Here is a 62450-nt window from a genome sequence, read left to right as displayed (position 1 = left end):
TGAGCAGACAGGCAAGGGAAGGAAGAGCCAATTAGTGAAACGCAGCAGCCCTCCTAGTCCTTTCCCCTTTAGTTTTCTTTTCAAGGCTCAAAAAGACAATCTGAACATAGATGCTAATTGTTTCTTGCAGGGGGGTGCCGCGGGCAGGAAGGGGAGTGAGGCTGGAGCCTGTGGAAACCTGGCTGGCCGATGGCAGCCCCTGCAGAACTGTGGGATGGGGGTTAAGCCTGACTTACAGCCCTTCAGCAGTCCGTTTGCAGAGCCCACAGCTCACGAGGGTCCTTCCCAGCCCCTTTGCTCCCCACGATGTAAGCCTCAAGGATGAGACCCCCCATCCCCTTTCTCTTTCAGCCCTCAGGTGCAGGACCCCATCCATCCCCGCATCTTCACCCCACCTTCATTTCAGCATCTCCAGAGTAGGATCGTGCTGGGCAGCACTTGCTGCTGGCCGCATCCCTGACAAGGGCGTCATTTCATACCAGGGCTTATTATGTCCAGTTTTGCTTCTGCTATTTCTTCTGTGTCAATGTGGGGTTCTGTTGGCCAGCAGCCACCTCCCAAAACCAAGCAAGTGCCCCAAGACAGCCCATACCCCCTAGGCTTGATGTGCAGACCTTGCCCTGCTCCTCACAACCCCCGAGATCCTGCACAGGAACACCACGAGAACTAAAAAGCCATGAGGGAAGAACACAAGAGTCAATGCAAAAGTCACATTTCTTCCAAGAGGTTGCACTGAAATTGTTCTTTTTCAGCATCGGGCGTATTCCCCCTGATCTTTGAGCCACAAAGGACTTTTAGTGATGTTTTCCAATATGTGGCCTTTTTTTTTTTTTTTTTTTTAATTTCTCTAAAGTGTAAGGTAAAGAAAGGGACCCTTTGGGTACATTACCCATCGGGTGAAGTGACAGGGTTACAGTCCCACAAGGTGGCAGAGCTCCATCGCTCATCGGTGGCTGCTGAAACGCTGTGCCAGAGGATGCACCAAGCTCGCCTGGAAAACGCTCTGCACCCCCTGCAAAACTGCTCCTGGCAGGGGCCTCCTTGCTTGGCTGCTTCAGCTTTTCCAAGTTGGAAACTGGGTGTAAATTCGGTATGCAGGTGCTGGGAAAGTGGGAGAAACGGTTCTTGGGGATTTTGGCACAGATGGGGGAAATAAAAAGCAAGAACTTCATGGTTTTTGTCTGCACAGAGGTTTCTAAGAAAGTTTTTCTGGGAAGGAATTAACCCACTCGAGGGAATTGTGAACTAGGAAAGAAAATGCAAACTCTCAGGCAGGCAGGAGTTGGTGTGAAATAACATGGTAGAGGGGAGGTTTTGCTGAGATTTCAGCCCTGAGGCTGCGAGGGATTACGGTGAGGAGGGCTCCTCGTGGGGTATGTGTGGAAGGGAGGGACAAGGAGTGAAATCCTGGCTTTTTAGCATCTAATATTACGTTTTCAGATTCCTTTCCACGCTGTTCAGAAACAGGCAATTTCTTCCTGTCCTCTCTGGAGCTGCCCCGCTGCAATTCAGTTCAACAAATGGCAATAACCTGGCCACAAAGACACTTCAGCACGAGAATAACGCCAAGTTTCTAAGCTTCAGAGCAACTAAACACCCGCCAAAAAAGTCTAAAAAGTGGAAGCATTAGAAATAATAATCAGAAAAACAACCCCAGTGCTACACATTATCTCTCTGTAGTTCTTGATCAGTGTAGGAAAAGATGCAAAGTAATTGCAACTGCAAGCCCTTCGCAGTCCTCCACCACCAGTGAGGTTGGCGCCACTCCATGCTGGGCAGGAACAAGGTTGGTTCAGTTTGGGTAAATCAGCACATTCCTGCAGACATGGTTTTTCACTGATGTCCTTCTCTTCAGAGCACACCTGTGTTTTTCCCCCATGCAATCCACTTACTTTCAATAGGTCTGAAGTCTTTTTTATCACTAAGGACTCATTTCAGAGCTGACCGGTTTTAAATAACCATCAGGTCACAAAATTGGAGACAGGTCTTCAAAAGAGAGAAATTAATCACAGTCAGTCTAGTAAGTGGACAAATGAAAGGTTTCGTGCTCTGAGTTGAAATCAGAGAGATGTGATCCTCATTGAAGATGTTCTCCAAGGCAATAGGAAACTACAGTAGGAATTTTCCACCGAAGGCCATTGCACTCAAAAGAATGGGCTAATTTGCTGAAGCAAAATTAAACCTTCCCTCGCTCAAACACCCAAATTGATGGCCTGACAAAACAGTTACCACAGCAACCAGAGGGGAAAAAAGTCACAGAAGACTCAGATTGTACCCCGCAACCCCCAGCATTAATTGAGAAAATCACCATAGGTGTCTGCTGCACAGCGGCCCCAGCAGCTCAGCCAGCACGGGTTGTGGCTGGGGTTTTACGCCACGATGCTGCGGAGCCAGGACAAGGCTCACGATCTGTTATCGCAAACCTTTCCTCTTCACCAGCCTCAGAAATGCTGGGAAACTGATTTCTGAAGAGTTTTGTTTGCCTGCTTTCTATGATAGGAGAAGGAGAAAGCCCTCAAAGAAGCTGTGGCACAAGTGCCCCAGGAAAGAAAGAAAAACATGTTCCAAAAAATCAACTTGTGATTTATGGTGGATGGATTTGGCTCATGGAGCCAAAGAGCTTCAGGTGTGTTTGCCCCTCACACTGACCCAAAACCCTCGGCAGTGTGTTTCCAAAGAATCTACCAAAAATTGAGTTAAATAGTTGTATTGATTGATTCTTGAGCTGTGTGGTACCTTGCAATCAGGGATACAGCTCCTGCATCTCTGTGCAATGCGTGCATCCCCCACCCTGAGCATCAGCCTCACCTTAGAGCTCCAAATCCCAACGAGATGGGCTGCAATAAAGGCATGTTTGCTGTTGGTCAGTAAAAACCTCTCAAAAAACCACATAAGAACAACCTCTGCAAATATCCCATCTCTCTAAAGACACCTCGAACTAACCCAACAGTGCCCTGCTTTTTAATAAAAGCAGTCTTTGCCCAGTCCAAGTGGTAAATGCTGGCTCCCCAGATACCTCCATCACACCATTTGTGGATATTTTGATCTTCCCAATAGAAAACCCACCTTGGTTGAAGGAGCCGGAACTTGCCTGTGAGCCCCTTTCCAAAGTGGCAGCACTTTAGGGCTCATCCACCCTACAAACAGCCTCGCCTGTCTCACTCCATATTCCTTTTGTGCCTTTTTGACTCAATGATCTTCAAAGTCTTTTCCAACCAAAATGATTCTATGGTTTTCCTTAATAAAGTGGCTTTTAATTCTGATGCAGTGCTCCCAGTTCTCAGAAACAGCATGGAAAGGACATTGCAGTCCCCCCAGGTTTATATAAACATGTCCTGTTTATTATCCTTTGCAATGACTGTCGGAGCTGAAACACGAACATTTGGTTAAAAAAAAAAAATAATAAAAAAAAAATAATAAAACCAGCAGAAATTGGATCCATTTGTTACAGTGCTCATACAGGCTGGCTCCATGGCTTGGATGCTGTTTTAACACGGTCAATAAGGTCCTTATCTAGGCAAGAATTTTTTTAATGGCTGGAAATACACTCTCTGGTGACCACCAACCCCCCCTGCACAGCTCAGCACACAAACTGGCAAAACCCCATTAGCACCCAAACCACAGTCACCCAACACCAGTCTGCACCCATCCACAGAGTGCTGGTCCCAGCAGCATCCCCGTCATGCTGATTCCAATCCAGAAAATAATGCTTCACTTCTGCCTTGTTTACATCACTTCACTGAGTCATCAAGTAAACACTTATTCGTTTGGGTTTTTTCTTTTTGCAAAACTATCATTTCCAGCCTGTGATTCCAGCTAATTTATAAACACAGCACTGCCAAACAACAATGAATTATGGAGAAAGATTATGGAAGGTTTGACACCATTAATGTTTGGAGGAATAAATGGGAGTAGACTGTTAAATATTATTATTCTCGTTCATGTCTGTCTTTCCTTGGGGTGCCTATCACTAGAGCACAAGTGCCACGTGCATTAATTAATTGAAACAACACATTTACATGATTAAGGATTAACTCCTGTGCTTCTCCTTTGGCTAATTAGTGTATCTATAGATCTATTTAGAAAGAAAATACCTCAGGGAAGACAGGAGCCTTCAGAGCTTATTTCATATAAACTGGCTGTCAAATTCAAGGATTAGAAAAATGCTCACTTCTCCCTTCTCTCCCATGGCAGCTTATACTTGCTCGTTTTATTTCTCTTGACTCCCATGCAGCATTCACACTAAGCTGTATCAAGAAAACACCACCGGGTTTTTCTTCCCTCACTTTGCTCCCCAGTTTCTTGTTAACTGTCACCCTCAAGCTGCTCACAGACCATGGGGACTCTGACTGCCAATGCCCCCAGGTGGAGAAGGTTACTTTGCAATGGGGACTGCAACCTGGTGGAATAATTAATTTTCCCCACTCAGGATGGTCCCTCAGGTCTCTGCACTCAGCTCTCAGGGAGATCTGCAATTTCAACATGAAACACATGGTTCCTCGGTGCGGGGTTCGGATACAGCTGCCCTGTGCATCCTCCAGATCCAGCTGCTGGTTTCCACAGCAAACAGCTGGGATCACTGGTTTCCTTGTGGGAACATTTGTATCTGGGCTCCTGCCAACTTGCAGTCCACTCGCTCACCTCCCACCTTGCTGACATCTCCGCTTTCCCCAAAACTCTCTTTGCATCAATGTTTCTCAGCCCACGATCCCATGCAGCCAGGGCTATCCTGGTGGTGCACGGAGGAAGTGATGCCGCATTCCTTCTCCAAGCTAATTGCGTTTCATTAATGAGTGAAGTTGTCCTTGTGATCTCCATCACCTGCTTTACACTTTGTAAGGGCCTCTGACCTATTCATTGAGCTGTTGGTAAAGCACAAAGCACAGAAAAATTATCTAGGGAAATGCAGGAGTTTGAGAAATAAGCTTTTTTTGGCTGCTGGAACAATGCTTGCACCCATCAAACTAGATTTTAGGAAGAAAACGTTTTAGCACCAAAGAAAATAGTGAATACTGCTTTATGGACTTGTGGATGAAAAACTTCTCCAGCTTACCCTGGAGGAATTTCAGCCCCCAGGAGCTGTGCCCTGACACAATTCAAAGAGGCAGCATTGCCTTTTGCCAGGAGTGGGAACACTCACCTCAAGACTATTTTTTGTTTAATGAGAAATTCCTCTCACATGAAGAACAGTTTTTTCAGGGATCTCTGCATCAGGACAGTCCCCTGGGAATTGTCAAATGCTGGCCAGCATCAACAGAAACAAAGCCAAGAGAACCAAAGCCAAGACTGTCTAACAAGTAACAAATATTGTGCAAATAGGCTGGATGCACCCAAATTACTGCTCCTTCAAAGAGCAATTGGACTAGCTGATCACAGGATAAACTCCAGAGAGACCTTAAGGAAAAAAAGAGACTCTCTCACTGTTCTCCACCAGGATGAACAGACCCTATTTAATTGTCTTTTTCCTTTTGTAGGTAAAAGGACGAGAGAAAAAGAGGTAAATCTTCCCCGCTCCGGATACGAATGCAGGGCTTTATCTGTAGCTACAGCCCATAAAATGCTTCTTCCCCAGCAGAAAACTGCACAGAATACTGACTTTTAACACCAAGTCACCCTTTAAAGCATTACCTGATTGCACAATGACACCCTACCAACGTCCAGAGAAGAGGCTTTGCTTTCCCTGTCCTCTCACGGAGGCTTTTAGAGATGTTCCTGGTGGCTTAGAGGCAGCACTTGAGGGTAGAAAAAGCAATAATGAAACCCCTCTGTCCCTTCAGAGCCTGCCTTGTGTCCACTTAAATGAGCCCTGACAAAAATCTCTACAAAATTACCAGCATGACCATCAACTCAGCTCCTTCCAGAAGCAGCTCTGCTTCCCTCCCAGGCCTCTGCCCCTTATAGATGCGGGAATGGAGGAGCAAGAGTTAATTAATTAATTACCTGCACTTCATCTAGCCTTATGTCTTTCCTCAGCTCCCACAGTGCAGGTTTCTATGCTCATGACAGGCTGAGGAAGAGGAAACCTCTTTTCTCCTTTACCACTTTGTAAGGCTTTCATTTCAAAGTGGAGGGAAATATTTGCTGGAGTTTCTCTATAATATGCTAATATTACCCCCTGTGGCTTCACATTCTGCATATCCTCATGGATTGCTGAAGCATGTCTTTGTTGCACAGGCAGTAGGAAATTTAAACAGAAAAACAAGTATTAGTGCTGTTTGCTTTTGGCTAAGATGACACGGGAACAACTGCTGTTGGAAATCCCTGAGGAAGAGCTGTAGAACCTCCTGGATGGGCTTTCAGGAGAAAATTTGCTGAACCAACATCACAGCCCCTCACATGGCCAATCCCCCTTTCAGTACAAAGAAATATCATTTCATGCATCAGCATCAACCAGCCTGCTGCAGATCTGACCCTGTGGGCTGTAAATCCCATTTCAGATGCCCTTTCCGAGGAGCTCGTTCCCACCTCTCCCAGCAGCAGGCAGGGAAAGCAATAAGGCTGAGCCTGATGATGGCTCTGGTTGAAACCAGCCATCAAGGGAAAATGTCTTTTCGGAGATTTTGTGCATCTTGCAGCCTGTGAGCGAGCTTCACCACGGAGACTCATCAGCAAATACTGTATTTTAGTGATTCACACAGTTTCCCTTATTGAAGGCTCAAACTCATTTTGGAAACCCAGGAAAAGTACAAGACTCACCACTGTGAAAAATGCTTTATTCTAACCGAAAAGAAATTCAGCAACTATTGCAAAAGGAAATCCCAACACTCCTGCACAATGACCCTTGTTTATGATCTTTAGATGACTAATTATACAGAAGGTACCTACAAGATCAGGTTTGCAAGCTGATGCCAAGACCAAACCAAAGGTCCGATGCTGCAAACTGCCTTTGGGAGAAGTTGTATCTACTTCCACAGGTCTAGAGTTGCTATGAAGCAGGATAATTATTTTTTTCATAATTTCTGTGATGTCTTGGCCTCTGGAAGTATCTTAAATAAAATATTCTTGCAAAACAAAGTATCATAGCTATACAAGTACATCTTGACTTTTAGGCTCAAATTCCAGTTTTCTGCTCTCTACAGCTGCTGATACCCAAATGTATTTTTCTAGGAACGTATTTCACTAACTCCCACAAAAGACGATTGAAATTAAAACCAGCTAAATGGCTCTTTATCTTTTCTTAAACTCCTTTTGAATTTTAATCTCTGCTAAATAAGCTTTGATGGTTGAAATAATTTAAAACAATGGTTTGGCTTAAAGCAAAAATAATCATGCAGTTGAACATCAAAAATTATTATACCTTCCTCTTGATTTTGACAGGTTTTTAAGCAAGTAACACATTAGCTTAGAAAGAGGAGGTTCAAGAAGCCTACTCACTTTTTTTTTTTTCCTGTATACAGAAAGGAATAGGAGTTTAAAAATAAAATGCTGCAGAAGTGTCTCGCTTGGCACCCATTAGCAGTCAGTCCTTTACTACATTTAATTAGTGGAGCTGTTGGCTGTGGTCATGCACGCTGCTAAAAGTCTTTCCCTGCAAATCCAATGCTGTTCATATATTTACACTGACACCACTAATGAAACTGGAGCAGGAGGAGACGTGTTGGTCCTTGGGATGTGTGGAGTGGGCGCCTATACTGGCTAATGGGCAATAAAAATCTGTCAAAAATCTGTTGTGTGACTCATAGGACTAAAATTAGACGGGTGCTGCATCTGGCTGGAGGGCAGAGGCAGTAAAAAGAAAAAAAAAAGCAATATTAACAGGTGTGACTTACGGGAGGAAATAGGCCACTGGAATATGTTTTGGTGAAGGTGGGTAATGTTGGAAGTTGGGTGATTTGCAGCTGAAGCAAGGGAGAAGCTCTGCTGAAGCAGCATTGGTGGAAAACAGAATTGTAGAATCATTTTGGTTGGAAAAGACCCTCAAGATCATAGAAACCAACTGTTCACCCACCCCTGGCACTAAACCATGTCCCTGAGAACCTCATCTCCATGTCTGTTCAACCCCTCCAGGGATGGTGACTCCACCAGTGCCCTGGGCAGCCTGTTCCAATGCCCGACAGCCGTTTCTGGGGAGAAATCATTCCCAAGATCCAGCCTCAACCTCCCCTGGTGCAACTTGAGGCCATTTCCTCTCATCCTGTTGCTTGTTACTTGGGAGAAGAGACCAAGAAGGTCCAGGTCCCCCCTAAGCTCTATGCTGCTCCTGCAAGGTTCCTGCAGGAACATCCCTCTCCTGTCTGGGAAAACAGCTGAAAGGATGAAGGTGGAGAAGGGGACAGCAGCGACTGGGCGCCTCCAGCGCTGGTTCCTTCCTTGTGCAGGATCCATATGAGGCAAGCTGGGACCCTTCCTTACATGTATTTGCCCATTTGTGTTAGTAAAATGCTCTGTATAATTCATTAATTCTGTATAATTCACTAAATGCAGTCATTTGGGGGTTGTCTTCAGACTAATTGTATGTTAAAACACTTTTGCCAGGTTTCTTAGCGTTTTGTTTTTTCTTTCATCGAAAACTAACAGAAAAGTGCAGCTATTTAAAGATTAAGAGGGAATCCATAACCCCCAAGAAGTGCTGGAGAGTCTTAAGAAAATTAGCCCGTATGTTCCTTTGCCTAATCTAAAAGCACAGCCCCCGTTTGACAGACTTTGAAATATTTCATAACATTTGCAATATTCTCAGCTTCAGCTTTGAAGCTCTCCCCTAAGACTGGATTTTCCCATCTCTGCATGGATTTATGATCACCTGCCAACACCTGCGCGGAGCCCAAACTATTCACGGAGCTTTGTGCTTTGAAGTGACAACACATCAAAGTCGCGGCACAATCGATGCCGCCCCCACATCACCTCCAGCCAAATATTGACACATGAGGAGGTACCACTTCCAGTGTGCTGTGATAACATCTGTACACTGAGTACAGAGAAAGTTTTATCTTATATTACTTCCTAGGACTTGTCAGGATTAAGAATAAAAGAAGAGGAGGAAAAAAATGCCATCAGCCCCTGCCCAAGATGCTGGGTGTGATGCCTCCAAGGGCTCTCCTGCTTGAATTTGTCTGATACAGCCAATAAATGCTCCTTCACAGAAGACAAAGGTGTTGTCACCAACAAATACAGTTCCTAAGCCAGGATGGCGAGACTAACATATCTCACCCCATATTTCATGTAAACTAACTTTTTAGGAGCACTTTTTCTCCCAAAAGGGAAACTGAGGCAGGCAGCCATCACACAACCCACCCAACTGTGGCTTGAAAAGAGACCTGGCCCTCCAAACTCCATTTCAGCTGTCTCCCATCCCAAATCCTCATTTTAAAAAAGTACCCAGTGGTGGTTTTGGTAGCTCCTAAGCAAGAGTATTTATTTCCATGTCAGGCCCCACCACTACCCAGACAGATCTTAGGACATATGTGTCCTCATTGTTTTAGGGACAGGGCTTTGGAGGAAAAGAGGGGACATAGTCTGAGTTCTAGTATCAGCAGCTTTTTTTAGATTTCCATCTAGACAGAAGTAATAGATTAATGATCAGTGCTGACTGAATGTGGTTAGAAAGTCCTCCAGCAGAAACTTTTCACATGCAGTCATTACCAGGTACTTATAGAAGCGGAGAGAAACAGAGAGAGATCTAGAAAAGCTCCTCTGGTTCTTGCCCAGAGAGATGAGGTCTTAAAAACAAACAAACAAACAAACAAAAATGACAACAACAAAACCGTAAAACCCAAAAGACACGCTCCAGTTCTCAAAACAAACATCTGTGCTTTCCTTTAGCTGAACAAAAGCTCAGTGTGTCAGATTAGAAGTGCTTTTACTTCCTGGTAATTATTGATCCTGTGGCAGCAGGACTTTAAACAGTGAAAATTACACCCCTAAAATATTGTTCTTCTCTTGGAGCAATCTATAACCCTCATGTTCTGTCCCAAAATTCAGGGAAGAAGTGGTGGTGAGAGGTGGGAGGAGAGGCAAAGGGAGAGACTGAAATGCTGTATCTGACCCTTGGGATCAGCATTGGGAGGATGAGGAACCATCCAGCCCTTCAGAGAAGGTGGTGATGGAGGCAGGAGCCCAGGACCAGTCCAGTTTTGGGAAGAACCCGACTTAGCCATGCCCAGGCAGGAGGAGGGAAGGATCCGAGTTTTCTTGGTTTCTCCTCATTGGCACAGATGCCCTGAGAACTTTGGGCCGTTTCTCTTTGGTCTGTGAATGTGGGATGAGGAGATACCAGTCTTGTCTGCACTGAAGTGGTTTGTGCCTGGGATCAAAAAGCCAGGACCTTGGCTCTGGCCTGGATTTGCAACTGTGATTAAAGCAAACCCCATCCGCTCCCTACAAAACTGAGGAAGCTACTGAAGTTACAGAGCACAGGCAAGTTCTTCCTGAGATACCAGCTCCCTTTGGACTCTCCATTTGTCTTATCTGCTCATCAGATCCCAGCAAGGTTTTGGATGGGGCTGCACTGCCAGATACTGGAAGAGAAAGTCTGATCTGTGGCTTGTTCACACTTTTCTCCCCATAGGAAAAGCCCAACCTGGGTTTTGCCTCTCTCAGCCCAAACAACCCCATCTCTCACCCCAGGGAACAGCTCAACTCACCCCACTGTGTCCACAGAGTCACTCAACCCAGCTTCCTCATCACAGCCCCAAGGACCCAACAGAGGCATCATCTCACACAGGAGGTGACCAAACACCCAAACCATCAGGATTAGGGAAGCAATAACTGAGAGGAAAACACTAGCCTTTTTGCAGCACAGGTTTCGCAGCTGTTTTCATCTGGCAGACAGATGTGTTGATGCACACGCAGCAGCCAAGCAGCTGGAGCAAAGCACATTGTGGCCAGGCTTGCACGTGGAAAACAGCTTTTATCCCAATTGAAGCAGCTCTGATTAACCAGCAAATAATCAACAGTAAAACTGGAGGCTGGATCTAATAAACCTGGCCTTCATTAGCAGTGATAGGAAGCAGATGGCTCTGAGCAGCAAGCAACAAGGCTTCCATTTGGTGCATTTCCAAAAAGATTTTGTTTCAAAAATGTAAGGCCCTTCACTTCTTCAGTCAATTCATGGTACCCTTGAGCTTCTCAACAGAACTTTGTGTCTGTGGGGAGAGCATTGTATTTTATAGGAGCTTAATATGATTTAGTGAGCATGCAGGTGGACTAGTGTTTGGTTTTGCAGCCATAATATACGATGACTTCCAAAGAAGCCTGAGAGAAGAATTATGTTTCTGTACTTCACGATGAAGGACTTACTGTTGTTTTCACTCTTATTTGTCAAAAAAAACCCAAACCCTGTTTAAAGTGGTGCTGGGTTTGAACAGCCAAAAATGAAGGCCATTGTGAAGATATAAGCACGGTCACACACTGACCCTTAGCTCTCCCTGGGCGAATAAATGAGCTCATATTAATTCTCAAACAAAGTGCCATCATTACACTATTTTTCTACCTAGTAAGTACCATCTGTACAAATGTACAAAACTTTTTCTGCTGGATTTTTATCTCCTAATCCTTGCATTAATTGAATTATCATGACCATTCTACTCCATCATGTTTTAACCAGACTTTTTGGCTTCACTTGTGCTGCAAGATGAGTTGTGGGCATGATGCTGAACATTTTCCAGCCCCAGCAGCTGAGCTGCAGGCACGAATCTGTTTGGCAGAGGTGGGAGAAATCAGGACTCTGGGATGGTTTTGCAGCCAGTTTGGGATGAGCTGAGTCCACACCACAGCCTGAAATAGTCCATTCCTGTTGCACATGTCCACGGTAAAAATATCTTGCAGCTTCTTGGCCTGGCAATGAGCTTGGAGTCAACTTTTCAGAAGATATTTGATGAGGCAGTGACGTCCCACTTCATTACTATGACCCGACATGTTTCACGCAAGAGAGATATTCAATAAAATTGATCCCAGTTATCATGACAGTAAATCAGCCACTGCTGCTAGCGCACCATCAGTGCCTGTTGCACGAGATGCCAGCTCATTTACTGTGCACTAATTAGCAATGCAAAGCCTGTGCCAGCGTTTATCTCATTTCCCAGAATACAGAAGGCTCAGTTAAGCAGAACTCAGCCTCTCAGTAACTCAGTCTATGACTATTGCAAAATTCACCAACGCGCTTAGAAAAATAGCGACCTGCAAATGGAGACCAGCAGCTGGAGAGAGGCAGGATGGCTGAGGAGGGGGCTGAGCTCCTGCCGTGGGGACAGGGGGACACAGCTCACCTGTGATGGAGCAGGGCAGGGTTTTCACCTTGTACCCCTTGGAGATGAATTGAGGTAACATCTCCTATGCTGGACATCCTGGATGGAAATTACAGACCCTCAGCTGGAGGACAAAAACCCAGGGAAGTCGCCAGCATCGGAGACACTCAGATGTTCCTAATTCACTACCAGTTCAAGAGTCTTCTCCTCTAACAAAATGAGTCTGAAATGAAATCATGGCCTCCTCCAGACAGTGGTTTTACCACCTACTAGGAAAGTCCTACCCTTGTCTTGGCGGCTGGAGGGCTCGTTCCCCCGTGGGGACCATCCTGAATGGGGACGGCGATGGCAGATTTCATCTGTCACTGGCCACGGCTGCGATGGCACCGCTGGTCTGCAGAGAGGTCCATGCTGAGCACAGCCTGAGAGCAGCTGTTTGCCGTGGCAGAAGGAAGGGACGGAAAAAATTAATGAGCTCCTCTTCAATGCAGACAATTGTTCTGACATCTTTTTACAAATACGCCTATAAATAACCAATTTCTTTCTGAAAAGTTTGTTCAAAATGATGTTTTGCTCCCTACTATCACAATCAGATGTGATATTGGAGAAATGTTTTCTTTCCTCTCCCGCTGCCACAAAAAAGTATTTTGTTCAAAATAATCCTGCCTTGCAAAGTAGTTGAATGTGGAGAGAAAACCAATTTTCATTAGTAAGCCCAGCTGTTCCACCCCACAATGCTGACAAGCTCTAATCAAATGGCATTCACAAGCATTCCCTGGTAGGAATTATGTAGCACCTTTGGCCAGTGAATCCCCTCTCTGAACTTTGAAAATCCTTGCAACTGGATTTTAGTCTTGGTTTCCAAAGGAGATCACGTTTCTACAACTCTGCTGGTTGATTCGGTTGCTTCTTGTGTTCAGTTCACTGCTAATTTTTAAAAATCATTCAGTTCTGAGTGGAAGGATGGCTAGAAGAGAGGAAGTAGGGGTCTCAAATGTAAGTTTTGTGAAAAGCATGGCCCGAATAAAGCAAATGAAACAATCCAGAAAATTTCATCCCTTGCATGTTCTCCATCTCCTCCAGCCAGGATGGCTGAGGAGCAGGATACAGGATCAAGGTTACTGAAGAAAAAGGGGACAGATACAGGATAAAGGTTACAACCCCATGGGACATTGAAGCTCATTAGTGCCCTGGCTGTAGGAGATGCTGCAGAACAAAGCCCAGGAAAGCAGAGCTGCTGGTAATGGGAGCAGGATGCGATAAACCATGAATCACATACTCCAAATGAGAGAGTGGAAGGCAGGACCACACTCTTCTAATATTCTTTCCCGGCAGCAATAGGAACACTTAAGGGAAAGATGCAAGGAGCTCTTGTACGCGAAGCTCTGAAAAACACTACAGAGCTCTTCAGGGGTAACGTTAGACAAAATTGCAGTCATAAAAAAAAAAAAAAAACCAAAACTGCAATATAAGTACAGCAATCCCCATTGGAACTGGGTCTGAATATATGTTTGGGGACAAGGAGGAGGGGAGAGGGGGTCCAGAGATGTATTTCACAAGGTGCTTCCCCTGATCGGGGCTGTTTCCCCCATGGGAAGCTCTGTTTCAGCAATGCGGTGTCACAGGGGAAAACACATGTGTCACAGAGGCACCCCAGGCTAGTTTAAGGGACAACAGGGTCCAAAACAACCTTTATTAAACCAGTGAGAAACAGGGTTTTAGCACTCCAAAAGTGACTTAAATATAGGTTCGGGTATCAGTTGAGGAAAATTATGAAGGGGCAGCAACGAGTACAACAGGAGGTCCACAGTGTGCATGCACGTGGCTTCACCCAAAACAATGCCGGAATCGCCCGTGAGTCCCAGAGGAGTACACACTTGCCTGAACACGGTGCGGGATTATTCTGAAAGAGATATAGGTACTCGTAGTGAGCATGGAAAGTATACCCTCGCGATTGTGCGAGGGTAAATTTATAATACATTCGCAATCCTGCGAGGGTTAATTTACTTACACGTGCGAATGTGCACGGAATACTACATGTGCTTATATGGAAGCACGGGAGGAAAATACACTCGATGATACACTCGCAATCCTGCGAGGGTTAATTTACTTACACGTGCGAATGTGCACGGAATGCTACACGTGCTTATATGGAAGCACAGGAGGAAAATACACTCGCGATTGTGCGAGGAAATAAAGTTACACTCGTGATTGTGCGAGGAAATACTTTAAAGTACGTGTGCAAATGTGCATGGAATATAAATACACCCGCGATTGTACGAGGAAATAATTTTATACGTGCTTGTATTAAGCACGGGAAGTTACACGTGCATATGTGCACGGAAAGGATAAATATACTCGCAATCTTGCGAGAAGTTTTACTCACACCTGTGGCGGCAAGGCAAGCGGGGTCTCCATCCCGGGGAGGGGGGGCTCTCGGCGGCAGCATCTTCAGCTCGCGCTCCCAGAGACCGGCGACAATGGGCCCAGTCTCGACGAGAGAGTCCCGTTTTTATACTGGCTGGTCAGACTTGACTGTAGGCATTCCAGAAGCTTCTCTGCACCCCCACACCGTGTGTGGGGTGCCCCTGAAGCCTCCAAACATCCCCCACACTGGTCACAGGTGCCCAGCCTGGGCACTCCCTTCTCCTAATGACCCTGGCCAGGGTGCTCTGGGCCAAACAAAAGAAGCTGTCAGCCTCACACAGAGAGAGAGGGGGATGTGCCTACTCCTTCCATGATGAAGGGGGGAGGGGGAGAAAGGGGAGTTTGCATTCTACCACAACATGTATTTAAAAATTTGGGGCTGATGCATAGAAAACCATCTGGCAGCCCAAAGGTATGTCTTATAAAACACACGATATTCCACTCAACCACTTCTGAAATGACAGGTGAGGTTATTTGCACACTGAACTCACCTCTGGAGCGCCTGTAACCCATTCTAGGTAGGAGTTAGGAACTGGAGACAGCTCCCTCATAGTAAGGACACTGAAGTAATAGAGCCAGTTGCGTGAGGAACAGTGAAGTCTCCAAATCTATGAGATTTGTGAAAATGGGACAGGAAATGATGCATCATATATAGGTAGATGAAGAAGTAGACTTCTGTGGTGGCCTGATGCCTTTCCCAGCCCTGCTTTCTGTGACTCTGAGACTTTATTAATATATATCTAAGAGCAACAGGGAAATTTCAGGCTGAAATTCCAGCCCTGTTGAATTCGGGTCTCGCCAAGGAGTGCTGGGCTATGCTGGGTAGCAAAGAGCAGTTCTCTCTGATGCCGTGTATTGGTGTCTGTACCCAGGCGGTGCTCAGAGAGCCTGGAAACTGGGTATTCTTGCTTTTTTTTGTCTGCTTAGGTCTGCTATTGTAGTCCTGCACAGTCCCATTTGCCTCAAATTACCTGTACTGCATTAAATGAAGGGTAGAGTTGCTGCTGTTACTGTTTGGGGTCTTTCCTCCCCTGTGGTCTCAGTGTTAGGAACAGATAAAAGACAAAGGCAGAAAACATTATGAGAGCATTATCAGCTAGCTTTGAAAATAAATCAAAGGAACAGACTGTGGAAATGACGTTTGATAACACAGAATTTTGGGAAGAAGATTTTTTTCAAGGTAAGTTGTTTGAATCCTCCATGAAATCAAATAATGCACTGTCATGACTCAGAAATTGGTGGTAATTTAATTCTACTTACTCTTTCTCTCTCCTGAACTGCTATCTTCTCATGTCCTCTTCTTCCCTTTCAGTCCGCTGTTCTGTTTTCATAGTTCATTAAGGCTTAACTATGGCTCAAAGGCTGAATGAACAGAGCCAGAAATAGGACAGTGATTTTACATATATATATATCCAAAGGTTATAGCAAGGCCCTGCTGGCTTCCATGGATTGCAAAGAGTTGGCTCATGACAACAACAGGACCAAGAAGCCAACATTTTAAGTAGAAAGGCCCTGATTTTGTGATGATCTTGCTCAACTCTAGGTATTGCTGAGATCTTGTGGCAGTGAGTTCTCCAAGTTATTTTTGTCCAAGAATGGCACCTAGAGCTTCACCTTCAATAACCTCTTCTTGCCAAAGACATAACAGGGAAAGTGGGGTTCAAATAGAGAATGAACAGCTGAAGTTGGCAGATCTGTTAATGTGGACACATGGACTGATGTCCATAACACAGGCTTCCTTGGCTGCTAAACAAAAGGTCCTTACCCTAACTGCGAATTAACATCTTCACCAAGCCAGCACTGAGATTCAAGGTGATTTTTCCCATTTTCAGCTCTGAAGAATCCTTTGAGGCTCATACTTAAGCATCCCTGCACTGATAGCCAGCCGGAGTCCATTGGCTTTGAAGGATGTGAGATGTTGCTCCATCTGAGACATCAGCTTCTGGACCTGTCTCTTCAAATTCATCCCTCTTTCTTGGCAAGAGCAGATCTTTGAGCCACATTGTGGGTTGTATTATGAAAGGAACCCCTGCAAGAAGCTGGGAGGCCCAGCTGTGTTTCAGCGGTGTTTGTTTGGGGATGCTTTGGAGTGATGATGCTCTGGAGATGCTCCTCCAAGGAGCACGGCACCCGCTCCCCTTTTGTAGTTTCTTCAGCCAGTATGTACAACAACAATATTTACCCTTTGCTTGCTTACCCACCACAGAAAATTTCATTTCCTGAGTTCACCCTCCCCATATTGTTCATTAAATTGTCTTTTCTGATTTACAGTGATGAGGCTGTTAGGATGGCACTTATGGATGTGTGCAGATATTTGAAATGTACCCACTTCAACGACTGCTCATGTGAAAAGTGGGTAGTTATATTCAGACATGGTATGAAAAATAATATGCCAGGCCCAAATGTCAAATATAATCATGGGTGATATTAACTTCCCCAGTGAAAGTAATACATCCCTTTGTGAAATAACCTGGCTTTAATGTTCAAGATTGCTACAACAGATTAAACGGCAGCCCCTGATAAGTTGCCTACACTAAAAGCATAATGGAAAGTGAAAACATAATGTACCCCACTTAAGTGATTCACGCTATTAATATGTAGAGTTTTCTAAGCTATAGTTTTATCAAAGTTGAACAGTGGGAATAAGTGAGGGTTTGTTGCTTCATTTTTTTACTGAATAAGAAAAGAAAACAGATGCATTTATGTCCAGGGAAGAAAGAAGAAGTAAAATTGCTTCTGAGAAATAAAGATTGGCACCTTGAACAAAATCTATTCTATTCTAGATAGATGAAAAGGGAGAGCGCTCGCTGTTGCCCTGTCTTTTTCCTGAAGAAAGGGGATGTGGTGACATTTCCAATCATATTGGCACATGCAACACGTGTCTCCATTCTTTATAGAACCACCGTGATGTGTCTCGCCATTGATCTCCTGTCCAGCTAGCAGCCAGCAGCTCATTTAGCCACTGGGCTCTGGTTTCAGCTCTGTCTCTCCAGTTCACGGCTGTGCTTTTCATCTAGAAATCCACCCCCTCGACACAAGCCACTGCGGTGAGTGGGGCTGCATAGCATCCAAAACCACGATGGGCAAGAAGTGCTGTAATCTGCTTTGTTAAACACGATCTGCACAGCAGGACTGAGAATTCCCACAAAAACCCGCAAACCTCAGTGAGAGTATTTAAATATACAGAAGCTGACCTGAAACTTAGATGGTGCTGATCAAAGCCAGACTCCACATCTGGTAGACAATGATGGAGGAGAGATACTGCAGAGCATCATTTCTCCAAGTATGGGATGTAAGAGCTTGTCTTCTATATGATGTTAGAACTTGTTGCATGAGATAATAAAAAAATAGTTACCAAAAGCCCAAATCAGACACACACTCACACTTCTCCACATAGACAAATCGGCAAAGTGAAGTAGATATAATAAATAATTAATAAGCTTATTGTAGACTTTGATGCAAGCAGATGCTAATTATGATGGTAATATTGAACAAGATGATCCATGGATGCTTACAAGAAGCGTTAAATGGTTCATCAGAGGATGGACACGCACACAAATATATGTACACCATCACCCAATCTGCGTTCACCTGCAGCTTCCAAATTTTGTGAAATTTAGAAATATCAGATTTCCTTTCAATTACAGTCTCTCATAACCAATTTCAGCGGCGAGCCTCAGGCTGGATATTTCAGCTCTAAGAGCTAAACTGTACCATTTAATCTGCTTGTTGACTTTTCAGATTTAGTGCTGCCAGAGCTGCACCTTCAGTCTACAAAACATCTTGCAGCTGCTCCTGTTCCCTTAAAGGTTATTTAATACCCAGAGCTCAATCTCCTCACAAACAGTACACTGGGAGAATAGAAATCCCCAGTGCCACCCACCCCCTGCCTGCCAGCACAGCCAGAGCCTCTGCAAGCTTGGGATAAAACTGCCTTAAAGTCTCCTTCCAAATGGACATCAGCACCTCACCCACATTTCATACAGCTCTTGTTTTGTTTTCACAGTGCTGTGAAACACCTGTGTTCAGCCCCCACAGGAGATACTGGAGGACAGAAGAGGCCAAAAGCTTTATTTTCAATGCCAAAATGAGAAGGCAAAAAAACCAGTTCTCAGCGATGTCACCTCTGTTTCTCACTTCATCACCACTTATGGGACATTGGTTGCCTTGATGGGTTTGAATCTGGCTGCACAGCATCAGCTGTTCCTATTTCAGGTCACCCATGGGACTACAGCAACCAGGGACTTGAAGTAAAAGAAGCCAAAGGTTCCCAGAAGGAAATCCCAGAGTCTGTATGTATAACTGCATTGCCAGTGCTGTGGAGGCAGTGAGGGGTGTCTGAAGGACTTGCTAGTTTTGTATTGAAAGGCAAGAGTGTTGCAGAAGTTATTTCTAGAACTAAGCTCAGTTAATCATTAAAAGCAAAACCTTTGTCCAGTTCACAACAGCTCCTCAATTTGGATGGAAAATGTTGCTTTTTGGATGTGCGAGTTATGGGGCACTGGGCAAGAGACGGAGCTGTGCTGCTCATCCCTAACATGGCTGGTGAAGGGGAACAGGACTCACTCCTTAAAAGTTGATTCTCAGAGGACATAAAGGTCAGACCTTTGTAGAATTTATAGCCACAACACTTCCTTGGTCTTTTTTCCTCTGCTTTGCAGAAAGCTCATGATATAGCCAGTGAATAAGAGTCCCAGTGCACCAAAGCAATTTTCAGCAGCAATAGCCTGTGAAAAAAATCATGAAGCATTATCACTCATTAACATTATGAGAGAGAAAAGGCTGGGGTAGAGGAAGGAGCTGAAACCTCTTTGATTCTTTTTTTTCTGCGGTGAAGTGGATCGCTAAACAAGAAGTAGACAGGGTGAATCCACAGATGAACGGGGAAAAAAAAAACCACCTCACCCTTGTATTTAAGTGGATAAACAAGAAGGTCTTGGGGAGGCATTTCCACTCCGAGGAAGGTTTACTCGTTTCGTCTCCTCACCTGTAAATGCATCCAGCACATTTCAAGCAGAATTTCACCAATTCACTTTCGGCAGGCAGGGCTTTAAAGCGATCAAACACCACGAGAGCTCTCAGCACCCTCTTCATTTCTGTCTGCAGGAGAAAACATTTGCATTTTTTTTTCCTGTGGATTGTTGCTGTCAAATTGAAATCTGGGGACTGAAAATTGAATCCTGCTGAGTTCTGATAACTTGATTTTCTTGGATGTAAACTTCTGACAGGTGAAGGTATTGAGCATAACTCACACCAACTTCAGCGAAGAAAATCAGACCTTGCATTGGCATCCTGTGGAACAGAAGGGAGAGCTGACAGTTCAGCAGGCAACCAAAACCATCATCCCAGTTTGCTGCCTAGAAAATGAAAAAACAATTTCTGTGCTCAGGTATGTTTTAGTCTGTCATCTGGGGACACATCCACTTGCCTATATTTTTATTTATAAAGACAGAGCATGATGAAGCTTAACCTGTACCAGACAGGTATCACATGTGATTTTTTTTGTCTGTGTGATATTCTAAATAACCAGGCATTACAAATTCAAAATGAACCTGTATGAAGGCCTCAACTTCTGTGTTTTTATTCTCTTTGAAAGTTTCTGGCATGTGTGTCCTAGGAACCATAAAACACAATAAAGCATATTATGTAGCTAATCCATGGTAACTGTCATTATCAGGCATTTAACAGGCAATGTCAGTATCATACCCATGCAGCTGGAAATACCCCTATTTGCTGTCTTTCCTAATCAAGAATTAATTTATCTTTATTCTCACAAGAGAACATGAACTTCCTCCTCTCCCACCTTCCAGGCCACTTGTCAGAGAATACTCCAGATTTATGACACAGTTTTGCAGGGGCAGGCAGGGTTAGCGGGTGATTTTTCCTAGAGAACACTGTGCAGATATGACTTTGAGTCACCCACTCAGTCCGGGGATTAAATCCAGCTGAACTCTACAGGCAGAAGATATTTAATATCGCTTATTTTACTCAGCTTTGCACCAGAACTTGGGAAAGCTGGAACGTCCGGGAGCTGCAAAATACAGTTTGCTGTCTGCAAATGAGATTTTTCACAAGAGGGGGAGTCATGGCCTGCCAAAATTAGAGAAAAAATACAAGGTAGACAGTCTCAGCTCCTAAATAATTCACCAGAAAACAGGTCTGCCCCTGGGGCTGCTGTGTCTCTCAGGAATTGCTTTCCCTACTGAAAAGAAATGTTCCTAGCTCACTCCTCAGAGTATAAACTAGACCCACAATATATATTATATAAATAGGAGTTAGTTGAATTAACAACAAGACTACAATAAGCTGTAAAATTTATCTACCAAAACAATGCATTAAACTCTCCGATTTCATTTTTCACCCTAGTGGTCTCGTTGGACGGGTCCTGAATACGGTGATATTTGTTTTTTCCACTCTGAGCCAAGAAATACAGAAACATCTCCAAATTGAAAGGCAGTACTTCTGCAGAAAGCAAACTCAACTTCTTGTCTCAGCTCAAGAGAGAATTAGAAAATAAGGGGCATGTACACCCAAAAAACATAGACGAGTTTGCACCTTCCTTTTGGTCTGTGCAAACTACAGCATTTTTATCGGTGTTTTATAGCTATTTTTGCTTTTTATTTTCCAGGAGAGGAGCAAGTCCTCTTGTGCAGGGCATTTCCATAACATGGTGGGTTACAAAGGAACATGCTCAAGTAATTTGGGGACTGCGATGAAGAGCAGGGTTCCCACATCATGACAGTATTTTACTTTTAGTCCAAATCACTTTAAAGGAAAAACATTAAGTCTCTGACTGTGGGCCCACTCATGCTAAAGCTGAAGGGGGCTTTCTATAGCTTTCCTTCACTTTTGGTAATTGCTCTTGACTTCAGAGTGTGAAAAACCTCAGGAGGATAACAAATGGGATGGAGAAATGTCAGACAATCCTGCCCCCAAGTGAAGGTGTGAATGTTGGAAGGTGTCTACTGTTTCCCTCCTGCCTCCTGGGAACTGAGGGCAAACTAAGTCCTAAATTTGAGACATATAGAAGAGAGATTCAATCCTTCCCCAGCACCATTCCAGTGAGCCTGTTGAATATATAATAGCAACAACGCTGCTTCGCTAAAGTCAGTGTTTTTATCAGTCTTCTCACTTCAGAAATGATCGATTTTCCCATATTAGCAGGGTAAAATCTAGCCTGTAATACATAGGTCATGAACTCATCTATCCCAACCTTCCACATCTCCCAGCATGGTACATCTAGAATTAACAGTAATACTAATAAACTCCCTTGGAGTCTAATGATTATTCATTATCAGTAGTACATCAGCTCTACAGTCTCCTCTTCCCTTAAATGCCCAATGCTCTGGGCTACACCACTTATATTTAAGAGAAACAATCAACCAGCACCATGCAGTCCTCGGCTTGGCGGGGTGCCAATTTCTCCATTATTGGGTTGGGCACACAGTCCCCTTCACTCCAGCTAACCCCCCGTGCCAAATAAAAAACCCCCACCCAATAAAACATACCATTAAAATAAAACATATCTGCAAATGGTGTTTCATGAGGAGTGAGATGTTCTGGCACAGCAGGTACATGCTATTGACAAGGAAGGTGAATTGGGGCACATTCCTCACCAGCCCTCATCCTCCAGCACTGAGATGAAGCTGTGAAATCGTGTCCATACCTTGAATCCTTCCTGGGACCCTGAGGGGATTGGAGTGGGGCAAGCAGGGGGTTGAGAAGTCACCATTCCTCTGCAGGATCCTTCCTCCACCATCAAGAGACACAGACAAGAACCCAAGCGATGGTTGAGCCCTCAGGAGGCAGCGCAAAGAGCTCTGGCAACCTCAAAGGGATTAATATTTCATTGGGAGCGGCTTTAACCACCTGTGGATCTGTTACTCAAGTGTTTGATCAAGTCCTGAAGCTCACTTTCCAAGCAGAACATCACACCTGGTTCCGAAGCTTCATGATGTTTCGATGTTCTGCACCTGAAGGCAATGACAGCAGTCACCCTGCAGTCAGAGGGCTCCAAGTTCTCCCTTTTCTCCCTCTGAATATGATTAATTTCAGCTTTTATGAAGCAATCCATATCAAGATTTTATTAGAAGTGGAAGGCCCTTTTATTTGCTTGGTGTATTCTGCACACAGAAATCTGGTGCTGTGGTTAATTTTATTTCTGTGCTTGCTGTGTTCTAATAACAATCTCCCTAGTTCCATTTGACTCTGAATAGATGTGGGAGATAGACATGAGTCAGAATAATGTAATCATGTACTGCAGACAGAGAAATACTGGTAAAAACTATGTGTAATGAAGATGTGATTGAAGCAGAGACAAGAAAGATTGCTTAAAGTTATAAAATCTGATATATTTGCACATCTACCAGGTATGCGTATGCACTCTCAGAAAAATATGCAGGTATACTTTCAAGAAACATGTAAAATGATAAAAACCCCCTACTTTTGTCAGAAAATACTCCAGAAGTGCAAATACAATACACACATACAGCTCTGGAGCCGCATCTCTACGTGCATTTTCTCTCTTTCACTATTTTTTTGAAGCCAAATAAGATGAAGACTTACCAGAATAACAAAAAAAAAAAAAATCTTCTTATGGAACTGAGCAGTTGTGTGCTGGATGTCAGCAGGAGGTGGCACGCAGCTTCAAGTTCATGCAGACCAAGGCTTGTCCTTTTCATATTTCATTTTTTCCCCTCCAAGCTGAGCTGTGTGTGGGTCGCATCTCCGCTCCCCTGGCTGTCTGAAGGAGGATGTCAAACCAAACGGAGCCACAAATAAGAGACAGACACTTCCACCACCCACTGAGCCACTAATTCTGCATCAGAAGATGTTTCCAAGCACATCGAACAAGCTCAGATCATCGGACGGCAGTGACTGCCTGAGACTTGTGTAAAGGCAGCCAGGATTTGTAAGCCTTGATTAAAATCCAAGAAGAGATTTAGTTATGTTTTGACCTTATTCCTCTTACTGATACTCACAGCTCGCATAATTTCATTAAACTAACATGACGATTTCTAAGGGACGCACACAGTGCAGGTGTTGAGAGACTTAGCAGTACGTATTTCTTATGAGACAAGAAACAGGCAAATTAAAATCAACCTGTGCTGGATGCTAGAATTGCCCTGGCAGAATCAGGGAGCTAAAATTGAAATGAATGGGGTTAAACACCAATTTCCCTCTTGGTTTGACTTTTTTTTTCCCCCTACATGAAGTCAGCAATCCCGTCAGCAGCATCTCTGCAACTGGAAATTGCAGAAGCCTCAAGCTGTGACCCAGCTGCAGTGCAAGGGCTGACACCCAGCAGGCTGGGAACGTTCCCTTTTTTCCCCAAAAACCTGTGTATTGCTGGCAGCACTGATGCCAGTGACTAATGCACAGCTTTCAACTGGTTCCTAAGGAAACAAGAAGTGTAAGCACACAGCGAGGTGGGGCTGGCAATGTCCCATTGCAGGGTTTTGGGGTGCTGGGGAGTGAGGACCCTCAGAGCCCTGTGGGGTCCCTGCTCAGTTGCTGCAGACCCTGTTTGAATAATGCAAACCCCTGAGGTCACTGCTTCTGCTCCTGCCAGCAGGAGGGAGGACTGGACCTTTCAGTACCATTTGATATCTGCAAAGCAAATTTGAAGTCCCATTTCTGCTCACTTTTGTACAAAGTACAAAACCTCCCTCAAAACCGCCCTGAGTTTTGACCCCAGTTTTCACTGCCCATGTCCTCCTGTCCCCTGAGAGCCTAGAAGCTGAACAGCACCATCATTTTTAACAAGATGCTGCGGATTCAGCTGAGCAATTCATTTCAGCAGAAAGACCTGTCTGGCTTCTCACAGTAATTCTTTTAAAGAGGGAGCTTAATGCAATTTAATGGAGCTGCCCTTCGTCACTTAAAGAGAGACATGGGCTTTGAACATCCCCAAGCGAAGTGGTTCTGGCATAAACCCTCATCCTCCTCCTCTATCTTCCCTGACCCCTTGATCTCGAAGGGATGCCACATCTCAGCACCGTGTGATCTTCCTTCTCAAGGCCGATTAGCCAGAGGCGAGAGCATTGACATCCTCGTGGTGACTTTTGATTGCCCCTGGCTGTGAGTGATCCCAATTAGCCTGGAAACGCTGCCCCAAGTTCACAAATACCATAAAACTGAAATTTAACAAAAAGCCACCTGCATTGCTTTTCTTCAGTCCCCTCTGCCATATCAAAGCCTTTGAGAGGAGCTAAGGACAACTTTTTTTTGCCAAAAAGGGCCCATCTGAGTGTTGACTCGTGTGTGCTGTGGCTGTGCTGTACATGGATCCAAGGAGCACTCATCAGCCCCGCTTCTCAGAATCTCCGAATATCTGTGTGTTAGGCTGAAGTTTACCTCCACAGGAGTTGCCAAAGGGCCTTTCAAGCAGAAAGGTCACCCAGCTCATCTGAGGAGCTAATTAGAGATTACTTGTTTCAGGAGTCATCACTCCCTGCAACAAGTCCTTCCTCTCCGTGCATTGTCTCCCTCCTTTTGCAGTAAAGATCTGCAGCTCATCAGAGGGGGCTCAGCCGGGGAGGGCAGCAGCACACATTTTAATAAATAACATTGGTGGGCTGGCTTTCAAGGCTGCTGCTTGGCGAGGGATGTGATGAAGCACCAGGAGGGAAGATTAAAGTGAAAACGAGAGCCCAGGGAAATGGCTTTGGATGCAGCCTCAGCCACACAGGAGGTGATGGTGGTCCCATCCTCTCCATCCCTCTCAGGACAAGAAAGCCCTTGAGGTGCTGGAGCAAGTTCAGAGAAGGGAATGGAGCTGTGGAGGGGGCTGGAGCACAAGTGTGATGGGAGTGGCTGAGGGACCTGGGGGGTTCAGCCTGGAGAACAGGAGCTGAGGGGAGACCTTCTGATCTCTGAACTGCCTGAAAGGAGCTTGGAGTGAGCCATCTGTCCTTCACTCCTATGTCATAAAAATACACAAGATTTCTTCCTGGAAATAATCTGGTTTTGAACAGAAAATTAATGTAAAGTAATTTCCCTGGGTGACTACTTCTCTTGTTCAGCACCTTTTTGTTTAGTGAAGACACTTCTGTACAGCTACATTTAAACAGAGGAAAAAATTAAATTACTTTTCTCGGAATGCTTGATGGTGTTGTTTTAATGAGCCTGCCTTTCTGTTACTGCAGAAAATTGTAAAACACATTCAGGGGAAGCAAAGAGAACAAATATTGCCCCACAGGCAGAAGGAGGCAACCACAGACATGCAGAGAGAAGCCATGTTGGGTGACACAAAGTCCGTCTGCAGCTGGAGTCCCAACCACAGAGCTGCTCCTTCTCCCTAACACCCCACAAGCTGGAACAAAGCTGAGCTACTGACCCGTATCTGGACCCAAAGGGAACCCTCAGGCTTTTGAGCGTGTCCATCAAAAAGTCCCAGAGATCATTCCATGCACCCTGCAGTGAGGTTTGCACACAGAATGGGTGGAAAGGAACTTGCAAATTGCTCGCAGATGTGCAAAACCAGCCAGGCTGGGCAACCTTCCAACTCAGTTAATGCAGACAGAGGTTTGGCAGTGAAGGTTTGTGTTGTGTTTAGCGCATTGTTCAGTTGGGTTGGCTTCTTGGGAAGAATCAGCTGAGCAGCAGCAGATCAGACTTGTCTTTTCTGGAAGGGTTGCCTGGGTACACCGATAGGCATGGTAAGAAGAGACACCAAGTCTCCCACACATTAGAGACATTCTGTCTTAAACTTCTGCCGCAGGGCTTTCTGCACATTTTGTATCTTCTCCGTGATCACTGTGTCACTGAGATGATCCCCAAACTTCTGTTTCAACAGCACCCGAATTATTTTGATGCAACGTTCATCCATCATGGGCTTCGCCTCTCGGAAAGTATTGCCCCTCCGCCCCGTGATGGAGTGGCTCTGGATGTAGTCGGATGTGAAGAGCTTGTAGAGTAGCGTCTTGCAGGCAGTGCTGATTTTCTGGTCAAACCGGATGGTCTCTTTGAGCTGTTCCTTGGTGTAGCCATTGAAGAGCTCCACCACCTCACATGGCTGCCGGTTGGGCTCCTCCTGGAAGGACAAGGATTCCAGCCTCTGCACCTTCTTCTTCAGAGAAAGGACATCCTGTTGGAGGTCCACCACCATCCTCTCCAGCTGCTCCATCTTCTCCACCCTGAAAAATTAAACCCAGAGTACATGTGTAGAGGCAAGAAGACACCGTAGCCTCACCATGGATGTTGATAAAGGATATAGCACCTCCACCCAAGCCTCCTGCAAACAAGGACAGGACAACTTCTCTGCCAGGGTGCCAGCCCATCCAGCTATGCCATTCAAGGCATGGAGACTTTAATGCTTAGCTTTCTTTTCAGTTTTAAGGAAAGACAGAAGCCCTGTCCTGCTAGTCCCAAAATGCCCATATTTGTGATATGAAACAACAGACACGTGGGAAATGACAATGCGAGTGCTGTAACACGATTTTTTGGCACCCATTTCTTTGCAGTAAAACTGTCCCTAGGAGCTACTTCATCACTGGATACCAGCAAAGTAACCAACAATAAAGTAAGCAACATACAACCATTTTCAAACATGACAGATGTCATTGATTGTTATAGGCAAGAACTTTGTGGTCTCTGTGCTATTTTAGAGCTTTCTTGCATCTCTAACTGCAGGTCCTACAATCAGAATGAAATACCTGGGTCTGATTATAAAGAGATTCAGCAGCTCTTACTTCTAAAATTGCACCATTTTGTCACTCAGCTGTGGTCTCACCACTCTTTCTTGTAGTGACGAGTAAAACACAGTTAAGAACAGGTGCCTTCTTTTGCTAATTACCTTTCCATTTCACCGGGACCAAAATTTTTTTGAACCCTCTCAAAGTCATCCATCTCTTGCAAAGCATCAAGCTTTCGTTCTTCACAGCTGGAAGAAAAAAGGTAAAAAGCACTGTCATGAGAAGCTTCATGCTCTTATTCATTCCTGACGAGAATTATCTGGAATTCAAAGGTTGGAATTCAAAGCAAATTCAATTCTGCTTTCATTTAAAGAGCAAATATGACATATCAATGGTTCTTCATGTGGACAACCTCCTGTGCATTCTCTTTTCCATGCAGAGCAATCCCTAGTACGCAGATTTGGGGAATTCTCCTGTTTGACTCACCAAGCAATCAGGGTTCCAAAGCACAAGAGACCCCATTGCTCTGCAGTATCTACCAACACAAGCTCCCTTCAACTTTTGCCCTTTGGGTTTAAGTCTACACTAACCTCTGTTCAACGTGAGCCCCACCAGGGCATGAAAACCAAGTGGACAGACCCCATGCTGAGTTAATATATTTGGTGTGAAATATTCAGGGCCCTCGCTGCACTTTCAAGTGTTACCTGTTCAGACAGATGTGTTGCTGGCACGGGGACAAGATGCCATCTGACTTCCTCTTCATTGCCAGGGCAACGTAATCTACAGGCAGGCATGGGAGACAAGCTGAATGAACCAGCTGCTGAAGAAGTCCTGAATCTGCCTCCAGAACAGATTACCTAAGAACTCCTGCTAGATCGCATGGCAACACATTATTCTGTTTGCAGAAACAAAGTGATCCAGATGTGCTTTCGAGGGCTGAACAATAGGGATTTTGTTATTAGAAAAAGGTGGTATCTAAAGGGCTGCTTCTGTTCCCACCACAAAAGACATAGCAGACAAGGTAATCAGAGCCAATGTGTCCCTGGACACTGCTGTTAGTCAGCAGGTAGATAATGCTTTGGTGTATTTTTATAAAAGTGCATTTACCGTATGTAGTAGTGGATGGGCAAGCAGGGAAATAAACAAATCTGGAAAGGTCTGGCTAATTGAGATACAAGGATTTAGGTATTTCAGTTATTCAGGCAGGCTGCATTGTTTCTTGGCTTGTGAAGAAAGAACTGCTAGCCCAGGAGGAGGAGTTGATGCCTGGTAGAGCAGACATCATACATTATCACACAGGTATCTCTCTTTAGACAGCCCTCCCCCAGGTGGAAAGGACCAGAAAATGTAATCTATAACCTTTGTAGCCCTGGGAGAAAACACAGAGAGCCCTGGAGCAAAGCAGAGGTCCCCGGCAGTTCCACCCCAAACAGCTGTTCAGGATGAGACAGGAGAGACCTAAAAGCCCTAAAATACCCCGATTACCTCTGGTAGGTGGACCAGCCCTGTCCTCTTCACCCTGGGAAGTCCCCGGCATGGCCATGGTGACAAATGTGGGCGGGGGTGTGTAGGTGCTGGCTGGGTGGGGGGGCCCCACCAGCGCGCGAGGGCCTCCTGCCACATTGCCCAGGGCACATCTCTCCTTGGCTATGGAGGAGCTGCTGGCATCATGGGGCAGGTTGGCCTCGGCTGCCCGCAGCAGCGGCTTGGAAACATATGTCCTATCGCTGTGGTATTTTCTGGATGCATTCCCCGAGGTCCATTTTGGGAAGGTTTTCCTGGATTTTTTTGGCTGGGGTGGCATCATGCTGTGGACAGCTGGTTCTTCTTCTGAAAGCAAGGTAGACACCCAAGATATGCAATGGGGTATCAATGTTGTGTATCTCCCACCTCCCACTCAGCGCTTTTTACCCTGATTGCAGGGCTGTGATGTTTATGCCAGGACTACAATACTCTCAGCATCCTCCCACCCTAAAACCCCAATGGAGGTAAGAAAAGTGCAATCTTCAAAAGACCCTACTCACTCAACTTCTCCAGGAGCTGTCTGTCTTCCAGCAGCTTCTTCTCTAAAATATCTTTATGCTCTGCAGGAAGAGAGGATTTTTCAGCACTGGACTCATTCTCTAAAGGTTGCTCCTGAGCAGCCCCAAGCTGCAAAGCCCTGGACAGAGGGATGTTGCTCACCGCTTATGCCTTCCAGCATCCCCCAGTAGAGCCCACTGAAGCCGGGGCAGCGGGCCAGCACCTGCTCGCCCACCGTGTAAAGGTGGAACGGCTTGCGGGGCTCCTTGATGTTCTCAATGTTGATCACCCGGCTGCCGTCGGGCCAGCTGATGAGCACGTAGAGCTTGGCCGACATCGGGGCTGCCCACCTGGTCCTGGGGAGAAGGGAAGCATCACTGCACGGCTTTGTGCTCTCCTGTGGTTGGGGAGATTAGCAAATGATGCTCTACCCAAGGCACTGTAGCCTGCAGATAGAAAATACTTGTCTCTGCACCTTTTCTGCCAGTTCTAGCCCTTCTGTGCTTACCTTATCCTAAATCCCTTCTCTGGGACTGACCTAGGCACAGCCCCATGTGCCTTGAGCATACCCCAGTTTAATTTGGAGAGAAACTGCAGCTCCATCCATTGGCATGTGTCACCTGGGGACATGCAGGATGCCTTGAGCAGACACTGAGCAGAGACAGGCTGGTTCCTCTGCCCCTGTGAACCAGCACAGCTCAATTAACTTCAATAGGTCTACAGCAATTTGTGACAGCACAGGACCGTATCCGTGTGATATCAAGGCAGTACAGAGAATATGCTTGAAAAGACCCAGGTGTATTCCAGGAAATGATCATTCCTTTGCCTGTACAGTTATTTTCCACAGTAAATGTCAAAGTGTTTTGATAAGTAAGGTAGCAAATTACCTCAATTTCACACATGAGGAAACTGAGGCACAGACCAGCAAAAGGTGCATCCAAGACAGCCAAGTAGCAAAGCTACAAAGAGCTGGTCTCCTGGGTCTTGACCCACTGACATACCCTGTTTTACCCCTTAGAGCTTCAGGCTTAAATCCCAGGAGAAACTGGAGTGATGGGGAAAAACACAGGCAGACATGGGGACAACCAGATGGGGACAGCCCAGCCCCTCTGCTCTGCAGCACGATTTGGCAGAAGGGTTTGGGGACTGAGACCTTGTCCTGGGCACCACGTGGAGAACGGCCACGGTGTCCAAAGGTGATGGGAGGGAGCCAGGACAGGGAGAGGAAAGATGGAGCAGGGACAAGCTGTCAGGAAATGCAGCTACGACCCAATTTATTGCAATCTCTTGTTTTGCCTCCACACCCTCATGTAAGTCAAGCTTGGTTTTGATTCCTCCCGCTTGGGAGGTTCAGTTCACCCTGGAGAACTTTCTCCCTTTCCTTCCCCTCCTCCACCATCATCAGCTACAGTAAAGCTGCAGGAACCAAAACCTTCCCCAAATGTGCCAGCCTGCCCTGTTGCCACCGACTCACATCTGCCTCATACAATGCTTTTCTCTTGGCCGAGACACACTCTGCGGTTTATTTTTATAAGGCAGCACCACATACAAATTAAGTGTGCAGTACCCACCTGGCTCCCCACAGCCCTGTCCCTGCTGCTGGATGATCTGCAGCTGCGTCCGACCCTCGCCTGAGCCCAGGGAAGGGCACAGACCAAGAAACTGGGATAAATGCATAGGCTGAGACCTCCCAGAAACACAGCTCTGGTTTAAAAAGCTCCATATTCCAAACAGCAAACAAGCCCAGCCCCAAAAAGCTTTCTTTAACACAAAGTAAAAACATTGATTTCATAGATGCTACTGCTCCCTCCTGCCCCACTTACTAGTTGCTCATTTACCTTAACTAATGCAACAAAGCTGCACAAATACACACAGAGAGAGAGAAAGAGATAAAGAAGATATCGCAATTCTGATAGCAACAGAGCTCAGTCCTTGCCTGGTTTGCACTGCTCCAGGTGTTCAGTCTTGCAAAATGTCTCCAGTCTCTCCAGATCCCAGCTGCTGCTCCAGGAGAGGAGGTGACCGGACACTTCTTTGCCCTGGGCTTGTCCCTTCACCACAGTTGTTTGTCAGGTCTCCTTTGTCTGGCTTAGAAAGCTCCCACCTGCTGTCCCCACTGCAAAGAAAAAGAAAAAGACCCTTTTCTTTCTTTTTTCCTGGTTGTTTTGTTTCAGCATTATTATTCCTGTTATTTTTCCATATACATATCTATGTTTTTTTTCCTTGGCTCGTTTCAGGTCTGTTTCTTACAGGGAGAGAGAGCAGAAGAGAAGAGAAAAAGCCTTGGGTTTTTTGGAGCATGAATAAACCTTGCATTTCCATGAGTTATTCATGAATAATTCATGAAAATGCATGATTAATTCAGGTTCATGAATTATTCAGGAATAATTCTCGAACATTCCTGGTTAATTCATGCTCACACAGAGAGTGAGTCAGGCTCTGGGGCTTGGTGAATTCCTTTCTCCCTGAGACAGGAGCAGAGAGGCTCAGGGATGGCTGCTTTGTGCCCTTCCTGCTTGTTGTATCTTAGAAGAAAACACATACACAGGAATCAAAGGGACTTCCCAAACCTAATAGATAAGGTCCTGGGCTCCTAAACCAGGGGTTTGTGGGTTTAAGTCCCAGCTAAGCTGACTCACCACCCTCCCAGCAAGTGCCTCTGTTCAACAGGTGTGAGGTCCTGGATGGGGAAGGCAGGGATCTGAGTTAGGTGGCAACAGGAGCACCTTGCTGCCCAGTGCAGAAGGACGAGGGTGCATTCACGAATAGGAAAAAGCACCGCACAAGACCTCCCACGTGCAACCTCCTTGCAACCAAACTACAACACTGAGGAAGGTGGTAGGAGGTGACAGGGTCACCCTGCATCAAAAACACCCTCCATCAAAACACCTCCTGCAGAGCAAAACAGGCAGCTTGTGAGAGCCTCCTTTCTAAAGGGAACAGGAGGCTCAACATGCAGAGTTTTCAGGGGAATGCTGCCTTGCCTGGGACCAAGGCGCAAAAAACTTACTGCCCTTGTTAAAGCCTCAAACTATTTAGGAACATCGTTGTGGTTGAACTTGATGATCCAGCTTGATGATCCCTTGCACATGTGTTTGCAAGCTCCTTGACTCGGTGACCTGTGCAAGCAGAGATGTTGAGCTGGCCATGCACAGCTCTGCTTTCTCTGTGTGTTTCTCCCAAAAACATCACCACTGCGGTTTCCTACCGCAGGGCTTTCCATGGCTGCTGTGTACAGGATGGCTGCGCATGGCGAGGGGTGATGGTCCTGGGGTCACCCCTGTGTTGGGACAGTCCCAGGGGTGATGCAGACAGGCATTGTCTGGCAGTAGGGACAGAGCCACAAGGCCAGACAATTTATTTTGTTGGGATGCTCATGAGCAAAACGAGGTTTTGCAGCAGAGCCTCTGCTGTGGGGATGCTGAGCTCTGCAGGACATCGAGACCTGCACTTCAGTGCCACTTAACAGGGGGACTTACCCACCTCCTGAAACCAGTTGCAGTTGGGGGCTGAAGACCCCACACCTCGAGAGAGACGTCAGCACCATCTTCCCAGCTTGATGCTCAGCTTCGCAGGTCAGGCTTCCCATTTCTGTTGTGTTCTCCCCAGCCTCCTTGGAGAAACGTGGCTGCAGCACTGATCTGCCTTTGGGGAGGGTTTTCTGGCTGAAAAACAAAGTTCAAATCATGACAGACCACATCTTCAGCTAAAATATAAACCAGTAGCTTTGTCAGAGTCCACAGTGAAGAAAAGGTCCCATGTGGCATCCAGCCTGTGGTGGTCTGGGCTGGACACCAGCAGGAAAAGGTGCAGTGGGTTGGGACCGTCTGCAACTGTCTGTCCACCCAAAAATCCAGCCCCACGTGAGATGGGAACATGGCAAGAGAGTGAATCCAAACAGCGCTTTCTCTTAGCCAAAAGCAGCTCCAGAGGTTGTCTGAAGAAAGGGAGACTTCAGATGTTCAGCGGGATACAGAAAAGAACCTCGATTGGATTCACAGGGTGAGAAGATTTCTGTATCCCTGATTTGCAATATTTACAGCTCAAAGAATACATCTGTCAGCCCAGGAAAAACCAGATGTTAAACAGAGATCTAGCTGAGATAAGGTACCACAGCAGATGTGAGAATAAAAGAAGCCGTGTCTGAATTCTATGTAGTTTAAAATTATGCTGCTGAAGAAGGAGAACTGCATAGGGAGAAGAAATAGAAAAGCAATGATGAGGGCGGAAAATAAGAGAGTTACATGACAATGGAAATGAGATTGGATTCTGGTTTTATGCAGGACCTGGTCCAGATGAAATCTGCTTATAAAGTGGGTTTGCTTAAGCAAGCATTGTTTGCTTTCCTTTGAAGAACAAACAATATGCAAAGCAAAACAGATGAAGAGTCCTGGGGCAGGAGTGCAAACCACAGGAGAGGAGAGACTGCAGTGACCACAAGAGGAAGACAAATTCTAGTCTCATCAAACAACAGAAAAGTCAAGTGTCCATGTATAAATACACAGTGTTTGTGTTGAATTATTCCAGGAAAACGAGATTCTGAAGTGAATCCCAAGTGTTTGACTTCATGGAAATTAGCAAGTCCTGATTAGATTTCCCTCCCTGTGTTTGAATACAAAAATCCCTTGGCAGATACTTCATTGTGGGCTGCACGTAGAATTACTGTTTTCAGGAACCTCTGCTTCTGCATTTCCCAATTCTTTGACAACAAATCCCACTCTGTGTCCCCAGCACCAGGACACGTTTTGCTCTCCAAGCTGCACTTGCTGAGATTCAGATTTCAGCTGCGACTAAGGCACAACAACTGCTTCTTTGTGATCTTACCCAGAGATGCACCAGAGGAATCGTGTTCTTCATCTGTTTGAATGCTGCCCTGTCTTTATTAAAACAACAATAACTGATGTTTGAAGGGATTTAAATAGCAAACACAGGTGGTCTCAATCTCCCTTTGCATTTCACTCTTTATCCTGGGTTTAGCAGCCCAGACACACACTTCAGCATTTCAGAGTGCAGCCGCAGTTCAGTAATTGAGGGACAAGAGCTCTATCACTCATTAATTTTTATTTTGATGAGCAAATGACACGGGAACCATCAAGCACCGAGCCCAGCTCTGCATTCCTCCCACGCCGCAGGGAGAGGGGGGATCAGCATGGCCAGGTACACGGCCCCGCTACAAGGAGGACACAGAGACCCAGATACTCAGCGATGTCACTTGTCACCATTCCCCTTTGGGATGGCAGGTTGGGCTGATGGAGTCATTAGGATGGATCTGGGTGACGGTTTTGCAGCCATCCGTGACAAACGCTGCAGCACAAGTCACTGGCTGTACCCAAGAGCGACCACCTGGTGGCATTTTGCATTTTTAATGAAATAAATACAAGTCCTATCTTTGCCTGTGGTACAAGGAGCAGTGAAATACGATCCAGGCTAATGAGCCTGGAATTAACTGCATTTTAATTAAAGCTTGTCTCTTTCCTAATAAGCTAAATTACTCAGAAATGGGGAGTAAAGCAACAACCCCATGTCAGCAGCCAGCTAGATTGGTACACGTAAGTCCTACCTACTGCACTTCATTAAATGCTTTTCTAGACTGGAGCATTTGCATACTATTCCTCTTGTGATAGAGGCCATACAATTATGAGAAAAATCAGACCAAATGTGCAGGGCCCTGTTTTGCAGGTTGCAGAGGCGGCATGAGCTCCTGCAGCAAATCCACAGGCCCGGCAGGTCTTCACATTTACCAAAATGCGAGTTATTATTCCCCCTTTTCTGCTGCTCTGAATTCAATGAGATATTTTTTGGAGGCTAAAGCATTCTTTTTCTCTGCAGAAAAGTTTCCCCCTCTTGGAATCTCATTCCAAAAAACCTTTGTTTTCACCTCTTCAGCTTTGCAAAGCCTTTTCCTTGAACTGTCTGTATTTATTTGACCTTTGTGCTCTACAGCATGTGTTTCCTTATCTGCTCATCTGGCTGGTTTTTGGGGTTTCTATTGTGAGCTGACTGGGGAACTGGCATAAGCAGAGTTAGTAAAAAAGAAAAAAATATCACAAAAAAATATGGAAAGAACTTTGGGTGAGGGAGGGTAGAGTCATAAAACACAACAATGGCTTTTAAATACCCTCAGACCTTTTTCTGATGCTTTCAAGTGTTTAGGTTTGGCCTCCTTTCAGTATTCATAGGGAAACAAGGGGGCTAGCAGGAATTAACTGAACTAAGGATGCACCAGAAGCTAAATAGATCAGTCTTGTGAAACTGAAAAGGAAGAAATTAACATAATTAAAGCTGTAGGTACCACAACAATATAAACCTGCTTAACTTCAGGTATTTGAGCAGCTCCCAAGAGGGTGACAGGGATCACCACATCTTTTAAATTAAGCACATGCCTGCCAAGTCACAAAATCAGGGCCAAAAGCAGAAAACTCCTCGGAGTGTCACACAAACCACACGGAAAGCTATAGGGACATTCCTGATGTCCAGGTCAAAGTAGAAAGAGCAAAAACCTAAGAATGCATTTTTTAGGTTCAGACTTCCTGAATGCAATGGTAAAGGAGCAGAAGAAACATCCCAGGGCATCATCTCACAAGGAGAGGAAACAACCCAGCGAGAAAGGGCTGATGTGGGAAACTCATCCCATTGCCTCTTGGCACCACATCCCCAGGGACTCGTCATCCTTTTCCACACCGTTTCTGGAAGAAAAGGTGCTGCAGGAACACAAGGTCCCTGCTTGGGAGCACCAAATCTGAATGTCCAGGTTCCGTGGAGCCAACACTGTGCTCCAGCTGCTGCCAGCGCATCTTCTGAGTCATCCCCCCCTTACCCAACATCACAGCCACGGGTACCGTCAGAGGAGCTCCAGCGCCGGGAGAACATGCTGTTTCATGCTCCTCCACCAGCACAATTCTGATTCCAGAATCTCAGCCTGCTGTTAATTAATTAAATATAATCAGAAGCACACTGGCAGCTGCGGAAGGGACTCAGTGGGTGGTACACAGGGTGTGAGTGCCCACAAGCACCATCAGGGTGCTGCCTCCAGCCCCCTGCAGAACCGAGTCCTGATCCCAGCATCACTCAGCTGGTTTTTTTCCTCCCATTTCCTTCTGTTTCTGGCAGAAAACACAAAGAGCAGTGCTTTGCATTTGGAGGGGTTGGGCTGATTTTGGACAGGACACTGGGCCTGGTGGGACCGAGGTGCTGACAGGGAACCTCTTCCCCCTCTCCGTGATGTCCCCAGGTGCTGCATCCTGGGTCAGAGCTTCTGCAGCAGCACCCTCTCCACTGCCAAAACACACGAAATCCTCCGCTTTTACCTTGTGCAACCACAGCTGCTAATTATTTCCTCGCGGGGCCTTTCATCCTGCTGAATAATTCAAATTCCCTCTAATCTGTCACAGTTTTGAATGAAAGGGGACAGAGCCCTCACAAATGCTAGTGCATCATCCAAGTCACATAGGTGCCACCACACTAGCAGGATGGTCTCATGGAGGACCCCATCCACAGGGATGCCAAGAGATTGGAAAACACTATCAAACAGCCTTGTAGCAATTTCTCAGGCAGTGAAATCATCCTTGACCAAGTGTCTCTCTGGGCTCTGTTTCTGGAGCTGGCATCAGCAAATGGGCTCTTGTGTGAGCAGAGCTGTCAAAACCCTCAGCAGAGCAAGCGATTCCCACCCCTGCCTATTCAGTGACATTATTTTGGTACCTGACTACTGAAAAGGTGCAAGCATGCTCTCTCTAATTTGCTAAATTGACAAATTCATTCTTCGCAGGAGACATTCTCATCTCCGCCTTTGCTCTCTCCAGCCTTGTACACTCGGTTCATAACATGAAAAGGTTTTTCTTTGATTTCCACTCCAAGAAAGGATTTGATCTCTTATTCGTAGCAGTTTAAATGGACGTGTTGACTGCAAAAATCCACTGCTCGTCACATCAAAGGCTGATCCAACAGTGCCGATTACTCCAGTAATGGAAGGGGTCTCAAGGGTGAGTGGATTAGTACAAAGGGAAGCAGGGGTGGGAGAGACAAAGTGACAGGACTGAAATGGATGGGTCTTCTCTCCAGAGATGTGCGTCAGTGCAAGAAAGCAGAGGAAGAATCAAAAGCTTAGGAAACAGTGTCACTTTAAATTAGGATATCTGCTGTATAGGACAAAACATAACATGTTTCTCACCTTGTTGATGGCTGCAATTCAGCCACTCCATCTCCAGCTGTGGGAATGTGGTGCAGAGTCTGGTCCTTGCTCACCTGGTAAATGGCACAGCTGGTCCAAGCTCAGCCTGAAACCCCCCACGTTGACTTCACAGACTTGTACAAGATGCAACAAGCACAGCAACAACCAGTGGGGTTGGCTTCATCCCTTCCACTCCCCAGGTATTCCTCTAGTAAGATGCACTCTGCCCTGTGGACCACTTTTATCTCCTACCAAATTTACCTGCCCAGAGTACTCATTTTGCTGACATAACTGTATTTATTCCAGAAAAGGCTCAAGCCATGAGAGAGGGCTCAGAAAGCGTGTTCCTAACAAAATACTAGCAGGTATAGAGAAAATATGGCTGAATCCATCCCAGTGCTGTTCTTTAGATTGACTCGATTCCTGGCACACGGTAGGTACAGTGAGTCACAGACACCTGGCTCAAAACGTGGGTGGCAGAACTGAAAAGTCCACTGATAAGCAATCGAAATAATTAAAATAATATAGGAGTGAGCATGATGATTAGGCCTTGAAGAAGAAAGAACCTGAAAAGGCTAGACATCATATAATAATGTGTATAATGAGGGTAAAATAGATGCTGCTATTCATTGTGTATCAAAAGAGTGACAGACTGTTCAAAGAAATGAAAAAACAATATATTAACTGTGAGGGGAGAACTATATTGAAAGCAACCTAGAATTAGCACCAAAACAGCAACTTTCAGAGTATCTGAAGTTTTATCAATATACAGATAAAGGCTTAGATTTTCATATAGGTAGCGTGATAACCACATTGAGTTGGAGCAGAGAAGGATGCAAGTCTGCACCTTGCAGGCCATGACAATCAATGACAGAGAGGGACAAGGAGACCCCAGCCATGTCTCCTCAACTTCTGACCCTGCCCTGATCAAAACAGGTGCTAAAATTACTTGGCATATCTATTCTTTAACATTGATCACTGTACTTTTTAGTCAACAGAATGCCCTTATCCAGCACCATCTTCGCACATTCTCAGCTCAGCTGGGAGCTTTGAACTCTGTAGGAGAGCTCAGAGCAGCTCGAAGGGATGGGACCAACCTGCACTCAAGTGGACATGCAACCCTTCCACATCTCAAGCCCCTTTTCCAGTGCTATGTTGTGCCCCAGAGAAGCAAAACCAGCATCAGTTCACCCTGCCTGGAGCATCCTGCATCCCCCGCCTGCCCGCTGGCTGCTGGCCAGGCTGCGCTGCTTAATTACCCCGCACAGATGGCTGATGACTTTGTCTTCTCCTCACTGCGGGACTGGAGGAGGATGGTACAAGTTTGCTTGTTAGCAGTGTGACCCTTCAGACCGTCTGGTACAAAATAAAAGAGGCTCTGAGCACTCCAGCAGTGCAAAGAATAGGAGGTGGACATATTGCAGGGATGTTTTGAATTTGGGAACAGCACAGTTGGCCGCTATAGATCATTATCTGGCCTCTGCATCCATCACCTGTTCATTAACACACCCCTTAGTCTTCCACTGCCTTTTTTGTGATACAAACATGAGAGAAACACCAGAAGAAACCAACATCCCACTGCTCTGATTTTCCCATATCATGCTATAGAGTATCTCCCTCCTCACTAGCTCCTGCAGCATCATCGACACGTGTGAAACACCACCCAGAAAAATGCATCATCACTGCTAGAAAATAAGGCAGATTTTACCTGAAGATCAAACTGCACTAAATTTCTCTGGAAAACCCAGTGCAGGATAAGCAGGGACAGAAAAGGGAGGTCTCTGTGGAGCAGCAGGCTGGTTTAAATTCTCATTAGGTCCTTAACTGCTGGTTTCATTAAGCTGCCTACAGACAAAACATAATTGCTTAGTGGCTACTGCACAGTGAATAGCCATTTTGGTTTATTAATGTTCTCACAGTTGTAAACCTGCCAGTGAAGATACTTTAACATGTTTTGTAAAGTTTGCTCCTTCTCAAAGTATGTGTCAGGCTGATGGGCTGGTGGTTGGAATTAACACCCTCATAAAAAGGAGTTTTAGTGCAGTTTAACAGCACTTGAAAGTGTTCTGCTCCGAGATTCTGTCCCACAAATCCAGGTGGACCTTTCTCCATTGGATCTCATAGAAATCTGTGAAAGTTTTAGATTTTGTGTTAATTTCACAGGAAAATTTACAGCCCAAGAGGCAAGATCAAGGCCATAAAATTCCACTTAGGCCCTGAGCTTTGTCCAACCACAGGAAAACTTGGATCTAAAGGTCGGTCTGTTTGAAGCCCAGGACTACTAAGTCCTCTTTAGCAGAGGTCTGTTTTAAAGCTTAACTTGCAATGAAGACAGACTCTTATCTTAATTTAGTTAAATGTTCCCCCTGAGCTGGCATAAATTATAATTGCTCTGCTAAAACTCGTGGTTTGTCCTCCCCTAGTTTACTTTTCCTACTTGTACAAGAGCTAGTTATCTTAGCCCTAAACACTGCCCTTACTCCTACAACAGTCAGATGGCTCCCACTTAACTTGTTGCTATGCAGACAAATGTTTGATTGAAGTTTACCTGAATGAGACCATTATCCAGTTCTGCTGGAAAAAATGGAGAAGATATTTCAGTGTATTCAATGCAGCTATTATATCAGAAAAAGGATGTTGCTTACATTAGAATAAAAGTTCTGCCAGAATCAGTATTCCTTTGTTTCACACAACCCTTTGGTAAAAGTTCTCGCTCATTTAGGAGGCTTTTATATCATTTCTAGTGTTCACTACACAGTCAGTTATTCAAAGAGCAGTGTAGTTAATGATGGTCTAACATATTTTTCACTTTTTTTTTTCCTCTTTCAATATTTTCTTCAACAACAACTAGCCAGTTGCCCTCCCCCTTTCTATCTCCTGTTTAATCCACTTACTATCATCTTTCATGGCACAGAACATGATGTTTCCACAGCACCTCCTGCACATGAGCCCGTACCGGCTGCTATTTCACCGTCCACTCATAAAAAACAGTCCCCAGCCTTTCCACTCCCACCTCTTCATCTCGCTGTCCGGGAGGAAAGTCAAGGTCAGCCAGATGCAAATGAGGCATTTGAAGCCAAAGCGTGACAGGGCCGTGATTGCTTGACGAGCAAAAGAGGAGTGAAAGGTCTCGGTTGTGCCTCATTTATTAAATCACCATCAGCTGCGCAGGGAAAATCAAGGACAGAGCAGTGATGCTCCTCCGACCAGCTTCCCTGTGTCATCAGTACTATCATTAAGAGAAAGGCAGGTAGGTTACACGGATCCTCTTACCCTGACTCCTGCTGTGATAAAAACACTGGCAAAATAATAATAATAATAATAATAATAATAATAATAATAATAATAACAACAACAACAACAACAATAATAATAATAATAACTATAACTATAATAGGGGATTTTCAATCACATGAGGTCTGAATTTCCAGCTTTCTTACAAAGAAGGAAGATTTGGCAGGCAAAGAATATGAAGGAGCCTTAAATTCTCCAAAATATCGGTAAAACCATTTTTGCCTTAGCAATCTAAGCAAAGCAGATTGGCTTTTCAGACCCTTTTGCACACTCCCTTTCTTTAAGTGCATCTCCCAGGGGTGTGTGTTCCCAGCATCCCAACACAAAACCTCATGGTGTCACAACAGAGATGTCACCAAGGAGCTGCTGCCACTCTTCCAATCCACATACTTGCAATGGGTACCTCTGTGCTGATCCAAACCCATTCCTCCCCAAAATCAGCTGGCCAATTTATCCCTGAAAAGCTGGATAATAGTGTTCTTGCTCTTTCAAGAAGAGTCATTGCTTCACACTGATAATCTCTGCACTTCATTCCCCTAAAATGGTCCAAGGACACGGGCAGCATCAAGGAAAAGCATTTAAGGGAGATGAGTTTAACCCAAGAGAGCTGCTCACCTCCTTGTGACAGCTAGGACAAGCCATAGAGAAAGAATTAATGGTCACAGAGCTGGCACCTAACAACCCCAAAGCAAGTGAAAAGTTGAATTCGGAGAATGAGGGAATATAGAAGGAAAAAAAAAAAAAAACCAACAGAGAGAGAGAAAAAAAACGCATTAAGTAACCAGGAGCAAAAAAAAATCCATCACTACAAGAGGTAGGGAAATGAAGATAAACAATTCAAAGAAACAGATATGTAGCTAGGGAAAACTGAAAAAGCAATCAACAAATAGCAAGCATGATACCCAGAGCCAAAACAAGCCCAGGGAGACCAGGAAAGAGCCAAGATGTGCTCCAAACAACGGGAGAAGTGAGTTCATGTGAAAGGGGAACAGAAGGAAGAGGCAGCCTCAAGAAAGGAAAAAAACCTTCCACACCTCTTCCTCAGTATCTAATCCATCCCCCACCTGCTATTATTTTTTTTAACCCCTAGCTTCTTGTATCATGCAACAGAAATCCCGAAGCATGAGAGTAAAAGTCAGGAGAACCCCGGCTTATTGTGAATATTCCTGCATAGCAGACAAGATGCAAGCTTGTGTATCCGCAGGTTCATGTCTGGGTGGTCCAACATCTCAGAGAGATCAAGAAAAAAGGCTCAGAAAACACAAGAGTTTTCTCCCTCTCTCCTGCAGGGACAATTTTAGACCCAATGCTTTCTGCTGGTGATTACGGCAGGTCAGGGGGTGCTGGGGAGCTCCAGATCGCTGCCTCATTTGCAAACGCTCAGGCTAACGATGCAAACGATCCCATGCAGCGCTTACATCTTTAATTGCTTCTTTTCCTCTTCCCAGGGAAGCCACGTTGCCCTAGTTACTACAAGCAATATTTTCCTCCTCCTCCCTGCCAAATAACAAGCCCCCTCCGCCCCTTAGCAAGTGCTCCCAGGGTTACCTAATGCTCATCACACCCCTGATAAGGGGAAAGGAACAGCTTCATTTATCACTAATTACACTGATTAACTTCCCCAGTCACTGAGTTCAAGAGCCCCACAGAGCCTCAGGTTACAATGATCAGAAGAAAAAAGCTCCTCTGAATTAAGCTACAGACCCATCCTCTTTGCCTGGCAAATAGATACGGCTGCTCTTTCGTTACCTTCTGAAAATCCCCAAAAAAATGCAAGTTCTGAAATCCCTCACCCACACAGGGCACTGCATGGGGTCTACATTACAAAATGCCGTGGGGTATTTGTGATCTCCCCTTGCAAAGGCAATATTCTCAGGAAAACAGAATGTTTGCTTTGTTCTGCCCATTCGTAAAATCATACCAAAAACCTCAGGGATATCTTTCTCTTAAATATTTCTATCTATTTCTATTAAATAGCTACATTTCTTAACGAAAGGCACACATCAAATCCTCTTTTTATTTGTATCCAACTCTTCAAAATCAACATGAGCTCTTTAGAAAGGGCTGCCAGCCCCTTCTCTTATTTTTCCACATTTGGTGGAACATTTTATTTCTGTTGTTGTTGTTTGCAGTATTTTTATGTATCTGGCTGAGGCTGCTTAAAATAGTACAACGAGATACCAAGGTGGCAGGGATGGAAAACTCTGCTCTTGCACATCCAGCGTTCCTGTTGCTGGAAGCCTTAAATCCCACCTCTCTGGTGGGATGAAATAGATGCTGCTAATCTAATTTCTAAAATATCAGGCATGAAGACAACACTATTTTAAGACTGAAAAAAGCCAATTTAATCAAACCTCTGCTATTTTCCCTGTTCTCTGTTCCAGAATTTATGATAGAAGACAAGAGAGGGAGATGTTTTTGGCAATAGGGTGTTTAAACTTCTAAAAAACCAAACACACAATAATAATAGCAGCATTGGAGGGAGCAGTGGAAAAATTGCCTCACCGTTCAGATTTGAACCCCTAAAATCTCTCAGAGGCACATATGGAGTCAAAACCCACCTTCAAACCTCTGCTGAAATACTTATCGTTCTGTAGACTCCCACTTCTTCAACATCATATTACAGAATCAGGCTTCTCCCTTCGTGTTTTATTTGGCCACTGTTTGTATACCTGTTGGGACAGAAGGTAACTGGGAGGCAGGCAGAAGTTGGGGGTAAAGCAGAAAATAAATCATGAGTGGTGGTTTCACAGCTGGTTTCATTGCTGACCATGAGAAAATGCTCTTGAGCTCCTGATGTGAAAACCGGGACCTTTCTTGTACCTCATGTGGCACCAATGAGGCTGGGAGGAGAACAGCCACAGGTTTGAAAGAGCTGGGATTTATCCCCATAAGCATATAGAAAAGAAACCAATTAATTCTGACTAGATGTAAAGTCACAGCCCAGAGAGGTGAGCCCAGCACCTCCTGGCAGCATCCATCAAACACCCAGGTCAGAGCACTCCTTCCCCTCCCCACAATTTATTTTTAAAGCACTTTTGCTGTATTGATGTTGGGCCATGAAAGCAACGATGGGAGCAGATGGGAGAGCGGTGGCAATGGGTACAGAGCCGCGCGGTGTGTGACGGGCGGTCGCTGGGCAGCTGTTTGCAGCAGCTGGATGCTACAAGGGCTGGAAAACGTCAGCAGGGGAACACACGGTCTCATGTGTGGCTGGGCATAAATTCCTGCTGACCTTTGCAGCTTTTGGGACTGGGATTTGTCTCTGAGGTGGTAGAAGGGGTGGGATTGTGGTGGCTTTCTGAGAAGCAGGAAAGGTGACACCATCATCCCCAGGTCTAAACGCACAGTCGGGAGCCTGTGCTGAGCTTTACCCTCCCAAAGAGGAGCAGTGATCTCAGGAGGGGCCAAACATCCCTGAAAAACAGGCATGAACACTGGGGGATTCCTAAAGTGAGAGACAATTTACTTTGTTCTCATGCACTCATCCAAATAGCAAACTCGCACAGAAAAGTTTGCTTTGAAATAACTTTTCCAAAACCAAAGAGCCAGATTTTGAGTGCATGCTTACTAGAAACAAAACAAAACCCAGTGATTTCAGCATCCCCAATTCTCACTTACCAGGACCCACTGTCACTCTGTGGCAGTGATGCAGCCGCTGTGATTTACATTAATTGACACCCGCAGTCAGCTGGGGTCCCCTTTGTCCCCAGAAATGTCCAGCTGCTGTGTGACCACACAGGGTATCTGTACATGTGAGGTCACTACGAGAGCTCCCATGGGACAGTCATTTATTGTTCTCCTATGAATAACTGCGGCATTTCTGTGCGGCAAAGCAAACACAAGGCTCTATTAATGGTTCTTGGAATTGGATGTGTGAAATGAGGTACACAGAACCAGAGACCAGCTGAATCTGTGATCTGCGAATGAGTCTTCACATTCCTCCCAGGAAGATGAATTGGAATCACTGTTTTGCCAGTGAAACCACATCAGCGGGGAATCTGGCTTAAAAAAATGTGCTTTCTACTCCCTGCTGAGCCAAAATTCCTAAAGATTTCTTGCCCAGTTAGACAAGGACCATGTCTGTCTGAGTGACAGTGAAGTGACAATCCACGAATATACTTTTCTGCACACAGTATCATCCATGTGCACAACTGATGAAGCACAGGCACACATGAATAAGACAAGGAACCCAAATGCATCACCGTACATAAATAAGTTCATGTTTTTTGAGGGGTGAGAGAGCCCTGCAGACAAACTCGAGACCATCTGTAAAAACCTGATTTCGGGGAAGCCTGAGCTGTTCCCTGGTTCTAAGGATGAAGATGCTCAGGAGCTTCCATGGATGCTCCACAGGCAGCAGGATTGTGCCCAAATCCTGCTCTGGAAATACCAGCAGTTCAACTGAGAACTGTGGGAATGATTTATATCATATCGAGAGGGGCCAAGGCCATGGAAGTGCCTTTCGTCAGCAGCAAGCCGCAGTCTGGGGAGCTCCATCTTTCACCTTGACATGGAGCTGCCACAGCTGGGGCTGCCATTCGCCCCCAAAGTCACCGTGTATCACTATTTGTATTTCTGCTGTCACATTTATTTTTGAGCAGCTGGTATGCCTGGCTTTTCATTATGATCCTGCATAAAACAGCCATTTGCAGGCTGGGACACACATAACTAATACCAGCATCTTATATATATATATATATATAGATAGATTTTTTTTTTTAAGCAATTACTAGTGAGGTTTACAATGCTAAACTCAAGAAAACATAAGCCAGGCCTGACTTACCAGAAGTGACATTTGACTGGGTGTAGCCGCATCCCCGGGTAGAGCTGGGCTCAGGATCCTCAGCACGTTTGCAGGGTTTGCTCTGCACCACCAGCCTGCCCAGGGTCCGCGTGCTCAGCGCTCTGCAAGGGAGAGAAAGATGGACACTGCACTGAGCTCCTTTTCAAATGGCAAAACCTAGGTGAGCATGACAAACAAAAGCAGGAGGGGAAAAAAAAAAGAGACAATATTAATCAGCTCAGCACACAGACAGGTCATCACACTGTCTGACCCTCTGCTTTTATTAATTTTTGACATTTTCCTTTCAATTTCTGATACAATTTGCAACCCCAGCTTCCTTTCCTGCTGGTTTAAGTCACCGCTCTCCATGCAGAGCAGAGGAGAAAAGCACCACGGACCGAGTTGTCCCTTTGAGGTCACCTCTGTCCCCAGACTCTGGTACAAGCATCACACGACTTGATCCTCCTAGTTAAAGGTGTGAAGTTAATTGGGATGAGTTTGCTCCTTGGACTTTATACTGCAGCAAATGTCAGCACTCATAATCCATGTTCTGCAGTCCCTGCTCAGGCACCAGAACAGATGAACTCCCAGAACATCTTTAATTAGCACTGACCTGCAGAGAGATACAGGGGGAGAACACAACACCTGCAACGACACAGGGAAATAAAACACTTGGCGTTGATAGTCTGAGTTGTAGCTGAAACCAAGGAGAGAGAATTTTTAACACCAAGGAGGGAGGCTTTTAATGCTGAATTTATTCTCCAAGAAGAACGATAAACTTAATGAAAGCTTTAGGTCTCCTCATCTGCCACGAGTGCACATTGCAAAGGTTTGCTTCTGGTTTACGACTGACTTTTATTAATAGGTTCAGGACTTAAATATTGTTCCTGGTTAAGACTCAGAGATAATACTTCAGATTAAGATGAGCTCAGCACGGCTTCTGCAACGCACAGCATGACTTCTCGGATCCAGACATTTAGGCCACACAAACTGTTACTTTTTCACCCCCATCTAAAGATAATTATTAGTACGTCACCAGTGTGCCACAGACTTCTCAGAGCTGTCCCATCTGCCCCGTGCTCCTGAGTCCCTTTGCTGTTCTCGCTCCTGAGCCTTATTGATGCCATTAAGTGACATGTGACATTTCATCCCAGTTTTCCTTCGTCTTCTCCTCCTGAGCCGTCTCCAGACACGGTGTGTGGGCACTGCCTGACAAGCCGACAGCAGCAGCATTAAAGTGTCTCCTCGTTGACACCGAGGTGCCTGTCACAACTTTTCGTCAAGAGCAGCAAACAAACGACTCACGGCGGGTCCCACGCAGCCCCATGGGGACCCTGCGTGGCTGCAGCTCCAGCACCCGCCCTGGTGCGGGGGGGAAACCCAACCAGGAGCACCCGAGGGACAAGGTGGGACACAGCCTGGGGGTGACGCTGCTGGGATGAGGCTTCCACAGGTAATGCAGCCACCCTGCAGCACCGAGCTGGGGTCTCCCTGGGGGGAAACAGCAGCAACACAAAGCTCTGCTGGAGTCCGGCAGAACCTACATTTGCATCTTTTTGTATGGTTTTATCTACTGTTTAGCAAACTACTAAACTAGCAAATAAAAAACTTGTCGGGGAAAAAAATCAATAGTAATTAGGTTTTGGAAAGACAAAGATGCACATTTTTTAAATATATATATACATATTTATTTATTTATTTATTTATTTAAAATTACCGGCTGACCCAGTTGTCTTTTCTTCGTTTATGATCCAGAGGACTCTTCCAAAACCCAAGGAACCAACTCAACTTGACAAGAAGTACAAGCCCTTGATCCCACAGAGGCAGATTTGACAGATCGGCCAGAATTAACATCAGGGCTGGACTTCAAAGGCTCTTGTACCAAACAGCTTCCCTATGGCCCAGTGGTGCTCCCTCCAGAGTTGGGACTGCCCTTGCTTGGCTGCCACCTTCCTCCTGTCTGGAACCTGCTCTGAGGACAACTCCTGTTCCACCCTGGAAATACTGCTTTTGGGCAGCAGAATAGAAACCAGCTGGCACGTGAGGAACTTGTGAATGTATAGAAAAAGATCAAACTCACAAAACTTTTTCATCGTTAATTATTTGCCAAAGCAGAGACCTCCCCTAAAAGAGATCTGAGCTTGATGCACAAGCCAAAACCCAAGGCAGAGCATCCCTGAGATGTTGAACCTAAATTCAGGTCCATGGCAAGGAGATTAGTCCAATTACAGCCTCTTCAGATCAGAACTAATGTCTGAGTTTTTCTACATGACATATATTAGTTCAAGCAAAGCTGGCTCAGAACTCCCTAATACAGCAACTCACATTCATCCCAGCTCCTGAGGACTTGGAAATACATTTATTTCCTTTAGTGACCCCATTGCAACCACCCAGGGCAGCTGAGCTTGGGAACAAGAACAGTGCAGTGAATTGCCCTTGGTCACTCATCCCCAGCCACGTCCCTTCTGCTGCAGGAGACCCCATTGCCCAGCACAGCCAACAATGGCTTTTTCTTTTTTTTCTAAATAAAAAAGCACAAGTGACTGGCTTGTAATGACATGTAATTAGCAGGAGCCTGAAGTGCCCCAGCCAGCTCTGGTTGCCCTCCAAAACTGCACATCTCAAGGGGTTCACTATTTGATACCAGCAGAACCAAAGAACTGATTGCAAAACGCTGGGGTTTGGGTTTTTTTGTTTTTTGTTTGTTTGTATTTTTGAAGGCACAATAGACAAAATACAGCCATTTAGCAACTGGAAATTGTCCTGTTCCCATGTAGAGAGGTCATTCAGCAGCACAAACATCATTGTTTGCAGGGCATTTCAGCTGCAGCAGCAAGGGGAAACAGCAGCGACTCCCTGGGGACCCTGGTGCTCGGTCCCACATATTGTCTGCTTCCAGAACAGGGACAACAAGAGCCTGAGACAGACAATATTGTCACTAAGAAAAAAATATATGCCAACAAAGTGAAGTAACTCTTTATCTTCAGAAAAAAAACCCCAAACTCGCTACAGAATAATTCATGAAATAAGCTGAAAAGAGCCCAGGTGTTTTTTACTCATTTAATATTTAGACTTTTCAGTTGCTTTCCAAAAGGAAGGATGCATTAAAGACACATGGGCAAGGCCAAGAAGGTGATAGATCTGTAAACACACCTCACTCAGAGATGCTCCTCCGTGCCAGCAGGATTTCATCCTCATGCCAGGCTGGGAACATCTGCTCCCGGTCCCCTTCGGACACAGGACAGGGACAGATCGTGCTGTTCATCTGGCTCAATTCACCACCTGAGATAACGTGTTCGCATCCCATTGCCATTTACGTAGGAATTTCAGGAGAAAACACCATGGGAGTCATCAATTCACAGAGAAAAGCATTAATTCACACAGTCCAAATCTCCACCACAGTGACCCAGACACTACATTTACACTTCTGCCCCTGTGCCTTATTTTTCCCCCTCTCCAAAGTCACCAGCAGCTCTCCCCATGCCCAAATTCCCAAGATAATTAAAAACAGCATTAGGAAAGGGGACGAGTGACTTGTGCAAGTCCAAGGCTCAGTAAACTTTCTCGGGGCTGACATTTCCAGCCAAGAAGGGAGAAAAATCAAATCTGAGTATAATGAGAGAAGCTGGAGAGGTTTTCAACATTCAGAAGAACATTAGCAGTTCCGAGCACAGGAGGAACGTGGCATTTCCCTCACTTTAACGAGTCCTTGGTGCGAATTGTACCCAATATCCTTCTCCCTAGTTCTGGGGCCCATTCAGCTGCCGACATGGTGCTGAATTTTTAAAGCAAAGTACAGACTGGTAGGAGAGATGGTTTGCAAATAAAATCGCAGAGGACAGCTTGGAAGCAAAAAGCAGCAGAGCCAGGGCCCTGGGATGTAACCTGAAGCTCCAGGAAATAAATGGCTCTACCACTTGTTTTCCTCCCCACAAGAGATACAGAAGATGCTTTACAGACTCTTTGACTCCTTCAGGCTGCATCAGCGTGCGGGAGGGCACAAGGATGAAGGGTTACACTGTTTTCTGCTGCCATTTCTGTGTCCTGCCTTAAGTGTCTCCAAAAGCTGATGTTTACCGGGTCTCCCCAGAGCCCCCGATGTGCTTGGTCCCTGCAGGATTTCAGGGCTGAAGAGCACAAAGGGAGATGGAGGTGCCTGCAGAGACCAGAGCTGCAATTACTGCCCCAGGTGCACTTCACTGCCCTTCAAGTGCATGACCCTAAAAATCATTAAAATCAACCACCTTGACAGCATCCAGCCAAGACCAGAACATCAGAGCCCACAAACAGCTGGAAATGTCATTTCTTAATATTTTTATGCCAGTCTCCCATCCCATGGTGCCGTCGCACGCGTTTATTCCGTTACTCGGCAGCAGCAGCAGGGCTTGGCAATTGGCTTCTGGTGGATTTGAGTAAATATGAGGCAGTTTTACTCAATCCACAGTAAAAGAGATTTCAGCTAAATCAGATAACTTCTGCTCTGAGGCTGGCCAGCCAGTAACCACTGCCAGGTCACCATCCTGAAGCCACCTGGATGTCAAAGAGCCATCATTTCATCATGAAATGGAGCTGATGGTATCACTTAGCCTTACACAAGTGCTGGGCTCTTGGGGTCAAGGTGGTCATGCCCCAAGTCACAGCTCCTGTGGAAGAAAGGACAGCAGCAGGGACAGCCCAGGACCTGCCAGCATCCCTCTCTTCCTGCAAACAGCTCAGTAAATTGTAAATCCTTCCCTTTCTGTCCGTGAAAGGAGCAAAGGAATCCTACATTTTTACCCATGTTCATCTCTGCCTCCAGGGACGATGGGGACATGCCAGGAAAAGGATTAATCAGCCTGTCCTGAGTGGGATGGGGACAATGAGGATCCAACTGCATTCATCCAGTAACAGCATCTTTACAGTGAAATGCTTTATTGCAGGAAAATGAAGTGAGGAATAGGAAGTTCCTTTGTCCACCGAGCTGCACAATACCAAGGGGCAGCAAAAAACATCCAGTTTTCAGTTCTTGTAGTTTAAGGAGAAAAATGAGCATCAGACACAGTGGGAGGAACAGGGCATCTGCTGGGTGTTCTTCAGAGAGATTAGGGAAATTCTACCCAATTCAAGCAAAACCAGTAAGAACTCAAGTCTCCATCCCTCAGAGCAGAAATAAATCAGTTTGACCCAAACGCCTTTCGACTGTAAGCAAGTTGGAAAGGCCAGGGGGAGCCACCAGTTGTGAAGCAAATAGTCCCAGTGGGACCAGTCCTGGCCATGGGACAGGGATGTTCCCCTGGGAATCTGCCAGCATCAGCCGTGGGACTCACAAGATCTGTCCCCCACATCCAAAAAGTTCCACCTTAAGTCTGTAGTTCTGTGTTTGGCTTCTCCATCTTCCTGCTGTCACTGGGCAGCTGCTCTATGTCTGCACTTTCTGATGGGCACAAAGTTTCTTATTTCCAGTCTGAATGGCAAGCTCTTTCCATTCATTTTTCTGCAAATACTAGGGGGTTTTGTATCTAATTTTCTCCTTCCTTCCCTGGTGTGCACTTCTACACACAGGATGCTGAGGCAAAGAGCATTTAATTGCTTAAATTATGCCATTTCCCCATGTTATTTTTCTTCCCAGATCATTGCACGGATTTGGTGCTGGCTAAACACTCAGAGCCTTGACACCACCGAGTCGGCAGTTTTCCTACTGATCTCCCCCAGCTTTGGATCAAGCTTGCAAAGAAGAAAATACAACAAAAATTCCAAACAGAGCCCCTAGAAAAGCTAATAAATTGCCACATGCCTGCATTTGCTGCAGGGAAGGATCAGCTTTCCCTGTTTAGTGTTGCTTATTAAGTCATTACAAACAATTAAAGCAGCAGAGGGGAGGAAGCCGGAGCGATGGTTCCCAGCTCCCCAGCCTGCTTCTCTGCCCCCCGGCATGAATTTCATAAAGCACAAATCTCCCAGCAGGAATCCCTCAGCAATTGATTTCCTACTCGTGAAATACAGCAGGCAGACAGCCTGCCTTTCCTGGCCAGAAAAGCAAAAATTTGCCTCAATTATTTCCCCCCCTAAGTTGTGTGGCTGCGATGTCAAAACTTCCCCTGGCAGGAGGCTCCTGCAGGAACATGTAACAACCCTTTGTAGATGCACCAAGAGCATCATGTGAGCATCAGCGACACCCGCAAGGACAGATCCTCATTTTCAAGCTCCGTCTTTGCTCACGAACAGGTCCCAGAAGAAAAGTCACTGTCTGCATTTCCCCAGAAAAGTTAATTTCCAGCCTGTTTTTCTCTCCAGCTATCCTACTTCCCACAAAAGCAGTGTGCCTGGGATTGCTTCGGAGCCGAGCAAGCAGCTCCATCACCGGGAAGCAGCAAAAACCTAACGGCTGAGACAATACAAATCCACTTGTCAGTCCATCCTTGTGTCTCCTGGACTCACTTTAATGTTCAAGAGTATTAAAAAAGCCAACCTGCTTCCTAAGAAGCAGCCGTGCAATCGAAACATAAATGACAGACACAAGCCGCCGCAATACAAGCACCTCTCGGCAGGCGCGGTGCAGAGATCGGAGATGTTCCATCAGTGACAATGATACCAGCTCAATTAATGCTCGCTCACTATTTGGGTCACTTTTGTCGCTTTTACATTAACAACGAATATCACACACTGCAGTTGTGCGTTTTTTCCCCCTCCCTGCAGCCACATGAAAAAGATCCACTGATCGCCCATCTTTTTCTCACAGCTTTCTGCCTGATACCATTTTCCCCTTATATAATGGGCAAAATTGAGCTTGTTTTCGCACTGGAAATAAGCCCATAAACTCTTCTACCAATTTCAATGCAGTCGATGAAACTACAAAATCTCTGTTATTCAGGTGCCTCAGAGCAACACGAGAAATAAAACGAGTAGAAGTGGGAACACCAGCCTTGGGTAACAGCATCACGTTCTGCCTCTCTCACGGATGTTTTTCCTTCCAACCCAAAAAGTCCCCTGTCCCTTGTAGGGCCATAGAAAGATCCTGCTGCTCCAAAAAACTCAGAGCAAGCCAAGCAGCAGTTCTGCAGAGCTACACAGGGAAACCAGGGGAGGTGCTGCTCCAGCCCAGAAGTTCTTCTCATCTTAAATCCTGGTCAGATAACAGGGAGATTCAAAGTCTCAAAAATAAGCCGGCGGCTGAGCAGGGTGTTTTTTGGCTGAGCCCATAAACCCCCAACAGAAGAGGTGCCTGATTGCAGGTGAGGAGCTGACCACAACCTCCCTGCAGCTCCAGACGGCTTCAAGGACAAGATGTGTAACGATGCGCAACCTGCGGACGTGCAGCTGCTCTGCAGTTACCTGGGACTTACTAAGCAATACAAAAGGGTTATTGACATTGTTGGGAAGTGTTTCCATACAGCATATGCTTCCACACTTCCTGACATCCACTGCAGAGAAACACATCACTTGGCACTTACAAGAAGGCAGCAATTCTTATTACCAAAATAAAATAAGATAAACATGAAATGAAAAATTCAGCTTCCCAGTCAGGAGCCTCAGTGTGAGTTTGCAGAAGTCTGTGGAAACGGGTCATTTACAAGGAAATCATTTTCCTCAGCCTTCAAGTGAAATTGAGAAAGAGATGGAGAGGTCTCACAAAGGCAAGTGTGCTCCTTACTGATAAAAATGACACTGATATTACCGAGGATCACTGGTACCAGAAGTGGAAAGACTGATGTGGTCCTAACTCGGCCCTTCAACACAAAACAACTTCTCCTGCTCGCTCAGCTCTTGTCTGGAACTACTCACGCGGTAGCAGGCCCAGGGAGTGTTATGCTTCGGAAATTATTCCCAGTGGAAAATGCAGAAATATATATTTTTTTTCTTCCTCTCCATAAACATCTGAAACATCTTCCCTATGGTGTAGTTATCTATAATTAATTCTGATGGGAGACCCATTTTCCATGTCATGCTCTGAAAACCTCAGTCAGTGACCCAGCAGCTTCAGTTCCCTGGAGAATTCAATTTTAGGGGTTTGCTTGGGTGCTGCCCAGGATTTGGGGTCCAAATTAGATTTTTAAAGGGAGAAGAACCAGGTCCTACTGACTTTTGCTGCTCCATTGGTTATTTCTGGTGCTCGTATCAAATCCATTCCCTCACTGGCTCAGGGACAAATATCCATGGCCAGGGGCTGTAGATGAGCAGACGGCACCAGCTGGAAACCTCACTTTGCAGCAGCATCTTCCCTTGGATTTTATTTTTTGCCTGGCTTTTTCAGCACACCATTTCCTACTGAAGTTCACCTCCATTATCCACCTTCCATTTGCTCCATCACACTGACACAACCAACCAGGATGATACTCTCAAAACTCAATTTTCATTAGCAGATATTTGGACAAATTACAGTGACCTATTTAAATACGTCTGGCTGGCATTAATTGCAAAAGTGAGCTCTAACAAGTGATTCTAATTCAAAGCCGTAGAGTCAAGTTTCACTAAGATCAAATGAGGCCGCCTACTTTTCACTTTTTCCCCTTTTTGACGGTATTGTAAGCCTTGTACTCCACTCTGTTTGTTGGCTTGAAGAACATATGGAGAAAGGTGCTGGGTCCTTCTAATTGCACCAGAATAAGTTGTCCTAGAAGATGGATTTCAAGTGGTGTGGGTTTTTTTTTTTTTAAACAATGAACATTGTACAAAATATTAAAACATTTTTCTAAAACATGATACTAAGGTGAAGATGAGTCACTTCACTGTCATAACACAGGAAGAAGGGGAAACTGGAGTGAACAAAGGAGCAAATTCATTCAGCAGCAATTTGCACTCCATAACCCTCTGATTAGGCTTTTAGGCCAGACGAGCTCTACTACTTCAGCAGACGAGATGACACATCTAGCTGTTGCTTGGAGATATTGGAATATACTGCACAGAGCCTGCTCACCAGCGAGCATCCTCGAAGGGCTCCGCACTGGTGTTCTGAGAACGTTTATAACCCCATTGCCACGCCATTGTTTGCAAAGCCTCGGAGCTTTCAAAGTGGGTCAAGCAGTGACAGAAAGGGATGACTCTTCAGAAGCAACAGTTCAGATGCCATTAAAAGTCAAGATGACAACTTATATCATCTGAAAGTGCACAGATGCCAAAGACCCTTAGCAGCTGTATAATAACCAGCTTAATAGCAACTAAATAATGTATAGTTCCTGCATGAGATGTTGATGTGTTGCAGAACCTGTCCTGCACAACCCTCATCCCCAGCAGCACAGCATGAGAAAACAGTGCAGACAGGGACCCAGGAGAAGAGCAGATCTCTACCTGACTCGCATCCATTTCTTTTTGACCCAATTAGGGCAACTAACATCCTTTTATTTCTCTTTTACTCCAGTTCTTTTGAAACTAGGATTCCTTCTTATGTCTTTCTTGTTACCTCTGCAACCCAACAATTGTGCTGTCCTTTAGACATGCCCTGCATGTCTGCTAAAGGCAACCAGCAGGAAAACGGAATCCTGTGAGCATTTCAGCAGTCATTGATAGTTTCAAGAGTTAACAGCATTCCAAGATAGCTGCGCAAGTGAGCAATTAACTACTGCAGCACAAGGTACTGTCACACATGATGTTTTTTCTTCATGGGCATAAGTCCTGCAGTCAGATTACACGAAAGCCGTGACTCACATGAGCTGACTGAGGAATCCCAAGATAGGGACCAGCAAAAGCTCAAAGCCCAGAAGACAAATCACTCCAATAACTGATCCAACACAGTAATTTCCCCTGTTTCTAGACAGAGTTAAGGAGGACGAGGCAGCAGCATCCCGAGCCATGGCAGGACATGCTGTGGGACAGGCTTTGCTTGGTGTTGGTGGCACCTCCAGCACCTGCCCCAGCGCCTCAAAGGGGATGAGCATCATGAAATTGGGCAATGGCCCCGTTCCAAAAACCTTCCTCCCCCAAAGGGCCCTGCTCTGGACAGACTCGGCAGACAACAAACCAAGGTACAGACTCACATCCAGCTCTAGGGAAAATAGGAAAAAATACTGGAGAATTAAAGCATCCTAGAATGGAAACCTATTTTAATTTCTCTCTGGAGCAAGGCTGTTTGAAGCCCAACCAAAGGGGCGTGAAAAATGAGTGTTTAAAGCAACTGCATAGTGTTCTGCCTGCAATTTTTAAATCCTGTATTAATTGACATGCTGCTGCTAGCACAGGCTCCTTGCTGGGAGACAGGCAGCCCCCTGCAAAGTCACTCACCCTCTTCAGCTGGATGGCACCTCCAGGAACATGCCCTGGCCAGGGCTGTGACTGTCTCATGGGCCTGGGGATGTCCTGCACAAGAGCCAGGGTCTCCAAAAGCTGCAGGGAATCAGCACTGACCTATCGCAGGAGCTTCACATCCTTCTTCCTGTCCTGTACAGGGAGGGTGCAAACAGCTTCAGCCACCCACCCTCCACCTTGGGTGCTGCAGCCTCCGTCACCCATCACCTCTGGGCTGAGAAATTATTCACACAGCATTTGTCTTGATTGCTCCCCTACAGAGGCGACAATGGGACAGTTATTGATACCTCCCTTGCCTGACAAAACCAGGCTATTTACAAGTAAGATTAATTTTTCTGGTTTTCTTTAAAACACCTCCAGTACCACTTAAGTGTCACTGGCTGCTGGATCCATTGCAGTTGTTATTACCGTTGGAAGGCACTTTCTTCAACCACAATTCACCAAGTTCCCTGATGCTCTGTCCTCATTCTCCTGAAAAATCAGCATTACACCCCTTGCCTAGTTCCCAGGGGTGTCCCACAAGCTTAACACCATCACCTGCCTAAGCCAACCTGGCTCACCTTGGCTGGGAAGGGTTAGGAAGCAGAAGGACACATCCCGGCGTGAGAAACCAGCACAGGGGTGATGAATAAGCTCAGGTTTCTCCTTTCCAGCTCAACCCAACACCCACCAACTGCTCCTTGGTTGAGCCAGCACCACAGCCAGGAGAAGCAGGTGGCTCCTGGGGATGCGATGGCCATGCTCTGAGGATCCCCAGGTGGAACCAGAGCAGCTCCGGGACACTCAACCCAAGGCAGAGGTTACAACAGTGAATGTTACCTTACCGTACATAAATAACCCGACTGGGCACAGGGGCTTTACTTACCAAAAGCCATCACTTGCAGACCGTTCAGCAGAATCAGTTATGGATATTAACCCGCAGTGCTTTACCATCTTTTGAAAAGCCTGAACACCTCACACAAATAAATCACCCTAATCACCAGCCACCTCAAGATAGTTAGCCGAGAACATTTTGTTTTGGTGAGCAAAGAGTATCGATTGTGTATCTGTGTCCTTGAGATGAACTTCACTCTTTGACAGCAGCCAGAGACCAAGAAAACAGGATGATCTCCCCTGCCTGTCCCTCTAGGGGCAGGGGAGGGAAGCAAAACAGTTTTATCTAACTGGACCCAGTCACAGGACTTCTCTGGGGCTGCAGGAGCAACACGGTCATGCCCTGGGCCTGTGAAGCAATGAGCATCAAGTGAAGGGATACCCAGCCATACAAAACTACATTACTAAAACATCCATCCCTCCAGATGCTCCCTGTTCACATCACCCATGTTTCTCCTCCATGCTCAGCCACAGGCTCTGGCTGGACCCAGAGACACAAGGGAAAGATTTTCTTTGTTGATGTCAGTGCTCCTGCCACAGTACAACTTCATGCATCAATTTAGATGTTTGCAATTGTTTTCCCCAGAGCAGGTGAGTTTTACTGCAAATCTGTTAAAAGGAACTAGGTGAGGAGCAGAGCTCGGAAAGCAGGTGCCGTGAATTTGTCTGGGGGATAGAAAAGAAACAAAACCCCTTCTATTCTCACCAGACAATGAGATTCAATTCTTTATCTCCATCTCATCTCTGACAAGGTTGTTTTAATCAAACGCATCCTAACCAAGACACGCTGTGGATAATGAGAAATAAGGCGGCACAGGCACCACCCATGCGCGATCCGCAGGAGCCCCACTGCCCTCCCCAGACCCCGAAATCCCATTCCCTGAGGAATACATCCCAAAAAATGCAGCACCTGGGCACACATGCGCTGGCCAAGGCAGCCTGACAGCTCGTTCCAAGATAACACAGTTTGGACAGTGAGAGGACAAATTTCAGCTCTCCCAGGGACCCAAGAGATGTGCTTTGTGCTCAGGCGGATGGGGGGAAAGCCACGATGGAAGGATTTTGAAAGCAAAATACCTTTACAGCCTTTTACACTGGGGACTAGTTACAGATCAGAAAATTTAACATCATGTTCTCCTGAATTTTTCTATCTTCCAGTATTTCCTTCTCTTTGTCAGAGAAAACGGTCATTCCTGAAAAACTGCCACCCCCACAGACCTGTAATAACTCCCTTTTTCTTACAACTATTTACAAACTGTGCCAGTTTTCCCAAAAGAGGCAAGGGAAGGGCTCTGGAGGTCTTAATCTGAAGAAATATCATCCTTATAATTCCTACGGATCTTCTTAGATGCTCTTCAGTTTGTTTAATTTTGCGTAGGTCTAACAGCTGGTCAGATTTTGGTTGGCATGCAGAAAATAACTGTGAGAGTTGTACATTGGGCACAAAAAACCCCACAAATACTATCTGCTGAAAAGTCCATTGTACCCATGGCCTCAAGGAGCTGCCTCCCTGAGTGCAATGAAGTGTTTTGTTCCCACTCAGTTACCGGCGCACAGCAATCTTGCCAGAAAAGGTTAAACATCCCCAGAAGAGGAGCAAAGTCAAACCGAGCTCTGCGCTACAGGGCTCATTTAAACAAGGTGACCCGCTTGGTTCAACGACACTGCACACTGCCAGGCACAGCGCTGATGGATGCTCGCGTTTTCTCTCCCCCGGTATTGAAACAAAGGTCAGGCAACCTACAATTAATTGGGGGATACATTTAAAGGACCCTTGGTTTCCTTTTTCCTCTTTTTGTAGAGACATGAAGGGAAAGTGGTTTTGCGTTGTTGCTGGTTTTGCCGTATAACCTGGGGTGCGTTTCTGCTGAGCTTTACGGAACTCCTGCACCCTGTGCTGTACAGCTGAATTACTTAGCTGCATTTCCAAAGCTGGACCAGAGACCCAGCTGGGAAAAAAAAACAGCTGAGCTCCTCCAGAGCAGCCAAAACCTGCACGTATCTGATAAGGTATGGCTGTTTATTTGTTCATTTTGAGCACTGTAATGTTGCGCACCCTCCCCCTCACCCCCCATTTGTGCATCTTCCTTTGTTAAAACCTGCCAGTGTTCCCTATTGAAGCAGTTTAACCCCCTCGCTTCCCACCATTTCACACATCCCTTGCTCAGCCAGCCCTGGGTGCTGCCCCTCAACATCCCCCTCATTCCTCCAGAAAACAGCCCTGGAGCACCAGCTGCTCACCAGCATCCACCTTATTTACCATTTAAATAACCCTGCAGAGAGACAACTTTTATTTTTTTTGTTTCCCCTCCTTCCCTGTTGTTCACAAGTTCTAATTGCTCTGACACGCGAGGCACACACAGAGCCACCGTGCAGATATGATTGCAAAGCCGGGTAACGTCAGCAGCCCAGAGACCGTCAGCATCCCGGAGACCCTCCTCCAACTCAGCTCAGAGAGAAGCAGCTCAACAGTGCAGAGCAGCAGGTGCCAGAGGAGGCAGCCGGAGCCGCTCACACCAGGTAAGAGCCACTTCACCCCTCAATTCCCAAATCTCAGCTTTATTGCTGTGAGATAACAAAATGCAAGCAAATCATTTCTCTTTGCAGAGCTGGGGGAACAGTTGCCACAGCTTTGATCTCCATGGAGGGTCGGGGGTTTGTTCACTTTACTGCGGAGGAATTCTTGGAAGGATGGGTCAGGCGATAGCAATGGATGTGGCAACTACTACAGACATGAGCAGAGGGGGTAATTCTTGCTTTGGCTTTCAAGTGGGTTTGTGTTCAGGTTACTTCTGCCCTCACTTTCCTGAATAATCCTGAAGTTTTGAGATTTACAGGTTTATCTGTCCACCTGTGCCAAGTTTTGTGTGCTGCCACAGTTGTTTGCAATGGGTATGGGCTTCATATTGAATAAGATCGTAACATACCCTTGCTTAGAGAGCTACTTTAATTGCAGGTTAAGCTCCTTTAACCCTTAGTTTTGAAAGCACTCCTTGAATTGGCTTTTTCTTTTTCCCCCTCCCTCTTTTGCTAGGGGACCCTGGGAGTGGGGAGCAGCCACGTCGGAAACTTCGCTGTTTGTGAAATCTCAGTCAATGAAGAGAGTCTGAACTCCGAGACAAAGAAAGGCAATAATTAAACACCACAACACTGCTGCTGCAGCATGAAAAAGCAAACGCTGTGCAAGTGAAGAGCCACCATCCCTCAAGTCCTCAGAGGGCTGGGAGGAGTCGAACAGGCACAGAGCTCCTGCTGCCCTCCCCGAGAGGGACTCCAGCTGCCAACCGCTGAACTGGAGCCACTTGATTGCCCCAGCAGAGAAAAGCCAAAGCTCACCAGGATGCTCTCGAAGAGAAGAGTTCCCTGACTTAAACAGGGAGTTAAAATTCTCTTGTTTGCTTCGTTCCTGGAGCCTCATGTGTGTCTTTCAATTCTTTCTCCCCCTAGCCCCCTCACTTCTGATCACTTCAAAATCTAAATTCTCAAAGGTGGGGGACAGGAGAGGTAAGTTATATAGTCCATGCTGCCTCACAACCCACTCCTAAATGAGATAGCAGCTGCTTCTCACAATAAAAAAAAAATAAATAAAAAGGCTGTCCCTTCTGGTCTAGTAAGGCTTTCGGTGACATCTGAGGGCAGTCTGTGACCGGCAGGCATGGGAAACAGCTCTGTTTGGGATGAGCTGAACAGCACCTGCAGCAATGCTGGCAACAGCTGCTATCTGGACAACAGCATGAGGTTCAACTTAACCTTCCAAGAGGCAGCCGATTTCTATGTCGTCCTCCCTGTCATTTACTCTGTGATCTGCGCTGTTGGGCTCACAGGCAACACTGCCGTCATCTACGTGATCCTCAAGGCCCCCAAGATGAAGACTGTGACAAACATGTTCATCCTGAACCTTGCTATAGCTGATGACTTGTTCACACTCGTCTTGCCCATTAATATTGCTGAACACCTTCTCCACTACTGGCCCTTTGGAGAAGTCCTCTGCAAGGTCATCTTGTCCATAGACCACTACAATATCTTCTCCAGCATTTATTTCCTAACAGTAATGAGCATAGACAGATATCTGGTAGTACTGGCTACAGTCAAGTCCAAGAGGATGCCACATCGTACATACAGAGCTGCCAGGATTGTCAGTTTGTGCATCTGGATTCTAGTCACCATCATAGTCCTCCCTTTCATCATCTTTGCCAATGTCTATGTAGATGACCTGGAGATCAAAAGTTGTGGTCTCAATTTCCCCAAGCCTGAAAGGTTGTGGTTCAAAGCCAGCAGGATTTACACCCTCATCCTTGGCTTTGCCATTCCAGTATCCACCATCTGCATTCTCTACATCATGATGCTCTACAAGCTGAGGAACATGCACTTGAACTCTAATGCTAAAGCCTTGGACAAAGCCAAGAAGAAAGTCACTGTCATGGTCTTCATAGTCCTGGCTGTGTGTCTTTTCTGTTGGACCCCCTTCCACTTGGCCACCATTGTGGCTTTGACCACAGACTTGCCCCAGACCTCCATGGTCATTGGTCTATCCTACTTCATCACCAGCCTAAGCTATGCTAACTCATGCTTGAATCCCTTCTTGTATGCTTTCCTGGATGACAGTTTTCGGAAAAGTTTCCGGAAGATGCTGGAATGCAGAACTTCTTGAACAGTGGGAGCTGGGGCTCATGGATCCTTTCCCTCCCATGGCTTTGCAGACTGATGGGGTGGCTACTGGATACACAATGTTCTTTCTTTCATTTACATGTAACATATGTGTCTGCTCATCATTACCATCCACACGGTCTGCCCTGCTTGCTTTCAGCTCTTGCATTTTCCCTCCCTGAACCTTCCAGCTCCTCAAAGTTGCATTTCCATGTTCTTGTTTTTTAATGACACACTCTGAAACATCAAGGACAGAAAACTTCCTTTTCAGAGGTGAACTTCTACTGCATAGTGGTCCTTTATTGCCATCTGCTGTACAGCACAGACAAGCTGGAGAGCAGCTTTCAAATTAGTGTAATGCTCAGTATTTAATAGCCATTATTGGGAGGGTTGTTTCACGGAGCAGAGTTAACAAGCACTTTCAATGAAATATCAATAAAACAGAAGAAGGATGCAAGATGAGTATTTGGAAGAGAAAATGAATCACTTTCATGTCCATATGTGCGCATATGTGTGTTATTGCTTGTTTTTTTGAGGGATGTTTATTTTCCACCCCTACCCGAAATTCCCTCTTTCCTGAACTCCTAACACAAGTTAAATTTAAACCAGAAGCAAGATTTGGGTCTCAGAGAGAGTGTTAAACAACGCACCATACAAACAATATGGCACCTGTGGGAATTTGTGGTAGAAATTATTTTTAACTAATTGTACCTGTTAAATGTCAAATAAATATTTATTTAAGAGTGATTAATGAAATAAACCTCATAAAAAAAAGACTGGTCCATCTTTCACCAGAGAAAATTTATGCTACTTGTCCCATATCTTTGCTAGATACATTGCATTTTACTTACTGTAAAATGAAGTAGTGTAGATTTGTAACAAAATTAAGGTGTTTTGCAAGCCACAAGAAAAACTCCAGCAAGGACTGCTAGTTCCTTCTTTAACAGATAAACAGTAGAAGTACTGCAACAGAACCAGGGTTTAAGAGAAAGAGTCTGGAGCCACAGCTCCCTTGTCTTGGCTCTACATTGGCCACTAAAGCACCTTGTTGAATGCAAGTGGACTTTTTTTGGCCAAAGCAATGCCAGAGACCACCTCCCTTCACCACCTCCCCAAAACCCAAATTGCTCCCAGCCCTTGTCCTGGAGAGTGATGCCCAGTTCAATACAGCACTACACTGTCTTGTAGGGCTGTAG

General features: G+C 45.7%; 2 protein-coding genes across 11 annotated transcripts; one reads left to right on the top strand and one right to left on the bottom strand.

Moving 5' to 3' along the window:
* Positions 1-13915: 13915 nt before the first annotated feature.
* On the bottom strand, positions 13916-31591 carry LOC136108066 (uncharacterized). Of its 8 annotated transcripts, none has more exons than XR_011741588.1 (10): positions 31203-31559; positions 29429-29622; positions 29269-29328; positions 28730-29074; positions 27949-28081; positions 27406-27492; positions 25948-26746; positions 22276-23352; positions 19597-19901; positions 13917-19336 (listed from the first exon to the last, which is right to left on the bottom strand). XR_011741588.1 is itself a non-coding variant. In XM_071815608.1 (8 exons), exons 3-8 carry the CDS (start codon positions 29601-29603, stop codon positions 26299-26301), a joined length of 1248 nt encoding a protein of 415 aa, XP_071671709.1. In that variant the 5' UTR covers positions 29604-29622; positions 31203-31382; positions 31517-31591; the 3' UTR covers positions 25696-26298. The 8 variants fall into 8 exon arrangements, 4 of the variants coding, with proteins under 4 accessions (XP_071671709.1, XP_071671708.1, XP_065705628.1 ...); XR_011741586.1 differs by having other exon boundaries at positions 13917-19901; positions 22276-22582; positions 23175-23352; XR_011741585.1 differs by having other exon boundaries at positions 13916-19901.
* A 26664-nt stretch (positions 31592-58255) lies between these two features.
* NPBWR2 (neuropeptides B and W receptor 2) lies at positions 58256-62009 on the top strand. 3 transcript variants are annotated; one of them, XM_071815548.1, is made up of 4 exons: positions 58256-58337; positions 58409-58617; positions 58938-59127; positions 59642-62009. In XM_071815548.1, exon 4 carries the CDS (start codon positions 60263-60265, stop codon positions 61256-61258), a length of 996 nt encoding a protein of 331 aa, XP_071671649.1. In that variant the 5' UTR covers positions 58256-58337; positions 58409-58617; positions 58938-59127; positions 59642-60262; the 3' UTR covers positions 61259-62009. The 3 variants fall into 3 exon arrangements, with proteins under 3 accessions (XP_071671649.1, XP_071671648.1, XP_071671650.1); XM_071815549.1 differs by having other exon boundaries at positions 58266-58323; XM_071815547.1 differs by having other exon boundaries at positions 58259-58617.
* Positions 62010-62450: the final 441 nt, after the last annotated feature.

This window comes from Patagioenas fasciata, chromosome 16, assembly GCF_037038585.1.
Source record: "Patagioenas fasciata isolate bPatFas1 chromosome 16, bPatFas1.hap1, whole genome shotgun sequence".
Classification (NCBI taxonomy): Eukaryota; Metazoa; Chordata; class Aves; order Columbiformes; family Columbidae; genus Patagioenas; species Patagioenas fasciata.
The sequence above is the reverse complement of the archived record's forward strand: the minus strand, read 5'-3'. Positions and strand labels throughout refer to the sequence as shown.

Excerpts from the sequence above, each read along its gene's own strand:
- LOC136108066 (XM_071815608.1), bottom strand. The coding sequence starts at position 29,603 with ATGTCGGCCAAGCTCTACGTGCTCATCAGCTGGCCCGACGGCAGCCGG. Across the intron at positions 29,329-29,428 it reads GATGCTGGAAGGCATAAGCG|AGCATAAAGATATTTTAGAG; the intron begins GTGAGCAACATC and ends CTCTTCCTGCAG. Across the intron at positions 29,075-29,268 it reads ACAGCTCCTGGAGAAGTTGA|AAGAAGAACCAGCTGTCCAC; the intron begins GTGAGTAGGGTC and ends CCTTGCTTTCAG.
- NPBWR2 (XM_071815548.1), top strand. The coding sequence starts at position 60,263 with ATGGGAAACAGCTCTGTTTGGGATGAGCTGAACAGCACCTGCAGCAAT.